This window comes from Chinchilla lanigera, unplaced genomic scaffold (assembly GCF_000276665.1).
Source record: "Chinchilla lanigera isolate Chin_1 unplaced genomic scaffold, ChiLan1.0 scaffold00037, whole genome shotgun sequence".
Lineage (NCBI taxonomy): Eukaryota > Metazoa > Chordata > Mammalia > Rodentia > Chinchillidae > Chinchilla > Chinchilla lanigera.
Window position 1 is genome coordinate 19832084 of NW_004955438.1, and position 71390 is coordinate 19903473.

At 43.2% G+C, this 71390-nt stretch overlaps 1 long non-coding RNA gene across 1 annotated transcript; it reads left to right on the plus strand.

The window, feature by feature from the left end:
* The first annotated feature begins 21265 nt into the window (after positions 1-21265).
* Positions 21266-55680, plus strand: LOC106149143. Its single transcript, XR_001235121.1, has 6 exons — positions 21266-21413; positions 30941-31146; positions 50340-50464; positions 51486-51682; positions 53198-53273; positions 54976-55680. It is a non-coding gene; the product is annotated as an uncharacterized LOC106149143 (long non-coding RNA).
* Positions 55681-71390: the final 15710 nt, after the last annotated feature.

A 71390-nucleotide genomic window follows, 5' to 3' on the forward strand; every position in this document is an offset into this window, starting at 1 on the left:
TTTTGGTTTTTCTCTGGTACCGGGAACCGAACTCACGACCTTGCGCTTGCCAGGCAGGCGCTTTTTGCCGCTGAGCTAAATCCCCAGCCCCTAACTTGTAATAAGAAAAAAAAAAAAAAAATGAAGCCCTGGATGAGAGGACAGAGGCTGTTTTGTGTAGGAAGAGGAGGTACTCAGTACAAGGTAAGCAGAGAAGGCCAGTGTAGACAGGGCTTGAATCCACATCTACCGGTAGCTTGGAAGGCGATTATTCTAGAAGACAGGTATCCAGGAGAAGGGAATCTCTGCTATGAATGTCCTCGGTTGTAGATGAGCTTGGCCTGTTGAAAGGATATTCTACAGACCAATGTCCTTAAAGTAATGTGGGAGCAGCTGGTGTGGTTATAGGACACTGGATCAAGGAGAGGGTAGGAGATAGAAGAGGCCATGAAGACAGTGGTCCTCATTTTTTTTATAAGTAGCTCTGACAAGTGATAAGTTCCTTGAAGGCAATTAAGCTCATAAGCACACCTTGAGGTTAGTATCTTCGGTAAAAGTAACACAGATCCAGTCTCGGACTTCCAAGTCAAATGAATGAGATCATTTGTCCCATGCCTTCCCACCAGGTTCCCATTCTTCTCCAGCTCCTGGTACTTGAAAGCGTTCTTATTCCCTGAACCCTGCCCTTTCTTTCCAAGGACCTTCCTTGGAAGCTAAAAGAGAGTCCTCAGGCCACCTAAATGGACACCATGAGTATGACAGGCTTTCTGCACAAGACTAGCTGCTGAAAGACAAGTTTTTTAACCCTCTAGCTTTGATTAGCACCTAGCAAGCGTCAGGTGCTCAGGAAACTTCTATTACTGGCAATCTCTTGAGTTCCACACTATTGAGCCTGGCCTTGAGGCTCCTGGAGTCCCAGGGTCCAGAACATACAGAGAGGGGTTTCTTTTCTCCTTGGGAATCTTAGCTCAGTTAATTCAACATGAATTCAAATTTTAATGACAAGCCTGGTGGTTCATTTTTTTTCACTGATTTTTGACCCCAGTCCCTGATGTATTCATAAAGTATGTGAACTTTCCCAAAGGATAAGTGTCTTGTATGCTAATGAGATTCCTCTTAGGGCAGGGGAGACACTAGATGGCTTCAGGTTGGAGGGTGCTGGTCAGAAAACCAAGTCACAAATATAGTGTTAGAACTTTCAGCCCCAATTTCTGACCTACCAGAGGAGCTGGAGCTTGAGTTTAACCACCTATGGCCAACTCTAATGGATTCCGTTTATCTACTGTGACCTCCAAACCACTAAAGGATGAAGTTCCAGGAATGTCAGAGCCAGTGAAGACTGGATGTGCAAGAAAGGGTGTGTGCTGGAAAAGGACATAACAATTCCATTGCAGCTGAAGTCTTCCACAACCCCTTGTCCTGTATGTCTCTCTCCTCTGGCTCCTCCTGAGTCCTATCCACTATCATAAAGCAGTAATCATAAGTGAAGGGCTTTCCTGAGGTCTGAGCTGCTCTAACAAATGATCAAATGTGGGGAGAGGGCTGTTCATAGAATGCTCTGGACTTGTACTTGACTGGGCAGAAGTGTGGGTCACCTGGACTCCACTTTCACTTGGTTCTGCACTGGGCACTTTGTGGGATTAACCCCATGGTCTACAGGCTTTGTTCCAGTGCTCAAAGTTAGGGTCAGAACTGAATGGAGTCCCTGCACATCTGGTGGGGTTGGGGGATGAGAAAACTGATGGTATTGGAAAAAATACAAGCACAATTCTCAAAAGGAAGCCTCAGTGCTCTTAACTTTCCTTTGAAGAAGAAAACGCAGGGTTAATTTATGGATTCCTAATAGGAAGACAGAGGAGAGGTATTTTGTAAAGAAATGCTCCTTGAGTCAGAGGCAGAACAAAATGGGTCATGGCCAGAATCAGGTTCTAAGAAGCTGAGCCTGGCTTGGAGGGTTGGTGTTAGACACAAAGCAGTCAAAAGCAAAATGAGGCAGGAGTGAGTTGGGGCCAACGGCCATAAAAAGTGCTAAAGATCAAAGCCTGTTAAAAGAAGGCCCAATACAGATGGCATGGGACCTTAAGTGGCTGCTTCATTCAAGGGTCAGAATCTCAGCCAGGACCCAGCACAGCTGGGGACCTACGTGAAGGGTGGGCAAGGACAATGGGTTCTTAATGGCTGGACAGTCTTCATCTTCTTTTGTTTGTTAATTAAGAAAAGACATTTAAAGGAAACGGGGTCATCAGACATATCACCCAATGTCCTCCTCCACAGTAATGGAGAGAACTGTTGAAGGAGAGAGAATTAGGCTGGTGAGGGAGCAGAGGAGCATGCACACAGCCATCCAGCAAGCTGAGGTTCCCAGTAGGATAAAAACATCACTCCTACTGGCTGATCTGGGTTGACCACAGCAGAGATGGCACGTGTGCCGATTGGCCCCTCCAAGGACAGTGCCCCATTGCATTGCAGGGGAAAGCTGCTGCTCCCCATCTTGTGCCATAGAGCGCCAGTGGCCCAGGAATCAGCCCGGGAGGCAGAAAGGCTCTACCCTGTGCCATAAAGTGGAACCGCACACTTCCGAGTAGGCTGACGTAGCACCAGAAACACCAAGGTCATCTGCTGGTTCCACTACTTCCTGTCTTGAGGATTCTGGGACCACACCATCAGGACATCCACCCACCTCATTATAACTAACTAGGACTTCATTGGTCATCTATGAATGAAGTGAGCCTGTCAAGAAAAGAACTCCTTTCCTAATTCCCAGTACCCATGTCAATTCTGTACATCAATGATAGCTGCACAGCCTCCTGGACCCCCAACATTACTATTAGCTCACACAAACCTGTTCTAATAGGAACATGTTCCCAGCCAGTTCCCAAACCATCTTATTCTTCATCTGTGTATTTTCTTAAGAGCTTAAAGATCAGGCCTAAGAAGAAGGACCCTAGCAAGAATCTTTGTTACTAAAGGCACAGAAATATATTCTTCAGGGATGGATCTGTGGTTTCCTCAGGTTGCAGAAACAAAATACAAGACAAGGGACATGAGCTGCCTCAGATCACAAAGCTGGTCAGTTCTATGGCAGAGCCAGGAGCAAAAATAGAGAATCTAAACTTGCGGCTAACTCTGCTTTACTAACACACCTTTCCTTCACTGGTGCATAAACACTTTATTTTCAAGGAAAGGATAAAAAAAAAAGGAGGCATTTTTGATAGTTTTTGTTGTTATTCAATACTATGATTTTAGCACATAAGCACTTCACTCAGGGGGGGAAAATGGAAAATCCCATTCCACCTATCACTCACCCTCCCCTAGGTGGTATTTATACACCCTCATCAGGGGCAAAAGGTGGCCCATTGATTCGGAGTCAGAATAAAAACCTTGTCACCCTCTCACTTGGTTGTCAAGAAGCAACCTTGTTTCAAATGCAGGTTGCATTAGGCAAAAGTGGTTGTGTGTTTGAAATTAAATCACTCAAATATGATTAAAAACAGGATGCGTGACTTTTCGCGGGGGTCCGTACTTGAATGGGGTGCCATACAAAATCAAGTTGTATTGTACTGTGTGAAATGGCTTTATACTAATGTTCAGAATAACGAGGCCCCACTGAGGGCCCTTCATGTTTCTGAATGGTGCTTGGAGTTTGTCAAAATTTTTCAGGAAGGGATCTGTGCCGCCCCGACTGCATGAACAATAGTTAAAAAAAATAATAATAATAAGATTGGTGAATTAAAATGACATTTTTTTTTTCATTACTCTTCAGCTTTTGAGCTGCATTTAAATGGGAGCCTAGGGAATCTCGTGCCGGCGCATTTGTTTCTGTGTGCTTGTGCTGGAGTTTTACTTGGTGTGGGGCGGAGGGAAAGCATTCAGGCCACGGAGTTGGGTTGAAGGACAGCTGTCTTCGCCCATTCAGGCTGACAGAGCAGGATACCCAGGACCAGGTGGCTGTGGACAACAGAAATGAACTCTTTGCAGTTGCAAAGGCTGCAAAGTCCAGGGTCGAGGCAGTAGCAGCTTTAGTGTCTGGTGAGGGCCTGTTTCCTGATTTGCACACTATCATCTGCAGATGTGCAAAAGAGTCAAACAGGCTCTATGAAGCCCCCTGTTAGAGGAAATAATCCCATTTAATCGGGTTCCACTTTCATGATCCAATCATCTCCAAAGACCTCCCCTCCAGATCACACCGTGGAAGTTAGGATTCCAGTATTTGAACTCGGGGGTCAGGGAGGGGGCACAATGGTTGTCAGTCTACAGTGCTAACTATCCCACTCACCAGCTATAATAATGACTTCATCTAGAGAAACGGACACAAAAAATAGCAACTTAAGGAGTTGCTGAAAATAAAGAAGAGGGGAATTTGTAGATTAGGGCACCTAGAAGGGTGAGCAATAACTATTAAACAAGGGACAGTACATCCAACTGAAGGAAAAGTATCAGTTCTGATCTACTTGTAGTGGTTTCTGAAGGCTTCCATGACAAAGAACCAGAGACAGGTATCTTTAAATAACAGAAATACAATTGTCCTACAGTTCTGACAGGCAGAAATCCAAGACCAAGATATCGGCAGGGTTGGTTTCTCCTAAGGCCTCTCTTCTGGGTTTGCAGGTCACTGGCGCTGTGTTCCTATCGAAGCAGTCTTTTCTCTGTGTCCACACACTCTGCCAGTGTCTCTGTATGCCCAAAGGTCCTACGAGCACAGAAAGGGTGAAAATCAGATTGGGTCGGGGCCCACTCAGATGGTTTCATTTTAAATTAATTATTTTAATTGAATAGGACTTTAAAGGCCCTGTCTCCAAATCCCATCATATTCCAAGGTCTTGGGGCTCAGGGCTTCAATGTAAGAATAGGAGGGAGACACAGCCCAAACCCTATTTCAATGCTGGGGGTTAGTTTTGGCTTGGATGACATACAGGTAACTTGGGAATCAAATAAGTGCAGCATTAAATTAAAATTGTCAAAGAAATTCTTAAACACAGAATACAAATTAAACAGTTTTTCCCTGTGTTGACCAGATGAAATACATATCAAGATAAATTGTGACTGAAATCTGTGAACTGAAAAGGAAGTGAAACTACCTTAAGTGTCTGAAAAACTAAACAGTTTGGAGAGGGTCAGTGTACACTGGAGTAAACTTTGAAGAACTCCCCATGGTAATGGTACTTGCAGAGTTCTGTGTTCTGTCTTGTTTTATTTCCACCTTCGTTTCTCAGCTTTGGCTCAAGGATAAGTCAAATTGCCAAAAGAATACAAAGCATGTCTCCATCTCTGTCTCTGTCTCTGTCTTTCTCTCCCTCTTTTCTCCCCATTTTGCCCTAAAGTTGGTCCTCAGCTTTTGGAGTCACTCGAGACTCCAGAAAGCTGAACTCCAGCAGGAACCCAGTTTCTGGCCAGAGGGCTGTGGAACTCACCTCTGGAAGCCTGTGTGAAGAAAAACTCACGGAGGAAAAGGTTGAAGAAGTGACTCTGCCATCTTCTGTGGATGAATTTGCATAAGTCTGAGAGCTCCTCCTGCGCTGCACATAAGTGGGATAGGGTCAAAACAGACAGCAAAGCTGTAGAAAATAGAATGCAAAACAGACCAGACTAAATCCCAGAAGAACCCTAGGTGCTGCTTGGGCAGCCAGATGCAAAGAGCACAGCGAAGACTTTGAAGACTGACCCAGTGTCACAGCCACCAGTTCTTCCAGACTCAGCCTAACCAAAATGACTGCCCGTTCAAACAACAAAAATCAACATTTTGCAGAGTTTAAAAGAAGCCCTGGTCTCACACATCAAGACTCTAACTATCCAGAATGCAATCCGAGGTTACTTGATGCCCACGACAGGGAGAGCTGCCCACTGCTACGGGGGGACCCAAGATGAGCTGGGTGTTCTTGTAATATTCACCTATGAAATTAAAGTGAGCAGTCTTGAAAATAATGCTCTACTTTCTCAGCAGAGAAATAGGTACAATTTTTTTCAATGGGCATTATGCAGTTGATAGATTTAACACTGAAAAGAAAAGAATTCAGTGCATGAACCCAGCAGCTGCAAGGAGGTGAAAGAGTAAAAAGCCACGGACTGGAATACAGTTGGTGAGAAATTACTGTCAGAAGAGAGAAATGATTTTTAAAATGAGCGAAGACTCAGAGACCACTGGAAGCATCTTTTTAAAGTTTATCTTCATGTCTTTGGAATCAAAAAAGAGTAAGAGAAAGAAAGAAAGGGGAAAAAATTGAAGAAGCGATTTATCAAATCTCCCAAATTTTGTAAGACATATTTACACATTCAAGAAGTTTGACTAAGGCACTGCATGGTGGCACACACCTGTAATCCCGTCCCTCAGAAGGCTGAGGCGGGGAGATCACTATGAGTCTGAGGCTAGCCTGGGCTTCACAGTGAGTTCCAGGTTAGTCTGGACTACATAGTGAGACTCTGTCTCATGTCTCAAAAGAAGAAAAAAAAAAGTTTAACAAAACTCAAAGAGGATAAACTGAAAGAACACCATGTCCAGAAACATGATATTAAAATTGCTAAAAACTGAAGACAGTGTTTTAAGTCTTCAGAATAGCTAGAGATAAACAAGAATTATACTCACACACACAAACAAATACCTATGGATTTTTAAAATCAGAAAACAGAAGATAGCCATAAAACATGTTTACATTCTTGAAAGAAAAGAACTACCTATTTAAATTTTATACCCAACAAAAATGCCCATCAGGAGTAAGGGCAAAATAGATCCATTCTAATTCTCATATGTAAAAAATCTCTTTAAAAAAATTGTCACCTGTATCTATCCTTTAAAGAGTTGATAAAGGGTGTTATTCACCATAAAGGAAAGTGATATCAGAGGGAAGCTTGGAAGGACAGAAAAGAAGGAAGAGTGGGGGGAATAGTAGCTGTTTGTGTACATCTAATACAGTATTTGTACCACAAAATTCTTTAAAACATGAATGAACCTTAAAAACGAGCATTAGAACATGGCCTAGGTGCTACTCCAAGTGTACTGATGTAAGAGATATGATAACTCTAAAATAAAATAAGGAAGGTTAAAGGTTAAATGTGCTTATAAGTAAAATCCTAAACTGCTAGTTATTATACTATTGATGTTAGTATAAGATCTGTTGCTGTGACTGGTAGTATATGTGTAATCTGGGCTCAGAGAAATGACTAATTCACCTTCTATCACTGGGAAACAACATCTTTGTCACAGGACAGTTGAAAGACCAAAGAGGCTGAGAATCAATTTTAAACACCAACAAATAAATATTTAAGTGATAAGTTTAAAAATTTTAACATAAAGAAAACTCAGAGATAAAATTTAACAGGAAACCACATATAAACTGTGAAAGCCAAAAAAGAAGTATAAAATTAAAAACTCAAGGGTTAATTTAAATAGACGATTCAAATGGATGAAGCGTATTTGTGAACCGAAGACTGGATGCTATGTGGCCTCTAATCAGAGCATTTGCCAGCTATTAGTGAGCCCAGCCAGAATAGCAGGTGGTCTCATCTCCAGCTTGGTGGGGAAATGAGGGTGCAGAGAGAGTTCCACCACCAGCTAGTTTTTCATCCAAGTGTGAACATAAAGTAAAGGCATTTTAAGACAAATAAAAATTTGCCTAAACTGTGCTGAAAAATAAGTAAATAAAAGTGGTGTGTCAGAAAGAAATGTGTGCATACACAAATCCAGAAACAATAGGTTGCTAAAATTTTGAACAAGAATACTTAAAGTGGAAATTCTTTTCTTGTTGCAGAAAAGAGAGAGCTCATTTCATTTTTAAAATATGTTACACTCAATCTGAGGCTGGGCATGGTGGCACATGCCTGCAAGCCCAGCACTTGGGAGGCTGAGGCAGGAAGATCGTTGTGAGTTCGAGACCAGCCTGGGCTGTTACAAAGTGAGCTCAAGGCCAGCCTGAACTGCATAGCGAGACCCTGTCTCAAAAAGACAAAAACAAAACAAAACAAATACACTCAATCTGAAAGACAAGATTTCAAACTGAACTGTACATACGTAGTAATCAAATGATTAAGTTATACTTTGTCAGGGATAATAAAGGAATTATTCATCCAACAGAAAATAAAAAAGAATTGGAATAAATAGAATGTGTAAGTCAGTCCAAAAACACTGGTTGTCATAACAAATTTAAATAAACAATTTTCCAGGTAAAGGAATAAACTGCCACCTGATGAGAGAAATGGAGGAAGTGAGAGGGGGAAGTATAACTATTTATTAAATCTGGAAGTAAATAAATAAGAAGCATATATGGGGCAAAAACTAATCAAAAGAGATAGCTACTTTAGTAATACAGGGAGATATTGAACACATAAATTATTATAGGAAACAAAAATGCGTGAAGTAATTGCAACTCAGAACTTCTGAATGTCCAATTATATATCTATAAATTATACAAAAGAAACGATAGAATTGCAACAAAATGTCAAGAATACACCACCATACTGTGAAATATTAACTCCATAACTGTTGTCTCAAGAACAAAATAATAAAGATCTAGAATATTTGAACAACATAAGTAGCTGGCTTAGTTACTATCTCGTCACTGTGAGACAATATCTGACATCCATAAATAAGAGGAGGCAAGGTTTATTTTAGCTCATAGTTGGCAGAGGTTTCAGCCCATAGTGGGTTAACTCCAAGGCAGGTCAGCATAGCAGGGGCATGACAGAGGAGAAGCCGTCCACAGCATGGCAGGCAGGAGCTTTGAGTCTTCCTTCTTTCCCTTTTCATTCCACCTAGGCGATAAGGCTATTGGTTAATACCATCCACACCTGATGCGGCGGGGGGGGGGGGGCTTCCTTCTTCAGTAAATCTACCAACCACACCCAGAACTATGCTAAACCATTCAGCAAACTAATTCAGTATCACACACTAATGGTCCAGTATTATGTACCATGATCCAGTCACTTCTCAAATCCCCACCTACGAGCTCATAAGCCTTTGGGGTGACATTTAGATATAAGCCATAAGAGTAATCTATGTGAACAAAACTAAATACACAGAACACAATATCCTCTAAGTTAGAGATTAAATTTTCATTTTCAAGCATGGTTAGAGTGTATGTTGACCACTGCCTGAACCACAGATTCCAGGTATTTGCCAGGAAGTAGACCAAAAAATATCTTTCAAGCTCTAAATCATATTTATGTTGGCATAACTATTTTAAAGAACAATTTAGCAATAACTAATAAAATGAAGTAGACATAACCCTTACATACCAGCACTTCAGCTTGGAGACCACTCCTGCTTCTTACCCAAAGATTCATGTATTAGAATGAACTGCAACATCACTGGAAGTTATGAAAAACTGAAAATACCCTAAACATCCAACAAGCAGAGACTGAATAGTCAAATTAGGCTACATCATAGTAAGTAATGTTACCAAGCTGTTCAAGTTGTTGTAATTAATGCACTAAAGATTTAAAATTAATGTGAAAAAAATCACAGTTCAAATTCTTTTTCCAAAAGTTTTCAAGGCCAGATATGTTTCAGAAATTAAGTTTTTATTTGCATTTCTGAGAAGCACAGAGCTATACAGCATTTTGGTAACACCCACAGCAAAAGCTTGTCCAGCACTGCAGAAACAAACATATTCATACATCAGCACTGTTGCTTAGGACTGTTAGGGTAGCAAACATTTTTACACATGACATCCCTTAGATGGCCCTGAAATTACTCTAGAGTTGGCCAGCAAGAGCAGTATTTCTCCAGTTTGAGTGAAGAAAAGTCAAATCTTAGAGGTCCCATCAGTTGCTCAGAGTCATAAAGAGGAAGTAAGTCCAGCAAGATCTTCTGATGTGACCATCCCAACAATTGTCATTCCCATGGAGTGGCAAAGAAGTAATGAGAGATGACCTTGAAATACCTTTGTTGGTGGCCAAGAAAGGTGGTTTATTCCCCTATGCAACCTTAGTCTCAAAGAAGTGACAGCAAAAGATTCAGTGGTTGAAAGGTTTGCACAGAAAACTCATGAAATAAGTAAATTCTCTTTTGCAGAGCTTTCCCAGGTAGGCCTATCAGGAAAGAAGAGCCGAATGGCCCCCTGTGTAAGCTAATCTACCTTCCTCCTTCTTGCGGGAGATGGAGAGAAACTACCCAGAGGGAGGCAGTGAGGAGCCCAAGAAGATAGGGAAGGAGGTCACGTTGAGTTTAGAATGTACATGTCATGACTCTAAGTTCATTGTTTCTGGCTAATTTCCCTCCCTTGTGAATAGAAGGGTGTTTAGGTTAAAGACCAAAGTTTGACAATATATGGATTCATAAAGCCAGGAGTGGCAGTGCTCTTTAGAAGGCTGAGGCAGGAGTTCGAGTCCAGACCAGGAAACTTAGCACCTTAGTAAGATTCTGACTCAAAATTTAGAAAGCAATAATAAAAGGGCAGGGGCTGGGGATTTAGCTCAGCGGCAAAAGCGCCTGCTGGGCAAGCGCAAGGTCGTGAGTTCGGTTCCCGGTACCGGAGAAAAACCAAAACCAAAATAAATAAATAAATAAATAAAAATAATAATAATAATAAAAGGGCTTAGTACACAGCTCAGTGCAAGGCTCTGGGTTGAATCTCCAGCACTGCCAAACAAACAAACAAAATATATATATTCTGTCCATATATATGGACTCAAAAAAGAAAATACCAGAGGAATCTGAAGGAAAAGTAATACAAGAATAACAGTGATGAACACTACCTTAGTTAATTGATTTAGGATTAGGGATTTATGAATAAGAGTTCACAGTCTGAGCACATTGAGACAAACAGAAGTGCTCAGCATGTGGGATGGGGGCAGACTCAAATCTGGCAAGAGCCTGACATGTAGTCTTCTTTAAACCTAAGTAAGCTGGAATATATCTCTCCATTTAGAGACAGAAGGTATCTGAGATATGGATTATACATGGTGGAGATAAAGTGTATGCCTTTATAATTGATTAAATCAAATAGTTGTAGATCAATCATGAGCAATCGACATAAAGCTTTAATCTTGGCTGCCAGCTCTGCCTTTAAAAGCTGAGAAATTGTGAATTTAATTAATGCCCAAATGATCAGCTCAGGACATCACATTGAAAATGTCCTATCTGACTTTAGTACTCCTAGTAAACCCCTCTGCACCAGCTTCAGCCTGAGCAGTGAACTCTGTAATTTTATAAGAAAGGGGTGCAGGCTAGGAATTTGTATTAATACCTAATATGTACCACCTATTTTAGGTCAGACTAAAGAGTGAAGAGATTCTTATCTCCATGTATTATGCTCTGGAAGCCTAACACACACTCACCATATTAAACATAAGCAGATATCAACAAAGTCTGCACCCCACCCAGCGTGCACACCTCATGAGCAACGCACTGCATATGAGGAAGGCACAGTCAAGAAATTGTCCATGTCAAAAGTCATGCATCAGCTACTGACTAAGGACCTTCTTACTAAGCACCAATATCAGCCTTAGGCCAGTAGCATCTTTGTCCATTTTGTCCGCTTCTGTGGCTTTGCCCCCTGTATAACCCTGTGGTCATTTCCTGCCATGCCTGGCCGCAGAGCTGGACCAAGCCCATCCATTCTCTACTTCCTTGGTGTCTTTTAAAAGAGCTTCATGTGCTCTCCTGTCCACTCTGAAGACATCAGCAGTGAAAAAACTACTGGGAATGCTACACATTAATCTCAAATTTCCATCACCACAGAAGCAAGTTTTCAAGAAAAATGCTCTCTTCCTGAGAGCCAGCTCTGGCTCCTCACAGAATGTTATCTAGTGTCATATTCTAACATTCATGAATCTCAAAAAGATCAGCAATCTTGTTCATTTGGAGGCCTGAGAAAATAATTTTAGTCACACATCCCTACAGCCCTAATAATGAAGAGATATTAAGCCTTTCCTCTGGGGAGTCTTATCAATAATATTCTTTTGTTTATTCAGTTGTACAAAAACATGTTCAAACCATGAAGTTTTAATATCTGTGTTGAGCAAAGGTTATTGCCATGGCATAATATCGAGTTTATATATGAAACAAACACTTCTGTGTGTACTCTATTCCTGAGTACCCCAGATCTAAATAACTGTCTCCTGTCTCCTGTAAGACTTAATGTTTCTTTTTTCTTCTGATTTGATTATCTTTTCTGAATTGCTAATATATTAATTTGCTTGCTTTAGAAAAAGTGTTGCTGAAGACTTCAGGGTTATTGAGATTCTGTATGTGTTTTCAATAGGGTTGAAATAGAAGTGTCCTATATATGCGATAGGATGGATTTGTCTGTATGGTTTGCATACAATTCATTTTGAGTTTTTCTGAAACCATTCGCTAAAATCAAATGGGTTTAAGGAATTCCTTTCTGCTAAAACTGTTAACACAACCGTTTAAACAAGGGGAGAAAAACGAATGTGGGAAGAGTTGAGTTTCAGGAGTCTCCCTAATATTACTCCCTTCTACCTGCATGGTTATGTTATGCATACAGTAAATCTCAAAATGCACGGGTAATTGTTCTTAGAGTTATATATTTATTTATTTGCCTTTATATTTTTTCATGAAGGTCAATGCAAATATTGTATCAGATGTGCCTACTTATTCTACAATGCTAGTAGCAGTGTGTTTGGAGAGAGAAAGGAGGCAATGTGAGTGAGAGAGGAGAGACACTTGGGAGAAGTTGAGGAGGCTAAAGCAAGCTGCATCCAACAACTGCTGCAACTGGCAGCACCTCATGAAGGGCAGGATGAGGTCAGTGATGTTCACATCCTGATGTGCTGCATCTTGAGTTTTCAAGACCAGAGCTAAGGCATAGACTTTGAAGAAGCAGACCTATATGTACATAGTTGTCTTAGTCCACTTTCCTTTGTGTGGCTCATGATTGTAGAGGTTCAGTCCATGACCACTTACTGCTGTTGTTTCCGGGTCTGCAGCAAGGTAAAACATCATGGCGGAAGCTCATAGCAGAAAATAGTCAGCTCTTGGTGGCGAGGAAGCAAAAAGAGAGCTTTTCTGTATAACATGTCCCTCTGGCAACATCATAAAACTATGAATCCATAACAGATTATTCCATTCATGAAGTCAGAAGTTTCAAGATCCAATCATCTCCAGAGTGTCCAACTTAGAAACCTTCACCAGATGAGCTTTGGGGAGACATTTAAGATTCAAACCATAGCAATGAAGCCCTTCAGCTAAATGAGGAAGGATAACATGATTTTCCAGGGCTGTGGTTATCTCCAATGTTGCATTTTGGGACTTCCATGAGTCACCACTGGCAATTGGCAATGTGAAAACACCCCACTGGGAGACACTTCATCTCCCAGACGGTCCATGCCCTAATCCTTGGAGTCTGTTTTTTTACGTGGCTGAAAACACTTGGAGATGTGATAAAATTGAAAATGTTGACATGGGTTTTCCAAGGGTCTAACGGAAGGACAGTGAAAGTGGAGGTAGGCTAAGGCCACCGGTGAGCAGTCTACAAGCCAAGGGATATGAATGACTTCCAGAAGTTAGGAAACGCTGCACACATATTCAGGGTACCCTGGGGTGATTTAGAAACAGTGCCTACTCTCACCATCTTGATTCCAAGAGTTCAAATCTCCACATATGTAAGAGAGTAACTGTGTGCTGTTTTAAATTTGTACTTTTATGGTAATTTCTTATAGCAGCAGCAAGAAACTCATACATCTCTTCCTGGGGTTCACATTCTGAAGTCCCCTTCCTTCAGACAGGGGGTCTGAAACATTTCAGTGAGTGCAACATATTGGTTGCTTTTTTCCTTGGAACCTCAGTCTCCTTTTCACCGAGTGGCTGGTCTCTAACAGGTAGCTCTCACCCTGAATCCACCGTGCACGTCTGCACAGACTATCAATGAAGAGAATGTTTAGGCCCCCTGCCATTCATGGGTTAACATAATCAACATGATTTCCCAAAATAAGTAACAATCAGGAAAGGTCCTTCAAAATCCTTGATGCTAACCTTTTACAATGATCTTGTCTTTTCATCTCTGAAATGATCTCGCTCCCCCAACTATCAGAGCAGATTTGCTAAATCTGGACAGCAGCAGAAATGTGTGCCCTCTCCCTGCTTCAAGCTAAAATTGGGGGACAGAGTGTGAAGGGGAACAGGAGAGAGAAAAACCACCCATTTTTGCTTCACGCTTGACTGTTGGCATCTTGGCTCAAGGCCAAAGCATTCAGCTTATAATAACTGGCTGTGATCCAGAGCTTTTTAGAAAATAAGAAAGGCAGAAAGGGAATTAAAAAAGGAGAAGAGGAAAGAAAAGAAATCCAAGTGGAAAGAAGACACCCAGCCAAAGAAGGCCAGCAAAATTGCATTGTTGATTTTTTCTTTTTTTTAAAAAAAAAAGAGGAAGGAAAAGAAAAACATAACTTATTTTCTAAAACCATCTGTTTTAATCATGCTCCGTGGTCTGTAATTAAATTTTAGTGAACATCTTACCTTTCCTGCTTTCTGAAATCAGAATGTAAACATATTCAGCTTGATGGTGGATGTCATGAAAATGAAACAATGAAGCCAAAAAAAAAAAAAACCAAAAACCACCAACACGATGTGAAGCATGAGTTGTGTCTGGTGGAGTACAGGGACTAGGGCCGCAGGTCTGACATATGTCTTGCTGCTGACCCAGGTGAGCTGATGCTGTGGAACAGTCGCAGGGTCTACGGCCAGGAAGGATAAGTGTGAGATGCGAGCATGTCTCTCTCTCTGCTGTGCCCTTGAAAGGGACACACGACACACAGCCACATCATCCTCTTGAGAGCTGCAGGAGGGAGAATCATTGTCCCGCTGTTCACTGGAAGACAGTGAGGCTTCACAGGGAAAATGGCTTCACTATGCCACAGATTCAGTAAGTGATGTGGTCACCGTCCACGCCCAGAACATGCACAGTGCTCACCTGCGGGCACCTCAGCTTCTTTCAACCTCACTCTGGTTTTCAAGCTGTTCAAGAAAAATCTTTCTGGGCAGTTGAGCAATAGCACACTGCATGGCTATGCTGTGTCAAGAGGACCCGAAACTGGCATATTGAAAATCCCTGTGATTTAGAGTTGGGTGCAAGAATAAGATATCCACTATTGTTCCACCACAAAACCCAAAAACCTGCTAGTGTAAGAGTAGTGTCCCTAACTGGCCGACATCATCAGATAGTGCAGGATGTGAGTGGGAAGACCAAGGGACAGATGTCCGGGGGAAATGGGGTTCCAAGTTGCGACGGGGTGGGTGTGAGGGAAAGAGGGAGGATGAACCAGTGCAACTTGTACAAAAGCAAAATGAATGATGAAAACAACTAGAGTCTTGCTGAAAGATTGGTCATTTCAATTTATGTAAGGGATATCAAAGGATCATGTATCTTCTATTCCCCTGCACAATTACCTTTGGACTTTTAGCTCCATAGATTATGTTAGCTGGACTAGAGTATGTGGCTCGGGATGTAGATTAATTGTTGCACTGAAGGGTTAGAAATTTTATTTTCATTCTGAGAAAAGGTGATAATAAGACATGGTTGGAAGCTGATGTGGCGTTGGAAGTCAGTGAACCATAGCTGGAAGATTCCCAGCTGGGAGCCAGGGAATTCAATACTAGTCTGACCTACCACAAATGCCTGGGACAAGTGTGGGAAGGCCTCTTCTGCTCTCTGGGCCAAGGGCTCCTTCTTTATTGATGACTCACAGGGGGATAAATGCATACTGGGATGTGTTGCCATAGGAACAGAAGAGGTAGGCAACTCATCCTCAAACATGCCTTCCACATGCAAGACAGGTGTCCACTTTAAATCTGAGCCTTAGGCTGGAGCCTCAGGCTTTGAGACGGAAACTACTGGGGAAAACGTGGCTTTGGGGAGTCCAAGCTGGGGACTTCGAGCACACTGGTTTGCATAGTAATTCTCACAATTCCCCAGAGATAAATAGCCATACTTTTTTCCAAAATGCAAAGTCTAAAGTGAAAAATATTAGATGATCTGCCCAGTCTCAGACTATGTGCATCAGAGATGACTTCAAACCCAGAACTGTTTGGGCCTGAGGTTTTTAACTACAACCTAGTCTTAAATTGGAAAACTAGATTTGCTCTACTCTCAGCTGTAGATGTAAAAAGCAAAGCACATCACAAAACAGCCAGCCAAAGTAGAAAGAGGCACCTGCTCTTCCAACAGCTCTGGCCCTGAGAACCTTCTAGTCACCATTCTGCTGGCAGTTCACAGTGCCTGGCTAGGGCAGCCTCTCCCTGCTTAGAATGTGTAGTCTGCTCTGAGGAGACGGGCACTTGAGACAGGCATGCTGGGAACTTTGGCTACTCACACTGGGTGAGTAGAACCCGTGGCAGTAATATCATCCAGAAGCTCATGAGACCTGCAGAGCCCCAGGTCCCAGCCTAAACTCCAAGGGTAGAATCTAACCCTTGCATGATATCTCTGGGTAATGCAGGTCCTCATTAGGATCGGAGAAGCTCTGTGCTAAAGGACCTTCAGGCTCAGTGTTCTAAGGCTTGACTCTACCAGCAGAGGCTACTGTTGGCAGGGAAACGGGTGGTTTGGATGTTTCCATCCTCTACAAATTTCACATTGAAACTTAATCCCTGGAAAAATCCACCTACTTCTAAAGTGACAGCATTCAGAGCTGTCAGAAAAGGTGAGGAAATCAAAGGTGAGGAAGCAGGGAAGCAGGTGAGGCAGGAAACCGAAAGAAAAAGAGAAAGTCAACAAGGAGGAAAGAAGGGCATAAAGTTAGGAGAAAGCGGCACTTGCAGAGTGAGTGGGAAGCAGGATGGGGATCAGCGATGCCAGGCAGAGGATGTCTTGGCCTGGGGAAAGGGTGAGGGAAGGTGATTCTGATGATCCTCTAACACCCCGCTGTGCTACCTGCGCATTATGCAAGCCGGTTCGATTATTAATGAGAAAAATGACAATGGCCCAGTCCCTCCATAAATGCCCCCTTTCCTTGGATGTGCCCAGTTATAAATTAACCATTTTCATTATTAATTTTTCCTGGCTGACTCATCCTGCAGGAACTCGGCAGCAGCCCAGGACTGGGAGGGTTCGACTTCTGTGGTCGTCTGCCCTCCAGCACTCTGCCATAGGTTAACCCTTCAGATGCAATTGCAGTGGCTGGGGTAGGGATCCACAGTGTCTGTTCAGGAGATACAGTGGGATGGAGCTGGTTCTCAAAGCTTGGAAGGTTACAGCCCGTCTTCAGACAGTAGGGGTGGGTGCAAGACCAAGATAAGAATCCCATCTATTTCTTCCTCCTGGTTTCTCATACTTCCAGGTAAGCAGGTAAAGAAATGCCCCACATTAAATCTTCCTGAAATGTACTTGAATAGGCCTTGTAAATGTTCTGCTTATTCGTTTTTGAACCTAGTTGTTTAATATTCTGCTCAGCTTCCAAACCCTGACGATCCAGCATCATTGGGATAAAGAGAAAATTCGTTCTCCTCATTTCCTCCCCTTGCTGCTTATAGCCATGGACTTGGACAGAATTCTTTTGATTCACCATTTACTCCCATGTCTAATGGGGAAAGAGGATACTCACCAATAACCTTATGTGAAGAGAAGGAGGAATTTGGGTTTTAACTAAATTAAAAGTAAAAAAAAAAAATTGTTACCAAACTGAATTTTAAAATTGACTGGGGTTATTAACATCTCCTAAGGGAAATTTTGTTTAAAATATTGGAAATTATTTCACCATAAGGAAATCCAGGGACATCTTGTGTCTTCATGCAAGATTCTGAGAATATAGGACTTGTTTGATTAAAATATAAACATGGAAGAATACAAATAACTTGGAGAAAACTTCAAAAAGCATGATTGCTTTTATTTGCAAACTGAATAATCCAGAAAAGCTCAAGATCTGAAGCATCTGCCACACTGTTTCCTGGGTCATGTGGGGTCTGAAAATGGGCTGTAAAGCTTAAGTCCCAGACTTTCATCCTTCACATTTGGAATATTTGAGGTAAGGAAAAAACCTACGTCTGATTCCAGGTGCAATGACAAAACACACAGAGAATGGAGAATAATGAAATGTCCCCTCCAGATCTGACCCCACCCTACCTGGGGGTCCCACTTTCTCCTTGGGAACCACCTTGTCCCATCCCCAGTGACCTCCTATGCCTTACTCTTTCCTGCCTTGAAGCACTTACATCTTTTTCTACTTGGTAATCTTTTTTGTCCTTCAAAACCATCATAAAAACTCCTTTCCTTAAATGATGTTGGTCCTTCTACTTAGGCTATATGAACATGATTTCCCCGGAGTTGGGGACCCCTCAGGCTGTGTTCTGTAGCTTTGAGGAGAAGCCAGGGGACCCTGCAGTCTTCTGTTAGCTCAAGCTCCTTTCAAAAGGAAACCTGCCTCCTTCTATTTTCTTCAGGATCAGAATATCACCCAGCACTTGGTCTGGTGTTTATTAATAATTATGAAATTGATGACTGTATGAGTTTATTTCAAATGCGTTCTATATCTTCACATCAAGTTGGCTTTGCTCTTGTTTGTTTGTCTCCTTCGGTTTTGTGCGTCCATGGTGTCTACCCAGATATCAATCACAGATACAACCAGGAAGGGTTGGGGGAAGCTCCAATCTCACCCCTCCCCAACATTTTTAATGCAAACGCCATTGTTCCATTACATTCAACAGCGATGGGAAAGGATGTATCAGCTGCATATTTCAAGATAATATAAATGAAGTGATTCAGGAAGTGCGGGCACAAAGGAGGTTCAGCTCCTAACCTCTTGGCCATCCGCACGTTTCGGCTCCAAAAGCTAAACACAAGTCCCAGTCCTTGGGCCATAAATTGCGAGCTGTCCCCTTGAAAGCTGCAATTCCAGCGGTGTTCTGTGCGCGTTGCCTAGTGTGAGATCCCAGACAGATCACATTTTCACACTTACCCATCTGCCACCACCTGCCTCCCAAAGAGCCACTCTGTCACACTCTTTAAATGTCCCGGCTGCCATGGGAATGTATTTTAAAAGGGAAGCAGGAACAAAAGATGAATGAGCCCCCTTCCGCAGCCGCTCTGGATGGGTCAGAGGCACAGACGAGGCAGTGAGCTTTGGTCTCCCGCGTCCCACTCCCTGCCCTGGGGCAATTTGGAAAGAACCTTTTGCTCTCAGCCGGGTCTGGTGGAAGAGATTCACGTGCTCAGAAAGGACCCTGAGTGACTGGGGAGCCGTGCATGACTGCCACTGTTCTGTCTGCATTTGATTTCAGTCATTAACAGGTGGGCACTGCCATGGGTGACCCTGTACCCCTTTGTCCTCTGCCACAGGCAGTGTCCTGAGAGGTTTGAGGAGAGAGTGTGGGTTCTCAAGGAAGAGAAAGGGGAAAGCATGACTCTCAGAGGAGACAGGCAGGGACGTGCGAGGCATGAAAAGCCTGGCCATTCTGGATAGCTGACTCTACCCTGGACGGGGCTGCTCTGGGTCTGATCCTTGTGTCAGCCCATGGGGCAGACTCACTTGAACTCATGCTGAAATCAGCTTTGATTCTAAGTCAGACTCCGCAGCCTGGTTCGCTGTGAGTGCTGCCGTTTCCTTTTCCTGCTCTGTCCCCCCTTTCCTTTCTCAGTCCTCTGAATACCGAAGCAGGGAACCGAACCGCCAGCGCTTGTGTAACAGCCACGTGTACCTCCTCACCTCCCCAGGCTTCTGAAGAGTGTCTCCGTGGATGTGGGTGTGGGCTACCGGAAAGAACACAAACTTCAGGCTCAGAGGTGAGTCCCAGCCCCTACTGGGTCTCCTCAGAGAAGATGTGTGACCTGAGGCAAGTCTACTGTCTCTCGGAATTGCATTTTGTTTGTTAGAGAGCCGAAAAAAAAAAAGAAAAACATGCTAGCTATAGTTTTCACAGCTATTTGATGAAATGTCCTGGGAATGATATGGCTAATATGCACCACTTCCGTGCTATCACCACACCCCTCCCTGGGTGGCTTAGAGCTGACAGGGGAGGGGCTCTTTGTTCAGATGCCTACATTCACATCAAGCATGGCACATGCTCAGATTCACTAGCAAACTCCTTCCAGCCAGGTGTGGCCCTGCCCATGCAATCGCAGGTCTCGCTTCCCAGATCTGTCCTCCTCTGTGTTTCCTGACTTCCTTACTACTTGGTTTTTTGGCCAGCTATCCTACTGGGAGGTACTATTGGAAGATCAGCGGACCAAAGGAGGGCAGAGGAGACAGTGTAGTTCGCGACCCTTCCCTGAGCATCTCCAGCAATGGCCATACTCTTGCAGCCTTGAGGCACAGTGGATGGCCCTCTCCACACCATCCCTTCTCCAGGGCTGCCCCTGCTTTTGGTCTAAGTGACTCCTCTATCCTCTACCTTTATGTTGCCATTTCCACAGTAAATGTCATCCCTCTGTGACATCTAGAGCAGGCTTTTTTCTTGACTAGCCCTTGTGTTTTTCTGTGAAGGTACATTTGGACAAGGACTTGGAATGCTCAGAAGCTCTAGGTGTGGGTCTCCTTTCCCCAGCTCTCTCCTAAGCCCATGATCAGCCTTGTGGTCCCATGCGTTGCTATTTGGTCACTCTGCATTAATACCTGGTTTTCACAGCTGCTCTCAGAATTCTAGAAAAACTCAGGCTGGACTCAGAAGTGGGTCCCTCATTCTGTTCGTCCAATGAGAGTCTATTCTGGCCCTTTTTTGGATCCCATGTGATTGGGTTTGTTGAGCTTCTATGTCCTCTGCACAGTGATCTGAGTCTCCAAAGGAGTTGTACTGTGTCCCCTAGAAAGGCTTTAATCTCTTGTGCTGATGTTAGAAACGTCAGAACTCAGCGTCTGGGCTCTCAGTGGACAATGAGGCTGAACAGAGTGAGAGACAAAGCACCCAGCAGCCCAAGGTGTTGACCTAACTCTGCTACAACTTGCCCTATGGCCTCATGCAAGTCTTACAAGCCCAGGAAGAGAGATTGTTGGACAAGAAGAAAGGAAACATTTAGGGATTTGAGCAGTACCGTGAATTGCTTTCTGGCCAGTTTTGCTCTAGAGCACAAGGTCAGGATTAGGCGTGACTCAACTTTTGTGACTCAGATTTTCTTGGGGCCACAATTCACTGCCAGCTCCCCCCATTATAGGAACTTAATGTGATCCATGATCAGAAAGCCAAATTTCTTGTTTCTCACAGTACAGATGTAGCTCCAAGTATTCCAAGGGACAAAAGGTGAGGAGAATGGAATAACTGGAACAGAACTCCCCTGGCCATGGGCTGCACCCTTTCCAGGTATTTCCTGGCTCCCTGACAAGCTCAGGATTTGCGCAATATGCAGGATCACTTGAGGTTTGTGAAGGTGGAGCCTGCCCCTCACAGCAGGAGAGCAGTGTCCTCTACTGAAAGCCACAGGGCAGCAGGGGAAGAGTTGAACCTATAACCATCTGCCATCGAATTAAGGCACCTGCCTACAGTACAGACCAGCTACTCCCAAGTGTTCCACTCCCTCCGCCAAGTGAGGATCTTCCTAACGCTTAGGAGGCCTTCGGTAAGTATCTGCAAAATGTGGATAGAAATGACTTTTTAGAAACTAACTTGAGGGGCTGGGGACTTAGCTCAGCGGCAAAGCGCTTGCCTGGCAAGTGCAAGGTCGTGAGTTCGATTCCTGGTACCAGAAGAAAAAAGACAAAAAAAAAAAAAAGAGAAAACTTTAGAAACTAACTTGAGATTATGCCAATATTACTGCTTCTAACTGAGGAACTGAGCTGGTTCTGTTAAGGACCAGCATTGGGTCCAGGAGAACAAATGATCTCCACACAATGCCGGTTCTTACACTACAGCATGGACACTGCTGTCTGGATGCCTGTGTCCTCTACAAATTCATATATAGAAACCTAATCAGCCATAGGATATTTTTCAGGGCTTGGGAGGTGACTGGGTCATGAGGATGGAGCCCCCATGAGCAAAATTAGTGCCCATATAAAAGAGGGCCCAGACATCCTTCCCCAGACACCCATATAAAGATACAGCAAGAAGCCATCAGTGTGACAGGTAATGGGCCTTCACCAGACCCAGAATTGGCTGGTTCCTTGAGTATGGACTTCCCAGCCTCCAGAACCAAGAGAAATAAATTTCTATTTTTTTGTATTCTACCACCATCTCATTATAGTGGCTCCAACAGTAAGATAATGGGCATAAGAAGAACAAGTCAGATTAGCTGGAACCATTTAAGGAAAACAGTAAAAGTGCTTGCTATCATGAATAGAGTAAATGTTAAGAAAATAGTATGACATTACTATTTTTCTAGGGTACATATTATTATAGGAGAATATTCACAGACATCATCTTATTATCCCCAGAGAACTGAGCTAGAATGTTCAATTCCTGCCCATTGCTTCCTTTCTATAGGAAGATTCTTTCCAACTGAGAACAGTCTACATTCCAAGTGCTGAGAGATGTGAGAGACAGAGGAGGCATGAAAGAGCCTCATGGACCGGGGAGAGTGGACATGATTCACTAGCTTATTAGGTGGAGATGTGTTTAAGACGGGTAGTACCACAGGAAAGGAAGGAAATGAAGGTAGGTGACGGGAGACAAAGGGCAGGCTGGCAAATGGCTCTGTGGACTGCAATGGGATCTCCTCTAATGGAGTATAAGAAAACTGAGTATGTAGTAAAGATCCTTTTAATTACTTCTGGTTTTTAGACTTCTTAGACATAGTGAGATAACACAATGAATTTTGTGTGCCTATTCCAAATAAAGTTATAATTAATACCCTTTTCTTCATAGCTTGAACATTCCTAGAGACAATTACTGTACATTCTGTGTGTAGGGATGGAGAACATCTCAGCTCAAAGGCTAGTAGTTTCTCATTTTCCTTTGTACAATAGAGAACAGACAACCCATTTGATGTAAAGACAAACACTTCCGGGGCTATAGATCAACAGCAATTGGCTCACTCTGACTAGAAAAACAAGGGAGTCGTTGTTGTAACAGGGCCCCCAAAAGTTCTCCTGCACTCAGTTTTTCACTGAGCAGCCATCAGTGGCTGGAGGACTTTGGATATGGAACTGCAAAGTCGATTTCTGAGGTAACACATCTTGGTAAACAACATCTGGACGAAGTGAAAAAGAGACAGGAATGTAGTCGGGTATCACCCATGTGGTGACAGATTGCATCTTTAATAAGCAGGCACTTAATTAGAAAAGTAATTTGTAAGAGACATTACCAGAATGTGAGTATTCAACTTTGACCAGCACATTGCATGGAAGCCTAGGCCCTGTCACATGGAAACATGTGCTTTGTGTTAGGAGCCCGATGATGCCCCCGTCTGTGAATTCTTAGCGTGAGCTCATAATAGCTGTGCTGATAGAAAGAATAATACAGACTATGTGCAAGGACTTTAGAGTTTGCCTCTGCCAGTACCCCTCCCCATGAAACAGGTTAATCAGGAAATGAAGACAAGGACAGGGAATGAGGATGGAAAAAGTGCCCTGTGAAGCAGTCACCACATTTGCAGTTAGGAGGCAAATTGCAGCCATACTCAAAGGAATTTCTAAGTGTTGCCAAAAAAGATGCCAAGATGGGTTGTCAGTGAAGGGGCAGGATGAGTTCCAGACACCAAGAAAATGGAACAAAACTTCAGACCAAGGCAACATAATAGAAGCCCTGAGTGAAGACAGGAAGCCAACTGATGACCAGGGTCTGCCATGGACATGATCAGTGATCACACTGTGGAGCTGGGAGACTTCCAGCTTTACCACTGAAATCTCAATGAGCTGCACAACCCTCTGGTCCCCCAACCATGACTTTTGGCCACTCTGCACTGGCACGTAGTAAACACTAGACCTTATTTATCTGGAAGAAGTGTGTGTCATAATTTCACACCTGAGAATACCAAGACACCTATGGATGACTAAAGTTGTAACAGATGAACACATGAAGCAAATATATTCTAACAGGGAGAAATGGAGGAGACAGCAATTGTAAAACAAGAAGACAATGTCAATAACCAAGGGCAGAGGCTGGGAATGTAGCTCAGTGGTAAAATACTTTCCTAGCATGTGTGAGTCCCCAAAAAAGAAAAAAGAAAAAGCAAGAACATTTACAAAAGAGAACCAACTAGAGTTCTTAATAGTAAAAAGGTAATTAGTGCAAAAGATATGCTTCATAGATATGTTGAACAAGTACTTGGATAAGAAGTGTGAAATACTTAAGTGTGAGACTAATCTGAGGAAAATATCCAAAATGCAACCTAAATGGATAAAGAATAGGAAAATAAGATGTTCAGAAACTCTAAATCTCATGTGAAAGAAATTCTACATGGAAGTAAGAGAGAGAATAAAGAGAAAGATGGGAGTAATATTTTGAATAATGATGAAAGAACTTTCCTCAGATAAAAGAAAAATCACTAACAAAAATCAAGGTTGAAATGTTGTTGAGTGACCAGAGGTATTGTAACAATTTATGTGTGTACAAATATATAGTGAAGTTTCAGGCTATCGTGCAAGGAGGAAAACTTGAAATATTTACAAGTTAAGAAAGTTAAATTTCAAGAAAAAAAAGGAGGGATAGTAAAATTTCCATCAGATTTTTCTATTTTCAGCACTGGATGCAATCAGTTATGAGGATGTTACTTACAAAGCAAAAAGAGAAAATTGCTTTGAACCCAGAACCCCACACTGCAACTTGTCAGAGGAGAAGCAGGGGGTAATGGAAGAGATCTTCTTGATGTGCAAAGTCTTAGAGAATTTTCACTACAAAAATTTCACTTTTAAAGAAAACCTCACCCACGTAAACTCAAAGAAGACAGGTAAAGTGAAATAGCAAAAGATGAGATACAGTAAAAGAAAGGAAGAATGGAGGACAAAGAAATCTGTGACAAATGGCCACTGTGAATATTAAGATAAAGATGAAGGATGACACACGGGACACCCTTATATCTGCAAATATCAGATTAGGAGGTGAAATGGCGTATACAAATGATGTATCCGTACCATAAATTTATTTCTATTTTAATTTTTGTCTGTAAAAATGACTTGACTTTTTTGTATATGTCTGAGGTGAGTGGAGTTTGATGTGACCCCTCTACAGCCAGACTACTCCATGGTAGCATTTCACTTTACCTTCATTTAAGTAGATTCAGAAATGAATTTCACAAGAAATCTGAGTGTGGGGTCTTCCAAATATTTTACAAATATTTTTTTCTTTTCTATCTTTCTTACCTGTGTTGAATTAGGTAGCATGTTTGTGATGTTCTTCAAATTATCCAATGTGGCTCCGATGGAAATAGCTCTCTTTGCTGTTGCACTCCTGTTAATCTGTGTAGTATTTAATTAGGCTACATCGCTAACACCTGGTATAATCAGTCTTGAGAACAAAACATACCTGACCCTTGCTATGCGTCCCTTGTACTCTGAGGGAAGAGAGGTGCACAGGGCTAACACCACACAGCAGTGGGCATTCCAATAGTGACTGTCAAAACATGCCGTTTTGCATTGAGGTACAAGCTAAAGCTTAACTGCAGGAAAAAACAGAGCTGGAAGACACAGAAATAAAGTAAATGAAGATAAAAGGCTTTATGTTCTTTCTACACAGAGAAGGCAATGCAGATTCAGGCTTTTTCAGAACAGAAACATAATTGTGCATAGTAAGGTGCAAGGATGGCCATGCAAAATTAATGTAAGACTTCTATACTAAAGGAAGAGACTGGGGCTGGGGATTTAGCTCAGCAGCACAGCGCCTGCTTGGCAAGCGTGAGGTCGTGAGTTCAATTCCCAGTACCAGAAAAATAAAACTAAAAATAAACAAAAACAAATAAAGGACGACACTATGTCTCTCTAAGATGGGGGTGGGAATTAATAAGCAGGATAATAAAAGAAAAATATGACCTTGATATGCCCAGCTACATACTGAATATCCTAACAAGAACAAGTCAAACATATCTATTTAAAAAGAGAAACCAAGATTTAATTCCTTATTTAATCCAATTATATTTACAGTGTGATGTCACAATGGCTTTTTGGTTGCCTAAGAAAGAATACATATTTTTGAGAAATGCATATTGAATTAATATAGAGGTGAAGTGATACGTCTGGGATTCACTTTAAATTATTTTAGTTAAGATAAACAAAGAAAATTATGTCAAGTAAATACTGTAAAATCTTGGTAATTGTTGAGCCTGGGGGACGGGGGGGCATCAGAATTTCATTATAGCATGACAAATGTTTGGTATGCTTAAATGTTTTCATTGAGAAAAGTCTGGAAGGATTCATCTAAAGTAGTATTCATAAGGAAATTATGATAAAGCTTTTAGAACAAAACAAGAAAGGCCAAAAATAAATGACCTGAGTGTTCAACTCCACCAGCTGTTTGGGCCGGTTTTCTAAAATTCACCATTTAGAAGTGCAGTTTAGAGGAAATTCACACAGTCACATGGCCAGTAACAAAATCATGATATTGAACATGGAAGATTCAGCAATGAAAGGATGTTAATCATCTCTTATTTAACATATAAACTAATAGTTTAATGCCGCCCAATTAAAAATCCAGTAGCATTCTTCATAGTATATGAGAAATTATTTATATTGATTTATAATTCTACATGAGTAAAATGTAAAAAATAAATCATATAAATTCAAAAATATGTTAAAGTAGGTGAATTGAAGCATTACATGGAAGTTAAAAGGAAAGAATATTGTCTGATCGTGGATAAACTGACCACAAGGATGCAGATGCAGACACTTGCTCAATAGGCAGCTTAATTTGAGAGAGGAAAGGTGAGTGTAATAAGGACATGGCCAACATTCACCAGCTTACATTTCTCTTGGCCCCACAGGGAGACTACATTTTCCTTCTTTCCTTGTGCCTAGGAATGAGTGATGGAATGCAGATAGGACGAATACATGGCATTTTCAAATCTAAAATGTTCTCTGAGATTATTCACTTCTTTACCATGAAGGCTCAGAAATGAAGGAGTCTAAGACCAAGACACTGGAAGTTCAAAATGGCATAGGCAACTCAGCAGAGCAAGATGACTTTCACTGCACGCTGATAGAGGTTACTCTGTATCTCCAAGACACACAATTATTATTGTAATACTTAGCATCAAGTACCCAATAATACTGCTGAGGAAACAATAACTATTTAATGTGTGACTTAGGGAAAAGGATAGCGTACAAAGAAATCAATGCAATATAAGTAGCACTCTCTTCAGAAAACAGAACCTAAATTCAAGACACAATAAATACCAATAAGTAATCAACACTAATTATTTCTCCTTCTGCTCAAAAGTATAAGAAAGTAAGATAAGAGAATATTTTGTGACTTTGCAATTAAGACAGCCTTCTTAAACAGAAATGTACAACGGAATAAAATGATAATCTTAAGGGGAAAAATGACAAATTCCATTATATCAAAATCCTAAAAAGAAGTCTCATAAGGAAAAGCTCAGTGAACAGAATATGAGATACAGTTCACACTAGAAGAAAACACATTCACAACACATAAAGCAGTATCATGATTCAAAATAGATATAGCATATGTGCAAATTAATGTTGAAAAGCCTAGCCATGGAAAAGAAAATAAGTGAATCTTATAAGAAGAAAGGAAATTCAAATGACCCGTACATTTATAAAAAGATACTCAACTTCTCTAATAATCAGGAAATGGAAATTAAACAAGACCAAGACATCATTTATCATATGTAGGCGAAGATTTCACGGTTTGATAATTCCAAGTGTTGAGAACTCACCACCACAAAGAGCAAACTGCAGCGTGGGGCTGCTCAGAGCAAGACCGGGCATCGCCTGAGATTCCTACATGCGCCCACTGCCCGGCCACGCCATGCGTGTAAGGAGGCCCGGAGCAGCACCTGCGCATGTGTGAGGAGAACGCCGGAAGTCTTTGGGAGTGTCACAGTTTGCAAGAATTGAGAATCCCAGAGCACTTGAAGGTCTGTCAATGTGGGAGTGGCTAAATAAAAAGTGGTATTTCACAAGATAGAGGAGCTCAGAAAGAAACAAGTAGGCAAATGAGTATCTGCCTTAATACCCAAAAGTAAAATTCTTTGGGGAAAGGAAAGGTGCAGAATACAGCTGGAATTTTTCCCTGTTTCCACATGCTTATAGTATTCACATCATGCCTATCAGTTTTCCATCTGGATTGCATATTAGTATAAGTACATAAGAAGGGAAAATGGGGCTGGGGATTTAGCTCAGCAGCACAGCGCCTGCCTGGCAAGCGCGAGGTCGTGAGTTCGATTCCCAGTACCGGAAAAAAAAAAAAAAGAAGAAGAAGGGAAAATGTAGGTAAGTAAGGGTACACAACATGTGGTGTCACAGGCCGGTAATCCCAAAACTCTGTATGAAGCCAGGGCAGCAGTATCGCCAGTTCAAGCCCAGCTTGGGAAGTTTAGCAACTTAAAATTTACAAATAATTAAAAACTGGGGGGTGTGCGGGATGGAGTTTAATACGCTGTATCAAAGGAGGGGGGAGCAGGAATATGGGGAAGAGGAAGAGGAGGAAATCAGTACTTCCCACTGTCTCATTGTAATCTGATGTTCTTCCATCATGATGGGAGGCAAAAATGGGGCTGCCCCAAACTGGCCAGTTCACAGCCCCTTTCTGGAGCTGTTTTCTTATCTCTAAAATATGGACAATCGAGTGGGACAACCTCTCCCTGGAGTCTCACAGTGCTTCTGGGACTTTAACGTGCATGAGAATCACATGGAGATTCCTGCAAATCAGGATTCTGATTCACTGCCTCTGGAATAGGGCCTGGGATTTGTAATGCCCATGATTCTGGGCACTGGCCACACCTGGCCTAGAAAACAGGAGAGTGTGGCATCCCAAGGAAGTTGAAGATGTTCTAAGAATAAATAAGCTTCTTCACTACAAGGCCTCCAATTGCTCTTACAGTGCATGGGGCAGAGTCTGAGGACGGCTCATCACCAGAACAAAGTCTTGGCCTGGGACTTAGCAACACCCATGATGAAAATCTTCTTACTTGGCCAGACCAGCAGCGTCAAAGCAGAGAGTAGCATATTAGCCATGCAATGAATAGATTTTATCATTTGATGATCAAGCTCTTAATTAAGAATAAGTAATTCATAAGGGTGATTAATATAAGGCGCTTAAGTAGGTTTGTTCAACACCCATGGCATTTAAATAGAAGATGAAAATCAACACTTCTTACTTCTCCCAAAAAGTATTTCGCCATGAAAGTGTACCTTAGATGAATAAATGTGATTTTAGCTTCATTAGGAGGGAGATACCATCCCCATCCTGGATGCTATCATTATGACAACCTGCTTGTAGGCACATCCTTGGAGAGATTTATTATTATTATTATTATTATTATTATTATTATTATTATTATCATTTTAGCAGTGCTGGGCATCAAACCCATGGCCTCCCACTTGCCAGGCAAGCACTCTACAACTCTACCATCTGAAAGGCACCCACAGCCCTGGAGAGGACATTTTGAAGGCTTGACTTACAGCCTTAATATTAATTTCCCAAACAAATATTTATGTAGAGTCTGCTACTACATTGCACACAGGTTGTACAGCAGGCCACCACCCTAGGAAACTTGCAGGTTGGCCTATGATGTCCATGGTGGAGGCAATAAAAGAAGCCACAGGAATTTGGGGTGCAGGGGAGAAACCCTGATCCAGGTGTCTGTCCAAGGAGAGGCACCTTAAGCGGAGACCTGCAGGATGTGAGCAGGCAGGTGAGAAATTACCTGGCTAGGTAGAGCCCTAGTGTTGGAAGAGGTGAGTAGCTTCTCATGGAGTTAAGAAGTCCCTAAGCAGAGACCAGTCTCCCCCTGCTGCTCTGCCCTGCCGCATGGGTCTCTGCACCAGAGTGAGGACTTCCCATCTAATTCTTAGTTTAGCAGGGAGCTATTGGACAGCTTTCTTTCTTTTAGTGATTAACAGATTTCAAGGTTATCCTGGTTCTCTGGGGGGATTGGTGGGCCAGCCAGGAAGAGATGATAGAAACAGGAAGGCTGGAGGGAGGCACAGGTACATGGACACAAGCCAGCGTCATGTGGTGGAGCTAGAGGCTGGGGCCCTAACGATGGAAATGAGGAGCTGCTGAATAATTGGGGGCAAAGATCGTGCTGAGAAAGGACAGGCAAGGGAACCCCCAGGCTGACACCATCACTGCCAGAGGTGTATGTGGGGTGGCTTTACCTATGGAGGACTAGGAAATAACATGGGATCGAGAGAAATAAGATTCATTTTGAATGAATTATTTTTGAAGTTCTCTTCTCTAATACTCAAAGGGAGGTATCAAAAAATATGATGAGAAAATCTAGGGAGAGACAGAGATTGAAAGAGAAAACCCAGAAGCCATGCCCTAGGGGTCACCGCATTTGAAGATTGAGAAGTCTTCCCCTAGGGCGGGAAGGACACTGGGAGATGTTGGTATCAGAAAGCTCAGTAAGTAGATAATGTCATACTAGGGGACAGATCAGACAATAAAAGGGTCAAAGACAGAAGAATGTGTCCCAGCCCTAGCCCAAGCTGTGTGCTGGCATGGGAATGGTGAATAAGAGCGGACATCTCTGTCTCCATGCTGAAGGTCTGGAGGGGACGAAGGTGACAAGAGGTAGAAAGTTTCCGTCCGTGCAAAGGGATGGCCACGTGTGCTGGCAGCCTACCCCGCACAGTGCTGTGTGTGTGTGCTCCATGTCTGTGTGTGTTTAATATCTCGAACACTAGCTTATAACGCCCCCATGACATCTATAAGAATTCCAGCAAAATGAACACTCCGTGAGTGTTTACTGAATAATAAACACAATATGTGAAAATTCTCACAAAAGTATTTTTAAAAAAATACCATGCACATGCAGTCATTTTATTATTCTTGGGAGAATAATAACTTCTTGGTGGGACTTTACATGATATCAGATAAGATGCTTTGATGGGAAGCAGATCAGATGGACCCTGTCCTCCCCAGCCCCAAAAAACAAAATACAACAGGGGAAGTACAGTGCTGAATTTTGCCCTGTCACCTTCTTGCTTTCTCACTTTCATTCATTCCTCCTGTGTTCTTTCTACCTACCAGGAAGGACAACAGAATAAGGAATGGGAGGAGCAGTCAGGAAAAGAGGGAGGCAGAAGTAAAGGGGCTGTGTCTGTCCTGAGCCTGGAGCCACCATCGGAGAGGATGGAGAGCATGAAGAGCAGGAACTCAACCTTAACCCTGCCTTGAACCCAGCTTCCAGTCCAGACCTGGGGGCAGCACACATCTGTCCCTGGCTGGAGGAGAGGGTGAGTCTCAGGCCGTGCCTGTCATTCCCAAGTTTACCACGTGGCAAACTGAGCTTGGAAGGGGTTTGGGGATCACAGAGGGAGCCCCATGTCCAGCAGCCCAACACCTCTGCCAGGGCCAGATGCCTTCCTCCCTGTAGCCTGAATCATGGAGCCCACTCTCTCCCACTAGAGGTGCAGGGAGTCTGCAGCTGCTGAAGCTCTGCTCCTCCTCAGGTCCTTGCCTCTCCTCTCCTGCCTGCCACTGCCTTCTCTTCTTGCTCACAATCCCTCTCTCCATGCAGCCTGCCCTGTAGGGGCTCAGCCACTTCAGCTTTGCATATGCCCTAGTGCCCTGTGGGTGGCCTCTGCATCTCAGTCTGCTCAGGCCACCCTAACAAAGCCTCCTGGGCTGGACAGACAGAAGCACAGAAATGTACCTCTCACTGTTCTGAGACTCAAACCAAGATGGCAGCCACCTCAGTTCCTACAGAGGGCACAGATTCTAGCTGTGTTCCTTCTGCATAGTTGGGTGACAGAGACGGAACCTGGCTCTGACAGGGATAAGGACCCTAATCCTATCATGGGGATTCCACACTCATGATGTCCCAAGGGCCATGCCTGCCTGACACTCCTCTATATTGGGGGTCTGTGTTAGTTATTTTTCTCTTGTTGCTGGGGCAAAATATCTGACACACAACGTTAAAGAGGGAATGATTTATTTAGTTCACAGTTTGTGCAGGGTTTAGTCTATAAGCAGCTGGCTACAAGGCAGGGTGGCATAGCAGAGGGAAACAGTTTAAGGCAGCAGAAGGCTGCAAAAGCAACAAGAGCAAAAGGGGGAGAATGAACCTGTTTTCCTCTATTATAGTGTGTGTGGGCTCAGTGGGGATAGCAATCACATCATCTCCATGCCCTCTTCTTGCACGGGCTCAGAATGTTTACAAAGTGAGGACCCTGGCCCCCAGCTGAGTCACTCAGTGAAACTTCTAAACTTCTCCAGTTGACCCAAACATGTTGCACAACATCCTAGAGCTGTAAGGGCATGTTCTCTACACCCTAAGATATAGAACAGCTGAGTTACTTAGTTAAGCTTTTAGACTTCTCAAGTTGACACAATATATCAACCATTACAGGGTCACAGCTTCCAACCCAAAGTTCTGAGGGAACATGAAGCCCAGGCCAAGGAGCCTGTCCATCTGTCCCCTGGACTGAGTATCTCAGCCTCTGGGCAGTGACCCCAGCTAGAGGATGGGACTCTGCTTTGTGAAGTCCTTTACTACTTAGTCAGTGAATCATTGTAGTAACTGCTGAGTTTGTGGGTGGTGCATTGACCTAAAGTAGATCCTTTTACTCCTTACAATATAGAAAAATCACTATGACATGGTGTAGCAACATCATTAAAACACAACTTTTTCTCCCAAATACAGGTTGAGAATCCCTTTCTGAAATGGTGAGGATCAGAAGTGTTTGCCTGAGTTTGAAATATTTGCTCTACATGGGACGATATCTTGGGGTGAACAAAAAATCCACCCATCATTCATACTTCCTGTACACCTCATCCTCATGGCCTGAGGGTAATGTTAGTTCCTTAGGTCCAGCTCTGTTTTCACTCTGATGGCCGCATCAGGTCTGGTATGAGTTTTGCACTTGTGTTGTCATGTTCGTGTTAGAAACATTCCAGGTGTTAGAGCATTTCAGATTTTAAAATCAAGGATGCTCAACCTGTCTGACAGGTTTAAAGTCTCTGTTTCACTGCTAACTAGCTAAAAACTTTAGTTATGGAACCGTGTGAGCCTTCCTTGTGAAATGGATTGTTATGGGAAAAGTGGCCATGGGCGAGTCTTGCACCTTGAGCTGCAGGGTAGGGGTGGTTAGAAGTCATCTCAGCGGTGGTGGTGAAGTGCTCTTAGGAGGAGTGGTGGTAATAACTGTACTATAGTCACAGCAGTTGTGGTACTAATAGTAGCAGTATCAAAGGTAGCAGTGACAGTAGCAGAAGCTATAATAGGAGCAGGAACTAAGTCAGTGATTCAGGAACCTTAGATTCTATTTTCAATACGTTTTACTATCTCAAACTCTACTTCTAGCCTCAATTTTAACAACTATAGACAAGAAGACTGACTGATAATTGCAAAAAAATAAAAAAACATAAAGTAAAATCTAAACTGAGGACTCAGAACTCCTCAAATGAATGGGTAGTATAGCCTACATCCCATCCAGTTGGCTAGCTACATCCCAGGAGAGGCACTGCTTTAGCCTCCAATTCTGACCTGAGATACCTCAGGACTGGTGTCCACACGCTGTGTCACACCGCACCCTCCACCTCACCAACTTGCCTCATGCCAAAAAATCTCATTAATCCCTGGTCAAGTGCAAGCATGCAGAGCCCCAAGGAAAGAGGGTGAAAGGGAAATGAAAAACAGGAGGATCCTCAGATCAACAGAAACACTAGGATTTCCAGGCTGCCTCGCTTCCGACCCGAAGAATAGCTGGGAAGGGCCTGCCAGAGCGGTTCTTCCCAGTGTGACCTCTGTGGCAGTTGCTGTCTGAGTCCCCACTCTCACTGCCTGCCACTTTGGGTTTGGAAAGAGCCTCTGGCACTGTGATCTGATGTCATTAAGAGAGCTCTGCTTTCTAATGCACAATGCATTCAAAATTGCTTGTGACAGTGGTGCCCCCAGCCCCGTAATTATTTAATTCTTCTGGAATGCAGAGGGCTGGCAGGAGGCACTGAACTGGGAGCCCACAGCAAGTTCACCTTCCTCTCTTGTGCTCAGGAAACTTCCTACGTGAACCTACAAGAAGGCCCAAAGGTGTGTCGGGAAAGATTTGTTCCTTTTGCTCAGGCCCAGCTGAGGTGCTAAGTGCTAAAATTACTTGTGTCGACTTGGGAGACAATCACAGGGCTGCTACCAAACTAAATGACTTCGTGATATTTCTTTCTTTCTGTCCACTCCCCTCTTTTTGTAAGACACTAAAATTGAAAAGACAAATCCATTAAACAATTCATACTTCGATTTGCAAAAGGCAACAAATCTTTTGCAGAGCAAGGGAAGCAAGTCTTTGCTTGCACCTGAGTTCGGGAACATTGAGTCTTTCCATTCAGGTCCTTCAAGGTACATCAAGTTGAAGGGTGATCTAATCGGCTTTCAAGGCAAAAGGAGGGTTCATTGTCCGCACGATTCTATTCAGTAGTTTTTCCACTGCAAAACGCACGTACACTGATCAGTTAGCCTTGAGTCCTACATCTGCAAAGTGAAGAATTAAAACTCCTATTCACAGGAAGAACACAGGGAACTTGGAGCTGCTCAGGGTAGGGCTTGACCCTGGATAAATGCTCAAAAGCTATCTGTTAAAGAAAAGAGAGTTTTTCTAAGTGAACAAAATAATGAATGGTAGAAGCAACAGTGGAATAGGGAGTAATGATAAATCCCACTTAGCAAGCTCACTTCACAGCAGTAACTGACCTGGGGTCCTGTAGTCACCTGTCAGTAGGGCCCTGTGCTTGGAGTCCCTACGCCACTGTTGTTGGGTCTGAAATGTCCCCTTAAGGCTCATGTGCCAAGACCTGGACCCCAGCTGATGGCCTTCCTGGGAAGAGACAGAAACTTTAGAAAGTAGAACCTAGCTGGAAGAGGTAGGTGCCTGGACATGTGCACTTGAGGGGATATTTTGTCCCTGGCTCCTTTCTCTTTCTTTTCTGGCTGCCATGAGATGAACAGGTTTGAGCCAGTACGTGCCCCCACCTAAAAGATGCTCTGCCTGACCTCAGGCCCAGAAACAACACAGAGAAGCAACCATGGACTGGCTCCTCTGAAGCTATGAGTTCAATCAAAGCTTTCTTTTTTGAAGTTAATTTCTCTCAGGTATTTTGTGGCAGCAGTGAATAAATTTATTCCTAAGGTAGAGGCAGTTAGAAATCTTCTTCTCTCTTTTCCATTTCTAGTCAATCCAGTAAGAAGAAAAGAAAAGAGTAGCACTCTTCACCATTCTTCATTTTCTTACCTTAATTGAGAAATAGCGATTACAAAAATGAGATCAACAAGGACCCTGGGACTAACCTAGGGCTGTGTGGAGTACATTTGTGACAGCACTAGGTGGCCTTGTGGACAGTCTAGGGGTGGAGCTTAGGTAGCCATATGATAGCAAATCTCTGGCTGACTCTGATTCATACTGAAGTTTAAGGATCACTGATTTTGACCCTGGCAGTCAGGTAACTGGATGCATGCAAAGGTACCCAGTGCCCCGAATGGATGGGTGGGACTGCAACAGAGGTGGTTGGTTGACTACTCTCTCCCTTTGCCCTTTCTTGTAATCCAGTGAGAGACTTATAAAGGTAGGCGTTGCCTTTCATAGTCTCAAAGCCAGAAGTGGCCTTGAAAATGAGTTCTCATCAATGAAATGTATAAGGAAACCCACCGGGTCATGTGAGAAAAATATTGCTTTTCTGAGTCCAAAAAGGCACAGGAAGGAAAACTGTATCTGTCTCAATTTCTGTTTGTGACTTTGGGTATAGTATGTGAGTATCTGATGCATGCTGTTCTCCACCCCTTTAGCCACCGAGGGGACAAAGTCCAGAGAACCACAAAGGTGCCAGCCTAAAACAAAGCATCACTAAAATGCTGAGCTATGACAGTATTTCCTGGATAGAAAAGGGCAGTGATTAGGCTCCTACATGTGCATCGCCTACTGACACTGCTACCATTTCACCAAGTTTTGCCCCTACAACAACGGTAATTCTTATTTAACAAAGCAAAGGATACATTTCTGCAAAACATGAAAGTTATAGAAAGTCAGACTGCAATGCTGGGTTCTAAAGAACAATGATTGTTCAGCAACAGAGAGGTGGGGGAGAGCGACGAACGGCAAGAGTAGCTGGATTCAGGTGTCTATGTGTCTCCCGGGGCTGTGGTATCAAATTCCCACAGAGTAGCTCAAGAAGCAGAGAAATGTATGTTCTCACAGCTCTGGAAGCCAGAATTCTCAAAATCACAGGTCTGTCAGCAAGGTGGGTTCCTCCTGAGGTTCCAGGACAGCGCCTATTCCCAGCCTCGGGTTGGCCGGTGTCCTCTCAAAAGATGTCGAATCCAGAGCTCCAGGACTTATGAGTGCGGCCTTATTTGGAAAGAGGGCTTTGTGAGAGGACTGAGATAAAACAAGGTCCTTTGGGTAACCCTAGCCCGACAGGACTGCATCTGTGTAATAAAGTGAAATTTGGGCACAGGGAGAAGCCAGTGTGAAGACAGTGAGCTTCATCTACAAAATAAGGAAGATCCAGGTTACCAGGAACTAGGAAAAGAGCCTGGGACCAATCACCACCACTCCTCAGTCTGCCTCTGTCTTCCTATGTCCTTCTCTATGTCTCTGTCTCCAGTGTCTGTCTCTGTTCTCTGATAAGGACATTTGTCATTGGCTTTAGGTCCCACTCTAAATCCAGGATGTTCTGATGGCAAGAGCTTTGACTTAATTACATCTGCAAGACCTCGTTATGAGTAGGTCACATTCACAAGTACCAGGGCTTACGCTTGTGTGTGTACATCTTTGGGGGCACACAGTTGTGTTCCCACACACCATTGTGTTCACTTACTAGTGGGAAAATAGGATTTAATGGCTAAGAACATAAGCAATCTATAAAAGGCTTATGTTCTACCATATTGTGTGCATTAGGAAGGGAGGAGGGAGGGAAGAATGAACAGGGCCCCTGGACTCTGTTTTCCAATCAGCCTAGTCCTCCTGAAAGGGTTAAGGTGCAAGTGCCACCTTGTTAGACTTGGGAAAAGTATTCACGCATCCACCTCTTTCTCCCACCTTATGGCTTTGCTTAAAGTCATAATTGGCCCTCCGATTAGAGGGATGAAATCCAGCACAACATGTGAATTTGCTAATTATTCTCCTTGCTGTGGACATAGCTAGTTTCAGGTTTTTGGTCCCATCCTAAGTATGACATCTCACTGACAAATTAAATCAATTAAGACGAGAGCTCCTAGAGGGAGAGTAATAGACTGGGATAAAGGATAGCAGGTTGTAGAAAAAGCTCTGCTTCCAATTAGCCAGCAGAGCTTCGGCGAAGCCCCCGTGCAAGCATGGGCTTTCCACCCTCTGTCTGTGTCCTTGCGAAACTGGGCTGGCCGGTGCGTCTCTCCATCTCTTCCACACTACACTTCTTCCAACACACTCCCTTCAGAATTTGGACAGGAGCTGAGGTTTTTCAATTTTTTTTTTTTTTTTTTTTTGCATGTGATCACTATGGAGATTTATGGAGACACTTACTTTTTATACAGCTAAAGAGGGAAACACACACACACACACACACACACACACGCTATGCACAATAGCAGTAAGTGAACCTTTGCCAGCCTCGCACACATTTATACAGCAACAGCAGACACAGTGATACCAGACTGCAAGTAGAGAAAGTGAGTCTGTCAATATTTACTGAGACAGAAATGGTAACGCATCCCTTTTCTCCTTCCTTCTCTAAACAGATATGGGTGGCGGCCGGGGGTCCGACAGGAAAAGGGACTGGGGAAAGCAGGACTGAGGCCCTGCAGCAGGTGCTTGGGGTGCATCTGAAGGTGGCCAGCACACACCCAAGTGTTGCATGCGCTTTAACGCAGGAAAGTGCATGGTGCTTGAAGGACGGCAATTGTGCCAACATCAATGCCAGCCTTAGGGACTTCAAGAAAAGCTTGTAGAAACACTTCCAAGCTCACTTTTGATGGATGCATAGAAGGAGAAATGTAGCCAAGCTGTTCCATGTCAAAGGGCAAGGCCACTTGAATGCTATAACTGCTTGTCTGTTCCTGCCCCACAGGGAAGCCAGAAGCTTCTAGAACTTTCCTGTTACCTGCTAGTCAATTTCACCATTATCCTATCCCATCACAGCTCAGATCAAGCTGCATGACTTCTCCAGGACATCCCAGGATGAGGAATACCAGCCTTCCTCTCACCTGGCTGCTGGTCAAGGTTTACTCATCCTGGTTGAACTTCCTGATGTCCTCTCATACTACAAAGACCAATAGCACTTGGCTTGCCACCCTAGGGGGCAGCTTCTCCTTTGTAAGGATGCCATGGGAATTCCAACATTCATATCAATCAGATGAACCACTAAGGTTCATGTAAAGAGAAGTCCCAAAATATAAAGCCAAGAGATTTTTGGGTCAAAACCTTGCCATGCTACCTGGAACCAAGCCTCCATTTCTCTATTTGTTAATTGGATTCAGTTCTCCAGGTCTTAAGTTTCTTGGTGCTTTGTCTCTTCTCTCAAGGCCGCTCCACCCCACCTAACACCATGTGATGGAGCCCCTCCCTGGTCTCCCAAGGTTAGCCAGGCCTACTAGGGAACTCTGTAGTCTATCTGTTCCTTCCCTACAGAGGACTCAAGCTTTCCTGGCATAAATGCTATGAAATCATTTGAAAGTTCACACTGACTAGAAGAAGTAGGCATCATCCTCCTACTTGGGCAGTGTGGCAGCTCTTCTTGGAGTTGCTGTCTCTTGGGCCAAGGCTGGGCATGGTACTGGAGGATTCCCGATTCCCTGCAGCAAGGACAGCCCCTGCTCACATGGAGGATACTTATATGGGCTGGTTTCCCATGAGCTGTCTACACTGCCTACTCCTTCATGGAGCACATGGGCAGCCATGGTAGACACCTCATTGCACCCACTTGAGACGCAGCCCTGAGCTGGAGCCTTACCGAGCTATGCCTGGACTCCTCTGCCCACTGAAGTCAGACTCAGCCCCAATCTGAGCCAACTGCGAGAACCAGTGGAGCTCTCAGCCCCCACCATGCAAATTGAATTTCTCTCCGAACACAGGCATTCTCCTAGATCAAACATTTTGAGCAGACTAAACATCTCTGACAATGAGCCCAAAGTTTCATAGCAAAGCAATTTCACTTGGTAATTTGCTCAGTACTAAATGCTTTTAGTTCCTCTAAGTTCATCTCTCACTGAATTATTTTCCCAGGACCATTCATTTTTAACATAATAAGGCTGGTGTGGCTACACTGTAATAGGACCTTCACAAGGCGAGTGCATATGTTACAATGACTTATTTTCTGTTGGGAGATTTAATCAAAATCACTAAGTTGGAGGGCTATAATAGAGATTTTCAATAATATATGTTAAAGGGGCTTTAAATGATGTCTTGCAACTTGTGAGTAAAATCAGATGGGTGTGTGTTTGGTGTTTCCACTAGATGACAAATTACCTGATCCAAGGGAGCTGGGTAGCTCCTCCACCCTCAGATATTAGAAGCCCAGCATCATTTGGGCTAGTTTGTTTGATAAAGTTGCTAAATACAGGTGCATGTTATCATAAGGCAAGAGCCCACATCTTTCACTGGCTTCCCTGAAATCAAAAGAGTAAGACACAGACACTGAATGAAAATATGCCCCCTTTTAACAACCACACTTCCCTCTTGAAATTCTAGGGGCCTGTGGTTCTCTTGTTTATTTGTTCTTGCTTTTTTTTTTTTTTTAATTTTTTTTTTTTCTTGGTTTGTTTTCTGCTACCGGGAATCGAACTCAGGACCTGTGCTTGCCAGGCAGGTGCTGTGCCGCTGAGCTAAATCCCCAGCCCCTGTTCTTGCTTTTTAGCAAGCCATCGTAATAATTCATTCAGGTCTGAAATGCCTATAATTTACCCAATGATACTCATTCACTATGCAAGGTGGGAAAAAAAGTCCTAGCTCCACCCCTTCAAGTGGAAATATTCTTGCACTCATTTTCCAGGCTGGCACTTTGGTTTTGTGCACTTGATAGCCACCATTTCTTCCTCCTGTCATATATTTTCTTGGTCTCTGTCTTACCCTATATCTTACATATTAAACTGGTGCAAAATAAGGAGGCACATTTTTCTCCTTAAGGAGCAGGAGGCCAAGCAGCTCTGAAATAGACCACTAGGGAAAAAGCCCACAGCCCATGGAGAAGACAATGTCTGCCTATCTCCTCATTCTAGGAAACTGAATTGCCTGCACCACTTGCAACAGGACAGATCAGAAATGATCAGAATGTGACACAATATTTTTAAGATTCAACCACACATGTGCTCACAGTTCCCTTTAGTAAGAGCACTCTGCTTTGGCCCTGTTGGAACAACCCCCAGCAAGGTCTCTATAGCCACCCTATTTCCTTTTGCTATTCATGGAAGCCCTTTAATTACTGATTTTCCCTTGTCATGTCACCTTATGGATTCATAAGACCATGGCAGACAACTCAGAGTTCTGTTTCTTTCCCACTTCATTTTCAGGCCTTTATGAAATATTTCCAGGATTTACACTCTGTGTCGAGTGTCCTGCTTAGCAACTGCAACTTTCTTAAGGGCAAGAGTTTTCTCCCTTCCTGGAAGACTCTCTGCCCTCAAAGCTGCAGCTAGAAGAAATAACAGGGACCCTTGTAGACATGGTTATGTCTCTGCCTAAAAGTGAACCTAACCTAATGAAGCTCAGTTTTGTTCCCCATCTATTGGGACAAATGAACACACATCAGCAGAACAAGGTGAAAGTACAATGGAAGGCGCTGAAACCATCTGAAGTGACACACAAAGCATAAAGTGCCAAAATGCTTATCAACTAGTCCAAAGATAGGTTGTGGATCCATAAAACAACAATTTACAGAGAAAATAATTGGAAGAAGAGTATTTATTATGTTGACAAGTAAGAAATAGGTCTCCAGTACCAAGAGGCAGACTATTTTTAATGAGAAATGCACAAATTACATCATGATTAGGTTCCTGATTGCAACCCAGCTCAGCTACATTTTACAGTTGTGTTGTCGGCAGTGGGAAACAGTCCCAGACCTCAGGGGTTTTACCATCTAGGAAAAGAGTCAGATAAGACATAAGGCATTCATCCCCAACCAACCCCAAGTGGTGATCTTCATTCTTCTGTTCTCTCATTTATTCAGTTTTTATTCAAGGCAAATTATGTGCCAAGGAATGTTCTAGACCCCAGAGAAATAGTACAATAGAAACTCTCTGCTTTCACACATCCCAAGACAGAGCATAGAAGAGGGTGAGCATAAAGAAGAAGAAAGAAGGTCACAGCTAAGGAGACAGAGAGCTCCTGGACTCCACCAGTGTTGGAGATGGGCGGTGCTGGGAAGCGCTTGGACTGGTAAAGAAAGGTGTTTCTGAGGAGATGACTTTAAGTGAAACCTCCAGGATGAGAAGAAACAGGCATACAAGACTGTTGGGAAGCGGGAACGGGTGCATTCTGGGCAGACAATTGCCACTGCAAAGCTGTGACATGGCCAAGACCTAGGGAAAGTCCAGTTTCTACAGAGTCCAGTGACTGAGTGGCCTCCAGTGGAAGGCAACGCCGAGGAGGAAACAAAGACCTGGATGAGTTGGGACCCCTTATTTATTAGTTATGGTCAAACATGGGTGCCGACGTAATTTTGCTAGTGTAATTGAGGGCCAGAGTGGACAGCTCTGCAGATGAGACACCAGCAGACCCTTCCACTGTGGTACTGGTGGTGGTGATGGCGGGCGATGTGCATGTGGGGGCTCATTGGGATTACGAAGCTGTTTCCTCTGAGTGTACTGGGTGTGTTCGAAAACTGAGCTTGACTTTAGATCATAGTGTTCCAGTTCACTCTCCAAGCCACACTGTGGTTGACCTGGGAAGACACTTAGGCATGAGCCCACATCCCCAAACCCCTCAGCCCTCCAACAAGAAGGGGAGAGATTTCCCGGAAGAAAGGTGGTAGTTGTAGTACGAAGAGCACAGAGTTCAGAGGCAAGCAGTCCCAAGTTTGAATCTCAAGGTCTCCCTCTTTTTTTTTTTTGAGGGGTGCAGTACCATGGATCGAACCTACAGTCTTCACTAAGCTCCATCTCCAGCCCCTCTTTCCTCATTTTGTGCTTTTTTGGTCTTTTTGAGACAGGGTCTCTATATGTATTTCAGGCTGGTCCTTGAGCTCGCTTTCTAGCTCAGGCTGGTCTCAAACTTGCACCAATCCTCCTGCCTCAGCCTCCCGGGTGCTGGGATTACAGGTGTGTGTCACCATGCCTGGCCTCATTTTGTGTTTTATTTTCAGATAGGGTTTCACTAAATTGGCTTAATTCTGCAGGCTGGGTTTTAGCTTGCTATGCTCCTGTCTCAGCCTCCCATAATGCTGGGATTGCAACTTCTTTTCAGCATTAGTCAACATCCATATGTTCATCTGGGAAGCATATGAAACTTTCCTAAGAGGATCTTAATCTCTGTCCTTTCACCAGTAAACTCAGCTCATCTTTCAAGACTTACCCCAAAGCAACATCCCCTACTACTCTACCCACTTACCAGGCTGACTGTATCTTCAGGTTGAGCTAAGTCTCTATCCCAGGTTCATATAGATCTCAGGATTATTGCTTTAAAGGGACTTACTTTGTTGTAAGAATATTATACATTTGGATTTTTTGTGGCAATAAAGCATCTTCTCCATTTTGGTATTTCCTGGCATAAAATAGACGTTGAGTTATATGTTTGCCCAGCAGAACGGAGCTAACTTACAAAAGTCATTGAAGGAACAAACTCCCAGGCTTGACACCCTGTACTCAAACAGGGAGTAAGTCAGGAATGAGAGCATAGTCATTTTGAACTGGCATCACCATTCTACTTCTTCTGAACATTGTTATTTTGAATATATGTCAGTACTTTAATTATAAGGAATTTAATGTACATGAATATTTTAGCATGCTTCATTTCATTAATAAAAAAGCACTTAGGATTAAATTGTATAGCTTGTACTTTTATTTCTCTAGAATAGATTTATAGATAGCTGCTCTGGTTTTTCTATTGTTCAAAGTTTTTAATTCATTATGACCGTGTGTGCAAAAAAAAAAAAAGAAAACAGAATCTGTAGTAAATATCTTGTTTGATTTTATCTCCTTAATTGCATAAGATAGCTCCTGCCTGGAACTCTAGGGATTTGTTGGAAAGACAGAGGATCTTCAGCATCATTTAATGTGTTTAATGTAGTAAAGGATTTCTCTGTCTGTGCAAAAACCTCCTTAGAATAGAATCCAACAGCATTTAAAGTAGATATGTGTTTTTCCCAAAAGTGAATACCTATACCAGTTCCCCGGCACAAAATCAGAAGCCACATACAGTTCTGTGGCAGGAAGAGAAACAGAACATTAAATGACTAATGGTGCCTACAGGTCCCTGGCAGTGCAAACACAAACCTGCACCTTCCCAGCACGGGCATGGTGTGTGCTCAACTGGCCAAATATTGGTTAAAATAAACAGAAAGCACCAAAACGCTTGATGTCATCATCAAGGCAGAGGCAAACAGACCGGACCATCACTTCTCAAAGCTGCTAGTTCACTTCATCTACTGGCATTGTTTATTTTCATACATCATGACTCAGAAACACTGCGTTCGTTATCTGTTGCCATAATAGTCCTGTGTAACAAATAACCACAAACCCCAATGGTGAACAGTAATAAGCAGTGTTTCAGGTATCCGCAGATGCAGGCAGTTCTGAGCATGTGGATTGTGCTGTTTTCTCTAGGCCAGGCTTAGGCTGAAATCTTCTTTCTTAGGTGAGGAGGTCAGGGGCTTCCCAGTCTAAACAGTCCCTAGGATGGAGTGTCTACACTGCGCTAGCTCCTTACACTCAGGCTAAGCCAGGCTGGTTCTCCAGCTCATGATTAGGTCCAGGGTAGCAAGAAGTCTGCAAATCTCTTAAAACCCAGGTCAAGAACCAGAAGGTCTTCATTTCTGCCACATTCTAAAAGCAAGTGGCCCACCTGACTGGAATGCAGGGAATGAGAATAGACTCCGCCCCAGGATGGGAGAGGCAAAGTGACTTTGCAATGGGTCTGAGCCAATCCTTCACAGTCAATCTCTGAGCATCACAAACCACAGCTCAGTTTATATGCTGCATTCCACCTTTCCAACAAATCTGAGAGGCGCATAAAATATTTCAGAAAGCTTTTCACACAAATGGATGAAAGGAAGTCCAGTAGGAAGCACCCACTATCTAAAAAATTTAAGATGCAGAGCAAGAAAGTATGTTTTTAACACAACCAAAGTAATGCACATTTACTGTGTCAAGTTTGAAAGTTCTTAAAAGGCAAGAAGGAAGTAAAAGTCACCCAATTCCCAATTCTCAGCAGTTCTCAGAGATAATGCTGCTAACATTTTTTTAATCATGAAAATATTCAAACGTGCAGAAAAGTACCCGTGAGTCCTTTGCCCCACTTGAACAGTTAGGAAAAAGTTATTGTTCTTGTTTTATTCATCCTCTTCCCATTGTATCTTTTTTTTGCTGGGATGTTCTAAAGCAAATCTCTGGCATCATATCTGATGGACTCCAGCAGGGTATATTTCTTAATAGATAAGGACAATGTGTGTGCACATATGCACACAGTAGTATTACTGCTAATAAATTAACAAGGATTTCTTAATTTTATGGACTAGTAAGTTTATATAATATCTAATCCACATTCAGTTTTCTTCAGTGTTTCAAAAGTATAAGCTCTGAATAAAAAACATGGTGAATTTTTAAATTTAAATAATTATTGCTATGAAAAAGACATATTTCTGTTAAAAATCCTCCCCCTTGCTTCTAACACATTTATCCCATTGTCTTTGCCACTTTCAGAAGCAGCTCTGGAAGTACCCCTTTGTGAGGGTCTTTAGTTGGGAAGTCATAGCTGCCTTGAGTTCCTGAGTAGATTCAGAATGTTTATCTTCCATGGTCATTTTGACTTTAGGGAAGAACCAGAAATCCTGTACTGCAAGAGCTGAAGCATAAGGCAGATGAGGACACACCCTTATGCTTTTATGAGCTTACCTTTTAATGGAATGGATATCACAGTGACATTCGCTGTGTTTTTGATCACACTTCGTAAAGACACTCATGGAGGACTTCCAGAATCACTTCAGAAAGTGGCGTGATTGGGGCTGGGGATTTAGCTCAGTGGCACAGTGCCTGCCTGACAAGCACAAGGTCTTGAGTTCAATTCCTGGCACTTGGAAAAAAAAAAAAGAAAGTGGCATGATTGGTGAGATAAGTGTGTTTGAAGCAAGCGGGAGTAATTTGAGGGAGATTAACAGCATTGTGTCCCTTACTTTAATAAACTTTTAAAACTTTAAACATTTGGTATATTTTCAGCATCCCTTATAAATATTTTACAATCACTTTTTTTGAATTAGGAGCCAAGAAACATTCATGTATGGAAGTTGAATTATTACTATCATCTTGGCATAAGCAATAAAAATCTATTCTCATGGACCTACAGATTGGTCAAAGTGTGGCTGACCCAGCTGGAGTCAGAGGGGGCCATGCTCTGGCCAGGGTCTTTAGGGCCACTGTGCTCATCCCCAGTGTCCATTTCGGAGCTATGGGGGACATCCGCATTTGAATCATCTGGATGTGAATGAAGCCAAGCTCCAGAATCCATTAATAGAGTGACATTAGAGAATGGACCATAATTCACAGAGTCTCAAATCACTCTTTTTGAGTGGCTGATTGGAAGAGTCCCCATTGCGTGGGGAGAGGTGAGTGCTTTGTAGCTGTGAAGGTATAGGAAGTGGGGCTGGATCTCTGGAGTCGCCAGGAACTCTGGGAGTCGGGGAGTCATGGGACCCTCCACTCCCCACCACAGGCTTCCTCTTGGAGGACTAAATGCTGGGTTTAAAACATCTTCCTCTGAACAGAGCGTGCTGATGATGTGCAAGGGCTCAGCTCATGCTGACACGAGGAACTGGCCCTAAAAGAACAACTCTTGGGTGGCTCCCAGAACTTCCTCTGCAGCACGGTCACTGCTCTAGCTGACATGTGGGTGAGGGAGCCTTTTCCCTGGTAGTTATGAGCTACTGAGGAGGGGCAGAAAGAGAAAGCAACAGTGTCTCTTACCAGTTCCATTCTTCCTGCAGGCCACCAGCAGGAATGTAGGTGGGCAGCACCTTTCCAGCCGTACCTTTGGTTCCCCGTCTTCTTTGCTGGGTTGCCAAACACTGTTGCTGTGTAATTAGTTCCCCTGGCAGGTCTCAGGTACTAGGTTTCTGTGCCGGCCTCCTCTTGTCAGCAGCCTGGAGCTGCCCCAGTTCAGAAATGCAGTGAGCTGGAACAGGGAGTGGACCCACGGGTGGGAGATGGGTTTGATCCTGCAGCGACAAGAGCTGCTCCTTAATGTTGTAATCTCCTGCTTATCAGGGATTCAAAACTAGATTTCCTGTTGTATCTTATAATCTTCCCTGAATAGGCTCACAAGAGATCCCACTAATCTATTTATTTACTACAAAACACGTTGAGTGTCCTTTCCCAAGACATATGACTAAGGGACTGAAAGAATTCCTTACCCTCCAAATATCTGGCATCTGGTGGGAACTGGCAGGCACTGCTGGCCCTGCGGGTGCCCTTTGTGTTTCTGCAGAGGATCCTCTGCTTTGGGCACAGACAGGAAGGACGTCTCAGCCAGAGTGGGAGGCAGCCAAGCAGATGCACATGGAGGAGGGGAACTTTACTTGAATTTTATGAATGAACGTATGAATGAATGTATGAATGAATGAATGAATGAATGGATGGATGGATGGATGGATGAATGAATGGAGCATGGTGCTCCACAGAGGGGACAGAAGGTGTGAGGACTGAGGGGTGGAAAAGAAATACCACTCGCTTTGGAGAACCGAGTAGCTTATCAATGGAGCATAGTGTGGAAATCTGAAATCTGAAATCCAAACTCTGAAACTTTTTGAGCACCAACATGGCATCATATGTGGGAAATTCTACACCTGACTTCATATGACAGGCTGCTGTCAAAATACAAGTACACCACAAAAGGTTGTATAAGATTACCTTCAAGGTATTTGTATGTAGTACATATAAAACAGAAATGAAATTTGTGTTTTGACTTGGGCCTCTTAGCAAGATAGCTTATATGTATATGCAAATATTCCAGAATTAGAAAGAAAAATACCGCAAATCTGAAACATTTCTGGTCACAGGCATTTCAGATAAGGGATACTCAACCTGTAGCAAATGTGGATTCTTACATGGTGGCAATGAGCCTGTGCAACAGGGGAAGCAACCAGGCTTTCCACGTTAAGTGGATCCCCCCGTTTAATAGATGAGCAAATGGAAATCAGAGAAATAAATGACTTCTAATGTCAAGTTGCTATTAAGTGCAAAAGCCAGGATTTGAATATGGATTACCTCAAATGGGAAGGGTTAGGTGGGCAGAACCTCGTACAAAAGATTAAAGGCGACCAGCTAACCACCAGGTAGGGGGAAAGAGCAGATTTTTCATCAGTAATAATACAGAAATTTCAACAACAACGAGCAACTATGCTCAAGCCATGAAATTAATGAGTAAAATGATAGGATTCAATGAAACAAACATTCTCCGTCTCTCACAATGGCAGTACACTAGGTACCACCCTTCTGGAAAGCAATTTGGCAAAAGCATTAAGAGTCTTAAATATATTTGCTCTTCAACTCTTCAGGAAATCATCTGAAATACGAAGAGGTGGGGGAAAAGCCACATTCTCTGCATGGAAGGCGCATTTCAATACAGTGCAGTTGACGCAAATATTTTTAAGTCAAGAATAGTGTGGGGCAAACTTCCACAAAACAGAAATTTTTTCTGCAGTTAATTCTGATTGTAAAGAATTTTAATAAATTAATATGGCAACAGGCTCATGTAGATGGCAAATGTAGGATATAAAATCGAACAAAAAAGTTTCAGGCTGTCCCATGATGAACTAATACTGGAGATAAAAATCTTCAAAATAATCTACTTTGAAAGAGTGTTGGAAATGGCATCATGATGCTAAATAAGTTAAGCATTAGAATTAATGGAATTAGAGTTAAGCATAAGTTAAGGGATATACCTTGAAAAATGAAATTATCTTTATGAAGTTAATTTATGCATTTAATACATATACCTATATATAGATATCATTCATCATGGCAAATCTGTGTAAAATCTTAAGAAGAGTGAAGCGTGGCTTGTTTCCTTTGCAATTTTTTAAAACAACATTGATTGATAGCAGAATATAAAGAGAAGTGCATAAAGGAGCTGGGCATGTCTGGGAGGCTGAGGCAGGAGGACTGACAGTTTGAGTTCCCCACCCCAGGCAACTAAGCTAACTCATTAAAACCATGTGTCAGAAAACAACAAAACCAAAGCCGGGGCCGTGGCTCAGAGCAAAGGTCCTGAGTTCAATCCCCAGTACTGAAAAGAAAAAAGTTCCTGAAGCTGGTCCTTTTTTGGCAAAGTGTTTGAGATTTGTGCCAGTTTTCCTGGGTCTCTCTTGCTCCTTTTTACTCAAACCTTGCTCATTAGAAGCATGTGTCACTATTTATTCCTCCAACAGATACCTGCTGAGTGCTGAGTCAGGCATTGTTCTATGACATGAGATGGGGGTGTTAAACAGCAGCAATAATAGCAACAACAATAAACAGGCCAAGTCCTTGTCCTCACTGAAATCCTAGAAGGAAAAAATGAAATTTGGTTATTGAACAGATATTGAGAGAACATCTAGCATTCTCTGGGTGCATTCTTACGTACTGAGACTACATTGGAGCACTAAAAAGACGGCTGTTATGGGGAACACATTCTAGCAGGGCCCAAAACATAAATGAACAGAACACTGCGATACTTGCTATGGGGAACATACGGGGGAGCCAGGCCCAGAAGGGGTTGTGGACTAGACTTTCCCTCTCAGGCATGTGTCACGGTCTTCACTTGTGATCTCAGGGTTTTTGTAACATTATGAAATCCTGCATCTTTTGCAAGACTTGCAGATTTGCTTTGTAAGTGATGAGCTTTATAAATGAGTTCCTTTGAATTGATAGAGTCTCCCTGAACCTCTCAAGGGGTGAATCAATATGTGCCTGATCAGCTAGAATAGTGACTTTAACTGTCCAAGAGAGTGCTACTGGGGATGGCTGGGGTCTTAAGGGGGTCTTAAGAGCTGAGTTCTGTAAGAGGCTTAGGTGAATGGAAGCGTGTGCCCCAGGGAGGGCCCAAGCTCTTCTTCTTTTGTCCCCTGCCCATGAGGTAAGCAGTTGCTTGGCTACTCCCTCCTGCCATGATGTGCTGCCTCAATGCAGGCCCAAAAGCCATGCCACTGATCCACCATGGACTGCAATCTCCAAAACCATGAGCCCAAACCAACCTTTTCTTTTGATAAGTTGACTGTCTCAGGTATGTTTGCGATAGTGCTAGGAAACTGACTACAAGAAAAGCAAGCCTCTTTCCTTAGTAGAAGTAAAGGAACAAATCCAAAGGCCTCAGTTTCTTGAGGTTTAAATGCATCTAAATAAAATGAATAATTTCCCACATGTATTCCAGGGGGAGAGGTACAAGTTTCCATGTTGTATGAAGAGATGATTTTTGTAACATTTTATTATGGTTAAAGGTATGCATTTCTCCTTCAGGGACTGAGAGTGGAAATTTTATATGATGTCTTAATTAGCATCCTGAATACTAAATGGAATTAGAATATCCCCCAAAGTCTGTTTAGATAAATTATAAAATTAACAATTAACATTTTATACAACTGCCATGAATTTTTTTCTATTATTCTCTCTCTCTCTCCCTCTCCCTCTCCCCCTCCCTATCTTGCTCTGTCTTTCTATCTCTGTCTCTCCCTTCTTCCTCTCTCCACCTCCTTTTCCACCTTCTTTCTTTTCTTCCAGGGACCTTTGGACAAGTTCCTGCTCCCCTGAGGAAGAGTCCCTCTGTCCTGTGACTTCCCTCAGTGCTTGGTCCATCACTGCCCATTACTGCCCTAGTCATGGCCACCTGCAAGTGTCCTGAGAGTCACCCTCTGTCCTGCACATTTAAGGTCTTCTCTGTCTCTGTCTCTGTCTCTGTCTCTGTCTCTGTCTCTGTCTCTCTCTCTCTCTCTCTCTCTGTCTCTATCTATCTCTATCTCTATCTCTCTCTAACTCTCTCTATCTATCTCTCACACACACACATTTTTCTTCTCCCCACTCCACTTTCTTCAAGGCTACACTAGAATACCACTTCCCAGAAGTCCCTTCCCTAACCCTTTGCAATCTAAAAATTTGGCAGGGGCCTTCCTGCTTCCGGCATGCTCTCTGTGCATCCGGAGAGGTGGTGGGGTGCCCTGGAGAATCACCGGGCCTCTGCATTCAGTCCCTGCTCCAGCCTTGACTGTGATGTGACCTTTGACACATGGAGTTCAGCTTCTTCAGCTTCCCCACTGCCTGGTGGGGTGAGCAAAAGCTCTGTCATTTTCCCAGAGTGCACACGGCAGTCCAACCAGGCATGATTTCAGCGGGATGATCTCCACAATAGAAGTATGGTACCCTGAGACCATGTGGAAAACACTGGCTGATGTACCATGGCTGACGGTGGCTGGAGACAAGTAAGTAGAAACCTAGTCAGACCATCTCCAGATAAGGCAACTTTTATTATTTCATTACTTCATGTGTATTTATGTTATTATTATTATTGTTGTTGTTGTTGTTATTGTTAGTGGTGGAACTGAGATTGAATGAACCCAGAGCCTTGACACTGACTTACGCTCCCCGTATCTTTCTATTTTATTTTTTTTTTAATTGAGACAGTGTCTAGCTAAGTCACTAAGTAGCCTGTAATAGGTTTGAACTTGCAATTCCCCTGCCTCAGCCTCCCAAGGTGCTGGGATTCCAGGTGTGCACCGCTGTCCCCACACTGCTGTGGACTGCAAAGGCTGCACAAGTGTAGAAGTGGCTGGGTTGTGCACCATAACTCTGCCACAAGCAGAGAGGAACACCAGCAAAGCAGAAGGGAGAGCACAGGAGGTGGGGAAGCTGAGGAAGGAAGCCAGGAGGGTTGAGGAGGAGCAGCAGGAGGGTCTGCAGAGACCCTCAGGCTGGAGCACTAGGCATAGACGCTCCATAGGGTGCAAGGTGGAGCAAGTCACAGGCCCAGGAGCCTGGCCCGCTGGAGGCTGCAGCTGCACAGTGCGTTTATGCTTCTCACCACTTTGGACAGAGCAGCGTTCCGAGCCCCAGTGTCACTCAGAGCTCTCACGCTCCGGCCGCCCCAGGAGCCTCCAGCAGGCCTCAGCAGCAGGACTTTCCCAGTCTCCACTCATCTGCCCTGAAACTTGTGTTTAATCATAGACTAACGGTGACTGCCCCAGGAGGTCAATCGTTAGACTAACGATCGCCCTTGACAAGAGTCAGTGCGTGTTTGCAGTGAAATATATGAAAAAATAAATAAAAGGCATTAATATTTTATTAACAACCATTAAGATCTACTAGAATAGAGTATATTACACTAGTAATAAAAGGAATCATAACATTATTGCAACAACAATAAAGACAATTGCGCTCATACATTGCCGGGTTGCTTTGTGACGGCCGCCTGCCTCACACTGTGTTTTTGTCCTTGTAACCCAGAATCACGGGACTCCTGTGCTCCGGAAGGTGCCCCTCTTTCTGGCTGTCTGCTCTTGGCCTCTCAGATGCTCTAGCTATTGGAAGAGGACTCCCCAGCCTCCCCTGAAAACTTCCAGCTTTCCAGGGATCCTGAGACAGGAAGCGAGCAAGTGGCCTGCAAAAGGGAGCAGCAAATCTGGCGTGTTTTGCCAGGGATGGTACTGGCTGGGCCCAGGTTTTCAGAGGAAATGCACTTGCCAGGGCCAGCTGCCCTGTGCATACATGAGGGGCCTTGCTGTGGCTGCAGCAGGGGTGCCGTGGGCGGGCTTTTCAAATACAAGGCAGCACCAGCAGCAGGAGCCATTTCCCACCAGCTGGTTCTGAAGCCTTAGCATAGAACCTGGCTCTGCAGAGCCTCTGATGGTGCTGCAAGATGCTCAGGAGCCTTGTCTGCATGATTAAAAAGTGTGTTAGGATGCCCTCAGCAAGAACCTCCATCTTCACCATTCCTAAGTGCACACCAGTAGTGTTAAGTACAACCACCTTACTGCTCTGCCATCCTCTTCATCCAGTTCTCCATCTTCATTCCCCTGAGGGACACTCTGTGCCATTTCTTCTCCCCTCCCTCAGTCCTTGGCAGTCACCGTGCTGCTTTCTGTCTCTATAGATTTGACTGCTCGGAGGACCTCAAAGTAAGTAGAACATTCTTATGAAGGGCTTATTTCATCTGGTACAAAGTCCTTAAGGCTCATCTGTGTTGAAGCATGTGATAGGATGATCTTTCTTTTCAAGGCTGAATAATATTCTATTGTACACATATGCTGTAATCTATGTATTCATTTGTGGATCAGTGGACACTTGTTTGCTTCCACCTTTCAAATATTATGATTGGTGTGTCTGTGTTCAGCATCAGCACTGAGGAGCACTTCAATTGGACTGGAGGAATCTCCTCCTCAGAGGCCTGCTTTTTCTCTGATGCAGGCCCTCACCTGATGCTGTGAGGCCCGTCACACCCAGGAAGGCCACCTGCCTTTCTAGCCTAATGATTTCAAAATCAGCTTCATCTAGAAATACTTTGGGGCTCAAAATAACCATCAGCTAACCCCATGTTCCAAGTCAGCCAGCCTTTGGACAGGAGCTACACACTACTCTCCCAGCAGGCCCACAGCCCACTCACGCTGCTGATCTCTCGACCTACCTCCTTCTGGAAGCCCTGAACTCCTGGGATAAAGGCCCAGTGAGAAACCAGTACCAGAGACACCACTGTGTCTGGAACAGCAGCTCCTTGCAGAGTGGCCTGGCTGAGTTCTGAAGAGGAGTTCTCCTCAGAGCTCCTGCCTTGGGCGTTAGCTCGCTGGGGCTGCCTTAAGTAGGTACCACAAACTGGGGGGTGGGGTTCTGACAGCATAAATCTGTCTCTCAGTTTAGGGATTAGAAGTCTGAGATCAAATGTCGGTAGGGTTGCTTCCTTCTGAAGCCATGAGAGAGAGCCCACTCCAGGCCTCTCCACTAGCTTCTGGGGTCTCTGGGGATCTCAGGAGCTCCTAGATTTGTAGATGCATCACCTGGTCTTGGCCTTTGTCTTCACACAGCACACCTCCCCATGTAGACCAAATGTCCAAATGTCCCCTTGACAACGATGCCAGTCACTTTGGATGAGGCCTCTGTCTACTCCAGTATGGTTCATCCTAATTTAATTCACTTTATCTCTGGTGGCTCTGTTTCTGAATAAGGTCCCATCCTGAGGCCTGGAGAATAAGACTTCCACAAATGGATCTGGCCGAACATGATTCAACACAGAACGCATTGGTGAGTGCCCTGTGTTTCTGAGAGTGTGACATCTATAGGATCTGGACAAACGCATACACATTTATCCTGAGAGAGTTTCCTTCCAAGCAGCCAGTTAGGGCCATGACCTCTGCCAGCCCAGAAGTCCCACGGTCCCTTCTCCCAGATCCTCTCCCAGCCTGAGGCCCAGTGCAGCTCTGCACATGCATTATTGATAGCTGCCCTGAGCTTGCCAAGTGCGCTGTGCTGGCTGTGTGTGTGTGTGTGTGTGTGTGTGTGTGTGTGTGTGCGCGCGCGCACGCGCCTGCATGCATGCATGTGTTTCAGACAGAGACAAAAAGGGCAATGATGGCACTGCTGGTCATTGGGGTCCTGCTTTAGGAAGATCACTCTTGGCTTGTTTTCTCAGGTGCCCCTGATAGTGCCTGCGGAACAGACGAGGCTGGGTGTGGCCTTTCAACTCCAGTGAGCACAGACCAGCAGGGTTCTTGCCCAGTCACCTTCAAAGGCCTGCACCACAATGTCCTCCCACCTGCTCACTGGGCCCCACATGGCCCAGACACAGCTCTACATCCAGCCTTTCACCCTCCTCCTTTGCTTCCCCGGACCTCCTGTCTCTTCCCCCTTCGTGTTCATAGGTCCTCCTGGAAGACTCAACCACTTACAGTTGTTGAGTGATTAAATATTTATAATCAGGGCAATGAGTGAGGTATTAAATAATAAATGCTAAGGGTGAAGCAGCCTTAGATAATTTCTGCAGATTTCTTCATCCATAGCCCCTTTGATTCCAAAGCAGGAAAACATAAGTCTTTTCATTAACTTTGGGGGGGGGTGCAGCTGTGACAGTTGATAGGCCTTTATCTCTGGCTCATGAGCCACAGCCCTGCAGCTGGGCCTACCCTTCCACTTGCCCCCACAGACATGTAGATACCAGGTGTTGTGGTGGGCCCTTCATTGCTTGTTTCTAGATACTCATGGGGAAAGCAGTGCTCGGACACTCAAATCCCTGGACCACAAATGCGCCACTGCTGTTCTGGGACAAGGAGGAAAGTTCTATGGGTCATTAATGGTACCAGTGGTGCCTCCTCCCTGTGGACTTGGAGCAGGCTGTTAGTCCGATATCACACAGACCCGCACTGTGCCCTCCCTGTGACTCTGTGCAGAAGCTATTGCTGATATTTGGATGGTTACAGTTGGGGAAGAACAGACATAAAGAACCCAAATCATTTGCTCAAAGCTTAGAGCTGGGAGCCATTGGATCTTGCATGAGGAGACTTCTGGTGGCTTCCTCAGCTCCCTCCTCATTCCAGGGAGCTTTCCAGGAAGCAGGGACAGAGAGACAAAGACATGAGTCAGAAAGAGTGTCTGCCCTGTGGACAGCTCAGAACAGGAAGAGTGGCCCAGGCACAGAGAGAATGAATGTTCATGCGGGCTCATGTTGCACCCTAATCCCACTGTGAGGAAAACTGGAGGTGGGACCCTTATTGTGTGGAGCCAGAGTATCCCCCAGAGGCTCCAACCTTGAAGATTTGGTCCCCAACACTGCAATGTTCACAGGCAAGTATTTGGGAAGTGATTGGATCAAGAGGGCTCTAACTTCCCAGGTGGATTAATCCCCTAATAAAATCAGATCTGATGGCAGACTGGGAGACCCTGTGCCCTTGTACACTGTGTGTTGTCCTGGCCCCTTCCTTTCAATTATCTTTCTCTCTCTGTTTCCTAGTTTCCATAGATGAGAGGCTTTGCTCCCTCAAGCCCTTCCACCAGGATGTTCTGCTTCACTGCATACCCACAAACAAAAGATCCAGGTGACCATTGACTGAAACTTCTGCAACATAAGCCAAAACAAAACTTTCCTCACTTAAATTGTTTTTCTCAGGTATTTTCTTACAGCAAAGGAAAACTGACAGGCATGGGGCCCTTGAGAGATGATTAGCTCATGAGTGTAGAAACATCCCCAATGATATCCAACCCTGTGAAGAGACTCCAGAAACTCCCACTACCCCATCTGCCATAGACACAGTGAGAAGGTACCCACAAGCCAGAAATGGGACCACACTAGACACCAAACACACAGGTGCCTTGACCTCTGGCTTCCCCAGTTCATAGTTCCTCCGGAACTATGAACAATTGATTGCTGATTTTTATATGCAATCAGGCCGTGGCATTTTGTTAGAGTGGCCTGAATGAATCAAGACAGCACTGGGAAGAAGTGGGAGGACCGTTGTAACAAATTCCTTCTGTAGTAGAAGCAACTTTGGATATGGGTAGTAAGTCAATGCTGGAAGAGCTTTGGCCTCATGCTAGAAAAGCCTGCATTGCCAAGAAATGACACTTAAAGGTGAGTGTAGTGCCAACGCAAAAGAAAAAAAAAATGAAGAAGAAGGAGAAGGGGAAGAAGAAGGAGAAGGAGAAGCAGAAAGAGAAGGAGAAGGAGGAGAAGGAGAAGGAGAAGGAGAAGAAGGAAAAGGAGAAGAGTGTTGGATAAGAACCCTCAGTCTTCTTAGATGATGCCTACCCTACCCTGCGCAGAATGTTGCTGGAAACGGATGCAATGAAAGCCATTCTGATGACATGGCTGTTGGCAATGAGGAGCATGCTACTGGACTGTGGAACAAAGGCCATTCTTGTTATAAAGGGACAGAGACCTTGGATAAATCATGTTTGTGTTCTAGAGTTTTGTGGAAGGTAAAATTTGTAGATGATAAAATTGAATTATTTTACTGAGGAAATTTCTAAACAAAGTGCTGAAGGAGTTGCCTGACTTCCCCCAACTGTTTATAATAAAATGTGAGAAGAGAGAAATGATAGGAAGATAACATTGTTAACCAAAAGGGAAGCAGAACTTAAAGACTTGGAAAATTCTTAGCTTGTGTATAATTTTCAAATGAGAATGCATGTCCAGGAGAGAATGCTAAGCATGTGCCCTCTAGCCCAACACAGATTAGCCAGCCATCTCAGCTGAAGACAGGACCTGCTGCTCAAGATGATTAGAAGAAGGTCCTGACAGCATCCCAGAGACCCTTGGGCTGTGCTCTCATCACAGGCTAACATCAGAATGGTTTTAAAGGAGAGGTCATTGGAGCTCCACAGTGGGACAGGTGGTGGGTTCCGTGTGGCTCCCTCCATTCTGGAATGGTGTGATTTGTGCCACGTGTAGTCATAGATATACTACTAGCTCCAAGTTTCAAAAACCGGAGCCTTCTGCCAGAGCTTCAGGCTTAGAATCCATACCCTGGAGAGGCTTGGGGCCCAGGCACCAGCAAGTGGGAGTGATGCAGCTATGATGGTTTGGAAGTCCCCATCAAAACTCATGATGAAATTTAGTTCCTAGTATGCTTTAGATCCAAACCTTAACCCCATCCCATTCTCATGTGCTAGAAAGAATCACAGGATGCTATATTCATCAGTGGATTCATCAATAAAGAAGTTTATACCTGAATGTGTCATTAGGAGGTAGTGCCTGGTTGGAGATGGATCACTATGGTGTAAGTTGCAAGGGTGTATTCTTGTCCCCTCCTCCTCCCTTCTCTCTTTGCTTCTTGGTTGCCATGGGTTGAGTACATTTTCCATTGAGCCAGTAAACCATGGACCCAATCCCCCAAACCATAAACCATATTAAACCTCTCCTTCTTTGAGTTGTGGGTTTTAGTATTATGTTCAGAATGGGAAAGTGACTGAGACAGTACACATTGTAAGATACTAATAGCAGGATCATGTGGGAGCTTCATGAGTTAATGAGCTAATGGAATTAATAGGTTATGTTGGAAGAGATAGTTTCTAGAAAACAATTTTCCTCAACCTCCTATGTGTACCCTCCTTACCATATGGTGCAGTGCCCTGTGAAGCCTCAGGCTACTGCACAGAGTCCCCACTAGTCTAGCTTCTAGAAACTTCAGCTGAAGGAAAGTCTACCCTTCCTAAATTGCCCACTCTATCATATTCAGGTTTAGCAAAAGAAAACGGACATCCCAAACCATGAGGTATGGACACTCTGAACTCTGAGGATCCAACTATGGGTGCAGGACCACTGTGCAGAAAGCACAAACCTCTGCTCCATTGGGTCTGAAGGACACAGTATCCAGATTGTTCTACAATCCTAACATCTGGTTAATTTACCCCAGGGCTCTTAGATTTGCTTTGTAATAGTAGCCTGAATAGCCTAAGACAAAGGTGAACCATTAGAATGAAGATAAAGGTAAGAAAAGTGTCTGAACGGAAGAGCAAGTGGCCAACTCTGTCAGATGGGTCTGTCCAGGCTTCACAGGAAAAGAGATCTCTGACTTGGAACTGAAAAGCTATGCAGAAGTTCTCTGAGGATGAGTTTTCCTGAGAACTCTGCCTGAGATAATGAGGGGACTGACCAGCTCCCCCATCTTCTGAGTGGTTCTAACCCATCCATTTGAAATTCCTTCAGAGGGAACAGGGTCAAGACTGTTGTAATCAAACCATCTTTTCCTTTTGAAGCAACATTATTCTCTCACGCCCTGAGAGCACAGAAAGAAAGAATGTTTAAGGAAGGATACAGTTTTCACATGTTCATTTTGACCTGGAGGAAGCTTTTATTTCCCAACTACATAGTGATAATACCAGAAACTGCTTAACAATTTCTCCAGGTTAAAAATATTTTCCATACAGAAAAATACTTTGAGAGTCAAACAGCAGAAATGCCATCCATCATTTCTCTAATGGAAAAGGAGAATTAAATTGATGACAGGGGCCAGAGACTGAGATAGATATATTTGCATGTCTGTTTTCTCGCTATCCTATTTGAAAATAAACTACTCTTTCACAGCATGAAGCAATCTGATAGAGCCGGTGTGCTGTCGCTTTTCTGTTGCTGGGTAAATACTTGATACCAGCAACTGAAAGGAGAGGTCTAGTTTGACTTACGGTTTTAGAGTCTACATAGCAGAAACATTTTCTGAGTCACTATTCTGGTTGCTAAAACACAATACCTGACACCCATAATGTAAAAGAGGAGAGGTTTGTTTTGCCTAGTGGTTTTTAGAGATGTCAGTCCACAGCCTTCTGGCCCAAAGGCATGCGTGCATGACAGAAGGGTCTCGGGGGAAGAGAGCTGCTCACGCCATGGCAGCCAGGAAGCAGAGATCAACAAGAAGAGCTGAGAAGGCAGATGTATCCTTTCAGCTCACACTTTCAGTGGCCTGCCTCTTTAGACCAGACCCCAGCTCTTAACCGTCAGCTTCAGCACCTTGTGATCCACGCTCTTCCAAAGTCCTACCTACCAACACATGAGGTTCTTGGGAGGCTGTAGATGCAAACCATAACAAATGTCATGGTGGACGTTCATAGCGAAGGAAAATGTCCACCTCTTGGTATCAAGGAAACAGCAGTGGGACAGCCAGAGAGAAAAGGCTGGGGGACAGATGTAGTCCCCAAGTTCATACTCTGATGACCTTCTACTGAGGCCCCACCTTGTGGCAGCCCCTTTATTTAAGAACTTATCAAAGAGTTAACTCATGGATCAGGCTAGTGTCCTCACAATCCAATTACCTCTGCAAAAGTCTCAATCCAGTCAACTTGACAATGAAGTTTAACCTAACCAGCACAACCAGGTTTCACCATGGCCACAGATGGGTCCATTATCTACCATACACCCTATCCTGTCCATCTCACATGCTACTCTTTTCCACCTCCCCTGGGGGACACTGGCACCTCTTTGAGAAGCTCAGATGTTGCCTTAGGAAATTGGTAGGAGAACCTGTGGAGTTATGGGCAAGAGCTGCAGATTCTTAGATATGTTACTAATTCTTGTGACTAAGGAATTCTTCTTCCTTTTGGCATAGAAAAAAATCTTCACTGCTAGTCCCTTGAGGTAGAACGTGGAAGAGTGACATTCTTGACTGCCGTAGAAGCATTGTTCTGAGCAGAAAAAAAATCATCAGTTCACAGGCAGATCACAATTAGCGAGTGTCTCCCCATGCAGGACACCTTCTCAGAAATATCTGTATTTAGCATAACATTTAATTTTTCCACAAAATCCTCCAAGTAAGATATTTGGATTTCAAAACAAGCTAAGTGACAAGGCCAAGGTCACAAAGATGGCAAAGCTGAAGCCAAAAATTAACCTCAGGCATTGCAATCCAGTTTTAGTTCTAGCACTGATAATGCTGATGACGTAATTATAAAAACACAAGACACAGTAGTGTTAATGAGCACTTAGTGTGTTTCTGTTTGCAGGTCTAGGTGTGGGAATTCCTGTTTTCCACAGCAGCATTTTCCTAAGCTTAACTGTGTAGAATGTTACTTTCAAGAAGGACATAATGGAGTATTACTCAGCTATAAAGAAAGATAAACTCAAGGCTTTTATAGGTAAATGGAAGCAACTACAGACCATATTCTTAAGTGAAATAAATCAAACCCGCATGTGTTAACATCTTATTGTCTCCCTAGTGTAAGACACTGAAAGATTAAATAAAATCCAAAAGGTACAATAGATATTGTAAAAAGGAAAGAAACTGCTCAAAAAGAAAGAACAACTGGGATGGGGAAAGGAAAAATGAAAGAAAGAAGAAAGGGAGAAAAATATGTGTGTATACACAAGAGAGCAAAGATAATTGTACTACTAATTTCTATTGGTTTATTGAAAGGAACATTTAGTGCTCATTTTTTGATCAATTTTTCATGACTGTATCTGGTAATCCAAACAACTACTTTGAAGTTAACAATATGCAATATAACAACCATTGTTAATTTCCTATCATCTTGCTATGAAAATCTGTATCATTTTTATTGTTTTTTTAAGCTCTTTAAAAAGAAGGAAGTCATGGTTAAAAAAATTCTCTTGAACAAAAACTGTTGATTTCAACAAAGTTCAGATAGTTGTTCTGCTGTTGGCATTTACAGGGTCTTCAGTGTTCAGGTTTGCCTTGTGGATTTCCAAGTACACTTTCAGGGTTAAACATGTGTGTGCTGAGTAGTGATGGAATCATTCGATGGAATAGTAACCCTCAGATGTGGAACCCATGATGGAATGGTAACCACCCCACAAAAGTCTCTAATAGGGGACAGAAATGTGGAACAAGGGTTTCACATTAGGTCACTCCTCCTTGTGCTTTTCGTTGTCTTTCACTTCTGTGTGCTCCATGATTCTCTGCCCCAGAACATATATGGATAATAAGTTTTAATTTTTTTAGAATTACAGAGATTTTTTTTTTAGTTTTGATTTCCAATTATTTTATTTCTTTTTTTTTTAATTTTAAAGAGACCAAAAAATCCCAATAAAAACAATACAGAACTTCTAAACAAGAGGATAGGAAATTAACAATGGTTATTATATCACATACTGTTATCTTCAGAATAGTTTCTCAGGTTACCAGGTGGAAGCTATATAACCACTTCTTATATGTGTTCACCTCCTAAGTACCAAGCACAGAAGCAGATAATGAAGAGTCTGTACATTAAATCTATTTGGTGGCAATATGGATTCATGGTTAAGAACATAAGTTTCAATAAAGACATGACACTGGCTAGCTATATCCAGTGCATTACTGAATTTATTTTAGCCTCTGTTCTGCCCCTGTAAAACTCGGATAAGCATACATATTTCATAGCGCTGTTAGGGAGTGCTTAGCAGGTGTCTGGTCTGCAATAAGAAGAGATCTTTTTAATGAAGCCTCTTCAACCTCCTGACTCAGGATTACAATTCCTTCCACCTCCCACTGCCAATGTTGCTCTATGTTTTTTTTAAATAACAGCCCTTCTCACTTTCTAACATGCTATCTGATTTATGTCATTATTATGTTTACTATTTGTCATCTGTCTCTCCATTGGCCTGTCAGCTCTGGGAGCAGAGACCTCTGTCTGTTTACTCATTCATGTATCCATGGATCAAGACAAGAGCCAAGCACATAGGAGGTGCTCCAATCCTGTGCTGAATGAACCTGCACAAAGAATAATTGTTCATCAGACAAAGGGAACAATTACCACTCAGAGACGTCCTGCTGGGTATCTGGGATGAGTACGCAAGGGCCAGTGTGAAAGAGCTGCGGGTGGGAATTTCTAAGGCCCCTGGGAACCTAACACAGCAAGGACTGATCATACTCACCTGTCCCAGTGCTACCAGATAGATACAAATGAGTCTGTTATGGTTGAAAAAACTGGGAATCAGGAAGATCAGATAATGAGCCCAGGTCCACCCAGTGAGTCTTAACCCAGTCCTGGACTGGACAACCATGCCGTGCTGCCCGAAGTGCTTACAAACAACAAGCAGAGGTGGAAGAGAAAAGTGAAGAGCAAGTGGGTAACAGGCAAGCCACCCATGCCATTGCTGGGAAAATGCTTTCACTGTGGGTCCAGACTGCTTCTGAGGCTAGCGCATGCCCCATTCGTCAGGCCATTTCCGCACAGGCTCTTGGTATTTGTCTGTTAGTTAACCTGTAGGAGATGATAAATCCAAGACATCACATGTGAAAAATCAATACTCAGGTCAAAGCTCTAGCTTGCCAGGGATAGGCTATTCTTTTCCAGCGCAGTTTGCTGGCAACAGAGTAGTATTTCTAAAGGCCTGCACTTGCCCTTGGGTGCCCAGAGAAATAGCCCACACTCCCTGCTCACAGCAAGCCAAGGCTCAGGGTGGGGAAGCACTCTGTTTCCACGGTCTCTTCCAAAGAGAGTAATTGCTAAGTCACCGAAGGCTGCAGAGATGTGTCACCAGTTGCCAAGCCTCGCTGATAAGTTCAAGACCTCCTGATCCTAACACAGGCCACTGCAGCACATTAAACAGGAAGCCCGGGAAGGTAGGATGTGTGCAGGGCAGGAGCCGGCACCAGGTAAAGATGAAAAATGCCTCTCTGGGAGATTAATCCTCCCTGTAGTCCACTGTTAAGGTAATAAAACGTCTGTAATTTATTTCTTCCTTGATAATGGAGGAGACAATTAGTAATTACTGGATTTATAGTATTTGTTGTGTTAACTCAACCAATAAAGTATCCTACCAAATTGTGCTTTGAGGCACCCTGGCTGCACAATCATAGGAAGAAAGATTTAAAGAAGAAATCAGCTGCATCATGCATGGCAGACACTAACGGGATGAAGAGGTGACAAGGACCATCTGAGACTTGAAGATGGGAAATGATTTCACCCTGAGTGCCCTCACTTTATTCTTTCTTGAATTAATTCAAAGAAGCAGGAGCCTGCCATCAGTGCCACAACTTTGCCCTAATTCACTTTCTCAGGGACACATTTGCAGTCCTCACACCACCATGGATCCCTTTTGGTGACTCTGGTTCTTGAATTTTACCTGTCCTCATGTGACCCATGAACAGATATCCCATGTTATGCTGATTGGCTTTTACCTGTCTCAGATCAAGCAGAGAGTGCACATTGCTGGTCTTTGGGGAATGTCTGTTGCATAAAACGAATGTCTTGCAAAGACCCAGCAAGTAGAAGTTCCTCTTGCCATCTTTAGAAATGTTTAAATTCAATGAGTATCATACTGGGTGTGAAACTCAGGGGAAACTCTCCAAATATATGCCCATAGGCTTATTTAGAAAGATCTTAGTGAATATCAGCCACATTAAAAATAACATCTATATACATGTTTTATATATATATAAAACATATATATCTCAAAGCTAAGTTCCCACAAATAATATTTAACTGGATAACAAATTAGATACAAGCATTCCCTAACCTATAATCACTTGACTTAGGGTTTTTCAACTTTACAATGGTGTAAAAGAATATTCATAAAACTATTTTATTTTTCACTTTTATATAATATTCAGTAAATTATATGAGATGTATGTTGCTTTATGATGAACTAGACTTTGTGTTAGAATATATTGACCAACTGTAGACTAATATGAATTTCCTGAGCATATTTAATGTAGGCAAGAGTACACGATGATGTTCAGTAGTTTAGGTGTGCTAAACGCATTTTTAAAATTTTCAATATTGTCAGAACGTGATATTTTCAACTTACAATGGTGTGAGAGTTAATTGTGGTGTCAACTTGACAGATGAAATCAGGTGCATTTAGGGTGATATGGTCATAGGCTGTGGTGTCAGCTTGAATAAGAAATTCCTAATGGATTTGTTTAGCATAGTTCTGGCTGTATCTGGATGGCTGACTTACTGAAGACGAAAGACACCTCCTGGGTGGGGGTGGCACCATCCAATAGGCTGGTTTTCTGGATGGACTGAAAAGGGAAAGAAGCAGGAAGCCTCACTTTTGCTTCTTCAGAGGAGCTCCAGTCTTCACCATCACCTTTGAATCCCATCTCCAGTTTTGCAAGACAGACTATTCAGCCTTCTACTGCAGTTCCTTCAGCTTGTTGGTAAGGACTCTCATGGGGACTCTGCCATGAACTCCAGGCCTTTGATCTTCAACTGGATCCTCTGGCTCTTGGGTATATAGATGGCCCTTTTGCATTCTTTTACCCCTGACTCCATAGGTGGCCATTCTAAGCTTATCTTATAAATCCTTTATATATTATATTAATTATATTATTTGCTCTTCTAGTGAACCCTAACTGATACAAATGGGTTTATTATGACCTAATCTCATTATAAGTTGAGGAGCATCTAGACTGAGAATAGGCACACGTGTGGATTAAGTCCAATTTCTAGCCCAAGTGCTTCAAATATAGTAGGTATTTGCCATAATCCATTCATTCTACTATAACGTACTACAGATTGGGTAGTGTATGATGAACACACATTTATTTGGCTAGCATTTCTGGAGGCTGGGAAGTGTAAAATTGAGGGGCCATGTATAGTGAAGATCATCTTGCTACCTCCCAACATGATGGAAGATATCAGGTGTGAAAGAAAGAACAAGAGATTAAACTTACTGACCCCAACTTTTTGATAACTGGCATTAATCCATTCACAAGGATGGAGCCCACATGACCTATGTAACTCCCAGGAGGCTCCATTCCCAATATTGCTGCACTGTGGATTAAGTTTCCAACGTTTGCTTTTGGGGAACACATTCAAGCCATAGCAGTCCATAATAAATATTTGTAGAGTAAATGTAGAAAATACATAGCAGAATGAAAATTGGAGGTTAAATGATAGGAATATAAGGGTGTGAGTTTATTTAAGGTTTATATTCTTGCAAAGATGTATGCATTAGCTTAAGAATCAATTAAGTTTTAGTAAGTGGAGTCATTGGGTTTCATATTTCTGGAACAAAATACCTGGTACCTACTATGTAAATGAGGAGTGGTTTAATTTGTCTCACTACTCAGGGGGTTCAGGTGATGGCTAACTGGCTCCAAGGCAGAAACATCACGGAAGGAGCGCAAGGTGAAAGTTGCTGTCTTCATGGCAGCCATACAGCAGACAAGCAAGGAGCCAGGGACAAGAACACATCCTTCCAGGTCACACCCAGTAACATAACTCTTCTAAACAAGCTTTACTTCTTAACAGCACATTTACCTATAAACTAGCACCCCGTGATCCAATCACATTTTGAAAGCCCATTTCTGAACATGAGAGATTTTATACAGTATTTATAACCTCACATCCAGATTGTATGTTCTTCTCAAGATCTAAGTGAGAAACATAAACTCAACTTAAAATCCAGTAACTTTCCTAAGGTCCCATAATAATGATGACACCCTTTGGGTATATATATTTTTTATTTCATTCAATCAAATTTTTGAAAGTAAAGGAGATCCCAAATTTTTGAAAGTAAAATCAAAGTCCTGCCATATATGTTGAAGCATTGTCTGTTTGAAGGTAAATCTTGTGTCTGTTACTTTTGAAACTCATGATTGTAGAGCAAAGGAAGATAAATGAGGAACTTTAGCAGATTTACTGCATGTCGAATTGGCCCATGATGGTCACAATATAGTCCCCTCCTGATTTACATGGCTAAAAATTGTTGAGGAGCTGTTTAAACAATCAGCTTCCTCTGGTCTTGGATCAGGTCCTCTGAGGCCCACCAACCTGGCTGTTAAAGTCATTATCCACTAACTGTGACTGGTACGCTAAGTTGTGTTAGGTAACAATAGAAAAACACATTAGCAATGTGTCTGTCACAAAGCTAGAGTCCATTCAACATCAATAAAATGTTGATCCCTTAGTAGATATTTGTCAGTGGTTGGTCACCACAGGAAGTAGCACTGCACTTAGGTTCAATATGTTTGGGTTCTACATGAAGAAGTGCTGAGTCTTAGTACCATGTGACCGGGGAGCAATAATGGCGTATACTCTGCCTATGACATAAGTGGGAACTCTGGGATTTTTGCACTACCTAAAAATGATTGTTTCCACTACTCTATGCACATTTAGTAGCAGCTAGAATTTTATATCTTATTTTTCAAACAAAAGAGAAAGATCACAGAAGTTCAAACCTGAGCACTAGTTCAGCCAATGAAAAATCAAAAGCAAAAAAAAAAAGAGGAATGAACTCAAACTAAAATATTTGGCACAACAAAAGAAAGACTCTGCATGATGAGGCAGCCTGTGGATTAGGAAAAATTATTGGTGAACCAGCTATTTAATAAGGAGTTAAAATGCAAATTATGTAAGACTCTCAGGTAAATAACAAAAAAAATATGAATAACTCAATTCAAAAAAGGGGCATAAGACTTTAATAGATATTTCTCCAAAGAAAACTTAACATGACTAACAGGTATATGAAAGGGTATTCAGCATCATTAATCATCATTAAAACTATAATGAGCTATTATCTTGCAACTGTGAGGATGGCTTTTATCAAGTAGAGGAAAGATACAAGCATTGGCAAGGATGTGGAAAAAGAGAAAAGGCAACCTTAGCGCAAGTTATGGAAATGTGAATTGGTGTGGCCACTGTGGAAAACAGCATAGAGGTTCTTAAATAAATTAAAAATGAAACTGTCACATGATTCAGCAACCCTCTTTCCTGGAACGTACTCAAAGGAAATGAAATCATTGTCTCATAATGATATCTGCTCTTCTGTGTTCATAGCAGCATTTTCCACAATATGTAGTCAAAACATGGAAACAACTGAAGATTTCATTGACAAAAGAACAAATAGAAAATTTGTGAGATATTACTGAGCCTTGAAAAGGAGGAAACCCTGCCATTTGCAATAACATGGATGAACATGGAATCAATATGCTAGTGAAATAATCCAGTCACAGACAGACAAATACTACATGATCTCACTTATATGTAGAATCAAAAGCACACAGAACACAGAAACAGAATAGAACAGTAGTTAAAATAGGCAGGAGCAGGCTGTAAAATGGGAAGACCTACACCAAAGAATATAAATTTACAGGCATGAGTTATGGATACGTGTAGAAAACAAGTGCAAAGTTAAGATCATATTAAAACACTGCATTGTATACTGGACATTTACAGAAAAGTGCACATTAGTTATTCTCACCACAAGAAGAAAAGGTAAAGGAAAGAATTGGGGGTAGATATCTATAAGTGGGAGATATGCTAATTTTTTGACTGAAAATAGTCATTTCACTTTGTATATCATACATTTACAATAAAAACATAGAGAAAAAAGGGTGCATTGTGGAGCCAGTGGAATTTTCTTGGATAATATAGAGTGAGGAGTAGACTTGACACTCTTAGCTGGGACACTGATAAACACAGATGTCCAGGGGAATCAAGGCCTGGTGCTTCCCCTTAAGCAGAGTCTAATTGCATTTCAGTCCTTACAACAAAGTGGAGAGTGGATGTGACATAATGCAGAAACTATAGCACAGGGTAAGTATTCTCATTCCAAAAGGGATGGACAAGGGATAGAAAAGAATCAGACCAAAACAACACCAAAACCCAGGAGGACAGACAGTAAATTCTATAGCTCTATGTCCAGTATCTAGAGCACAAAGATGTGAATTCCAGAAGGCTGGGCAGCTCCACACTATGCCCTTGCCCATGGCGTGCTTCTTGGATCCTCTCACAGCCTGCAGCTTTCCTTCGCATACATTTCCTGGCATCTCTGACACCCCAAGGTTTTCACTGAAATCTTTGGCTTCATTCCCACAACTCATACACTGCTCTCTCAGTGGCTCCTTGACTGGCCTTCCAGGCCTTCCTTTGAAATCTAAGTGGAAACCTCCCTCATCTCACAACTCATGTATTCTGCATCCCCAAACAGCCAGTATAATGTAGATAATGCCAAGCAGCATAGGTAACAGCCAGGTCTCCTTGGACCATGGCTACAGGGACTTCTGAGTGCAGTGAAATGAATCCTAGGGAACCCTCCTAGGTGGAGGGTTCCCTAGGTGGCCCTCCTCAAGCAGGAAACTCAGTGACTTTCTTCTCAGCTGAAAGGTTTACACATTTCACCCTTGAGCCTTTTGCACCCTTGAGGTGGGTGGGATATTGCTGATCTCTGAGATGCCCTCAAGGCATCTTTGTTCTTGTCCCTGTACAAAATGCTTGGTTTTATTTTAATGACACTAATCTCTTCAGCAACCACATTTCCTTTGGTCCCAAATTTATATGTGTTTCTTTGAGGGCCAAAATTTAAATGTTTTAAATTGCTATGCTCTGCTTTGTGCTCTCAGTCCTCACTAGAAATCCAGCTAAGTGCAGCTGATAGTACTCATACTACAGCCTGGATGTTGAGCGACTTTTTAAATCAGTTAGTACAACACTCTTAAATCTCAGTCTCCTCCAAAGTTTCAGGACATGGAGAAAATGTAAACACATTTTCTACCAGCCTGTAATGCACATGGCCTTCTAGTTTGTTGGCAGTTGAAGTCTTTGTTCTGAAACCATCTGAGCCTGGCCTCTACTGTCTGTATTCCTATTAGCACTCTGGTCTTCTGAGCTCCTACCAGAATCACCTATCAAGTCAAACTCTTCTTAGATCATCCTATGACTTCTCTAGTCTGCATCTTCAAATGTCTCCAAGTTCCTCTTGCAAATCAGTTCCAAAACCTTTTCCAAACCACATAGTCAGGTATACTTACTGCAATTAGCTCATTTCTCTGATGTCAATTTTCTATTTTACTAGCTTTTGCATCAGAGACACAATACCTGATAACTCTACAATATCTGATAATTCCAGAACCTCAAGAGCTGGTAACTCCACAGTATCTGATAAGTCCGAGAGAGGTTTATTTGGTTCATGGCTTCAGGGAATTCAGTTCATAGTCAGCATGCTCCAAGGCAGAGACATCATGGTGGAAGGGCAAAGCTTCTTAGCTCATGTTGGCCAGGAATGAGAGCAGGAGAACAGCACCAAAGAGGAAGAGTATGGGAACAGATACAGATCCCAAGGTCATGTCTCCATGAGCCACACAGACACACCCACAAGTGTTCTCCATCAGTCCCCTGGGCAACCTTCAAAGCCCGTCTAGTTAACACTCCACCATAAGTATCATTCTGACGCAGTGTACTTGACATAATTAACACTTTTTAGTTTTTCTTTAGTAGTAGGCATTAGGCTACAAAATCTTTACTTTTTCGCAACCCTGGAGGCCTGGTCTCAATAAATCATATTCTTCTGCACAAAATCCTTATAGCAAGTTAACACAAATATTTGCCTTTAATGTTTTTGAGCTGAGAAATTACAGCACAAAGTGTTTAGGTGGCTTTGCAAAGTACTTCTTTCCAGAAATAACAACTTGCTACATAAGGGGCCATAGACATGATGCTATGTCATGACATACGATTATATCATCTTGTCATAGGACCCTTTGTGTGATTACACTCTCTGTTGTTAATGCAGTGACAGAATTGTTTAATGAAGCATTTTCAGCACACACCCACCATTAAGCAACCTATGACATAGTCTGAAACAGAAATGTGTCAACACCCAGCTCCAGATATTTCAAAGTTCTTTGGCTGAAGTCAGGGAACTAAGGTTCTGGGTACTTGGGGAATTCCTCCAGGTGAGCAGACAGGGCCCCTGCCTCATAATCCTTTGGTAGTACTGTTTTATGCTGTCAGACTCCAGGCCCCTAAATAATCATTTGCTCTTTGCAGGTGTAAATATGGTTCCTAGGCAGGTACAGGGAAGGCTAAGAAGTTGCAGAGGGAAGAAGTTAAGATCCTGATATTTTTCCTTTGCAATCTTTCATGTATTGAAATACTATATTCACCATCCAAAAAAGTTGCACTTTTCCAGGTCCTCTGGCATCAGAACATCCTAAAAATAGTCCAGAAACAGGTAACTGTGAATGCCATGCAGAGAGGCTGTGCCACCTTTTAGCAGAAATCTAAACATCTATTTTCAGTGTTCACAAACACTCCCTCCCCTTGGGAAGAGGTCATGCAGGTTTCACTCTCATTCAAGGTTGAGAACCAGCTGAACTCAAATCACAAAACAAGTTGGCAGAAGCCTGGAAATGGACTCCAGGAAGCCCCATGTCAAGCTGCCTCTTCTGGCTTCTTAAAAATAACATTGTCCCCTGAGCGTCCCGTGTGAGGAAAGTAGCTCCAATGATGAATTTTCATGTCATTTTAAAAATCCAAATGAGGAAAACATTCCCAGTCCAAAACAACGTGTGTGTGTATGAGAGAGAGAGAGAGAGGCAAAGACAGTAGTAATCACACTGGGTGGGACGATGGGAGAAATGGGAGCTCTCCCAAATTCAGGGTGCAGAGCAAACATGATTGAGTGAACATGACCCTTCAGAGTATGCTCTCTCATTAGAATAGATAAAGAGGAATCCAAAGCTCTGTGTTCCAACTGCTAAGCTTCTGCTGCAGCCTTTGAGTTGTAACATCATGGAGGTGTAAGGGTCATCTTGTCAATTCTGCAGAAATTCCTCCTCTGCTATTGCTGTGATTGTAGGCTACCTGAGATCCCCTGCAGTAAGACACGGCCTGTCACTACAAAATGCCTGACTATGAAACCCTCGCTCGTGATTTTGGACCCAAGCCCTCCCTCCTATTCTGTCTGCTCTGTGTATTTATGTGTTTCTCATCATGATTTCAGGCCATAGATTCCTTCCTCCACTGCATACTACTGGACTCCTTGCTAAGACCAGATCCCGAGTATGGCTCTACAGAAGACACAGTCATAAACAAAGTCACTTGGTCCCTATCTCATGGATTTAGATTCTATTTTCCACAACACATCCAGGCAGTGACCAGGGCTTGGTTTCCAGTTTTCTGGATGAGCTGGGAATCTGTGATCAAGCAAAGAGGCCTTCGGTGGGAAGGCAGGTCTCCAAATTAAGAAAGAAGTTCAGTTGCTGGCAGTGCAAACAAAGCCAGTCCTGTTGGCTGAACTAGTTTCCCAAAAGTAACCAACTTCAGTCAGCCCTGGGGACTGGTTGGGTGGGGTCCACAGTGAGGTCCTATGAAGCCCTGTTGGTGGGGAGAAGAAGAGAGGTGGAGGTTGGGTGGTAGAGGCCTCCTTTCTACTCATTGGCTCTTTGGTCTGCACTCTGTCTCTCCCGTGCTGGATCTGGATGCGACATCCAAGATGTGGAGGCCTGGGAGGCTGCAGATCAGAGGCACTGGACAGGGAACCCTGCTGTCATCCTAGACAGCAGTCACGAAGTCCTCATTTGTTCTCATTGGTCTCCCCGAAAGGCTGAGGGCAGAGCTGCTCTTAGAGCCCTGCTAATTGACAGTCTCGACCTTCCTCCAGAGGCTCTGCACAGAAGGGACCAGAAGGTTAAGGCCCCTTATAGTGTTCCTCATGGGTGTGAGCTTGTCCACTGTGATACCCCTGGGGAAGTGGGGATCAGTGCAATTAAACAATTAGACTTATTTAAACAATGAAATCATCAAGGGCAGAGGGAGTCCTTGCTGGCCATAGAAGAACCTTCCTTTTGTTGAGAGATAAGAGAAGTACTTCCTTTGAGCCTGAGGAGGCACAGAGAATTCTCCCAGAATCCATACATGTGGGCTGTGGGGGAGCAGAATCTCAGGGGGTCACTTAACTCTGTCCTCCCTGACCTTGTGGGGTTGCTCCTCCTTCCCCAGTGTCTCCCAGTTGGCACCCTCTCTGTGTCCCTTCTGTGTCTCCACACACTGTCCCCCATTTCCTGGACTGTGAACAGTCTCAGAAGCAAGCGTATTCTCCTAGTTCCGATGTACCCACAAGCCCTGCTCTGTCCCACACCACAAGCTACATACAATTATCCTTGGCCACACAACTCCCTAATGAAAATGCTGACCCGTAGTTCCCAATACCTCCCAAGGTACAATCTTTCAGTATCCTCCAAGACTGGTCCCAGGTCCTTGGCAAAT